Source organism: Uloborus diversus, chromosome 9 (assembly GCF_026930045.1).
Source record: "Uloborus diversus isolate 005 chromosome 9, Udiv.v.3.1, whole genome shotgun sequence".
NCBI lineage: Eukaryota > Metazoa > Arthropoda > Arachnida > Araneae > Uloboridae > Uloborus > Uloborus diversus.
The window spans coordinates 11,821,336-11,893,424 of record NC_072739.1 but is presented as its reverse complement, the minus strand read 5'-3'; the positions used below and the strand labels follow the sequence as shown (position 1 = coordinate 11,893,424).

The window sequence follows — 72,089 nt, the reverse complement described above, 5'->3', positions numbered from 1 at the left end:
AAGGATCGGTCGAAATAAGATCGTTTGCAAAACGTTGAGAGTTTAACCAGAGAACATTACAATTCTTAAAAATTTACAACTCTCTCTTCTTAGTTCAAAAAAAAAAAAAAAAAAAAAAAAAAAAAAAAAAAAAAAAAAAAATTATAATTTAAAAAAAAAATAATTTAAAAAAAAAAAAAAAAAAAAAATATATATATATATATATATATATATATATTTTTTTTTTTTTTTTTTTTTTTTTTTTTTTTTTTTTTTTTTTTCAAATAATTATAAATTTCATTGACGATTAAATTTGGACTTGGATAAGGGGAAAAAAATAAATATTTTATATAATCGAAAGAGTATGAAGGATTTAAAACGTCAGCTCGGACGTAAGGGTTATTGTTTTCGTATAAAAAAATATGGTGACTTTTTATTGTCTTGTTATAAATGTCGCAAAGAAATCTCGGTGGGTAACATGTCGAAACACGTGCAAAAAGAACATTGCATCTTTGGCGAAAGGGTATCCTGTCTATGGTGTGGCAAAACGTTTTCGGTTCCGGGTTTAAAAAATAACGCGAATCACTCTTCGGAATGTTTGTTGCAAAGAATCGAAAAGAAAATAAACTCGCAAAAACGAAAACTCGAACCTTCTTTAAAAAAGAAGAAGGATTTGTCGTTTTGCGAGTCTTGTTACGATTCTCGAACGGGTGAAATTAAATTGACGTGTCGAGCCAAACAAATGAAGAACGAGGATGAGAAAAAAAGACCCGGTTACGAATCGTTTTACGAAATCGATGGTTTATTGAAAAGGTTTCGCGATTGGACGGTGACGAGTGGTAGTAGTAGTAGTGAACAACCCCGTGGTATTTTCAGCGAGGAATCGGGATTGGGTTCCGATTTCGAATTTGTGATGGATAAATATATTTGTCTAGATGATCCTACTTGGTACCACGTCATGATCAAAGCGACGCTTTTCGATACGTTTTCTTCGGAAATGATGAAAAACGAGCAGCGATTGATCGTCTTGCCTTGGAGTTGTTTATGCGACGGATTTAAAACAACGTCCAAAGTTTATCGCACGTGTGGTGGCGACGACGACGAGAAGAATTGGAAAAATATCCATCATCGTCACATGATAATTGTTTCGTTGAACGGTCCGCTAGCTTTCAAGCAAATGTACGATCGCGTGCAGTCTAAAACGAAACGCGTCGCGAAAGGCGAAAAATTAAAATTGTGTAAACCGATCAAAACCGCGATACATTTGGCGAGGACTATCGCTTACGTTTCCATGCCGAAATCTTCGTGCGATGGAACTTTGGAAAGAGATAAAACGCTTCGTGGCGGCGGAAATGATGATGATGATGATGATCGAAAACATTATTATATCCAGCGACCCGTCATGTATCACGCCGCGTTATTTATGAGTTTGTGTTTTCCCGGGGGATTACAATCTTATTTGCTCCAATCCAACGGTAACAAGCGAATCGACGGGTGGCATTTGAGAAAGAAAATGAATTATTCGACCGGTAAGAGAGAATGGGTTGCACCGATATTGGAAGCGTGTGCTTCGATTCGATGTGTAGTTCCCTTGAGAAAGACGTTGGAACCCGACGGTTTCGTGAAAAGTTTCAAACGAAAAAATGGTACAAAATTATTATCGTCGTTGTATTTGTCGAACGATTATTCGATGCTCTTGAAAGAAAACGTTTCGAACGAGACGTTATTATTATTATCGCCGCGGGAATGGATGGCGAGACAAATTTCGCTCGGTAATTTTTTCTACGAGGCGTTGGACGGTAAAGTGTTTTATGAATTAAGTCAGAGTCAAAAACGATTCGCAGATTTGATGGAACAATTCAAATCGGACTACAGAGCGAAAACGAAACGCGAAATCGAAATGTTGAAACGCGAAAACGAGGCATTGAAAGAAGAATTGAGAAAATACGAATTGAAAATGGTTCACGCGGAATGCGACATGAAACTGATACGAAAAGACGTGGAAATTGAAAAGGTTCGAGCGGAATGTCAACGTGAGTTGAAAGAAAATCAGAGAAAAATGAAACAAATGTATCGCAATTTCATGAATATGGTGACGAAATGGAACGACGAGTTGAGGGTTGGATTAGACAAAACGTCGCAAACTCTGAATGTGATCGTCGAATTTGTTTGCAAAAACATGGATTGGACGAAATCCTCTCTGCGGGACCACTTGAAAAAATTGGAGTAAGGAAAAAAAAAAAAAAAAAAAAAAAAAAAAAAAAAAAAAAAATATATATATATATATATATATATATATATATATATATATATATATTTTTTTTTTTTTTTTTTTTTTTTTTTTTTTTTTTTTTTTTTTTTTTTTTTTTAATGACACTAATAACGATATAACGATACACAACCTCTTTATCAAAAATAAATTTCAAATCCTTTATTTTTTTTTCATTTTTGTGTATCGGTAAGCATGTCTACATTGATTGCTGAAAAACATCTCGCAACAACAAAAGTAACGGAACATGTTTCAAACTTTCCGAAAAACATAAAAAAATGTCCTCATTTTATCGAAATGGCTCGCGAATGGAAAGCCATTTACGATATCGTCAATATTCAGTTTAATTTTGCCGTCATGAAATTGGAACGTTTTCTGGAAAGCTGGAATGACTCTGCGATCGACGATGATCTACGTAAAAAACAAATTTTTTCGATTCTCGAAGCTTATTTGGATCCGGTTTTTGAAACTGCCGAAAAATATCTGAATATTCTCGTGACTTTTAACCCCATGATTAAAAATGGATATTTTTTTCTCAAAGAAGCTCAAAATTTACACAAATTCGTCTATTGCTGTGATCCGCAATGTATCGTCACCACGGAAAAGGAAAAAATTAAAGACGACAACGACGTTTGCATTCGCTATAAATCGAGCAAAGATGAATTGAAAGCTCAAAAATACGAATGGCAGTTATTGATGGAAAGAATGAAAGCGTTCCGAAAACGAGCGCACGAATGTACCGATATTTCTAACGGCATTTCTTTAAACGATTTAAAGGAATGTGCATTTGGATATGGTTTTATGAATACGATTGGCGATTAACACCCTTTTCGGGGGAAAAAAAATCATGTAAAACAAGCGACACAGATTCGACACACACACATGAAAAAAAAAAAAAAAAAAAAAAAAAAAAAAAAAAAAAAATTTTTTTTTTTTTTTTTTTTTTTTTTTTTTTTTTTTTTTTTTTTTTCATGTGTGTGTGTCGAATCTGTGTCGGAGTTGTATAAATTGAAAAACATTTTTTACACTTTGAATAATCTATTTTTCTAACAAAGACAACGAATTGTAACGAAGAATAATAATATGGTAGATACCGTCCGCCCCATTTCATCATCGTCGAGGGTCGATATAAATTTGAAATATGTTCTGGAACGTTTATTATTACAAGAATATCGTCATCGACATGATGATGATGATAATAATACTAATAATAATGAAAATAGAGTCGGAAAAAACGAATACGTTTCTCTCCATACGATTCATTTACGAATTTTGGAAAAAATTGCCCATATTTTAAACGGACCTCATTTTTGGAACGGATTGACAGAGTTTTTTATTTTACAACAACAAAATAACGGTCAAAGTTTCATCAAAGTTCATCGGGAATGTCAATTGCGATTGTACGAGATTTATAAATTGAACGCGATACTTTTCACAAATGAGGAAAAGAGTATCATCGAATCGGTGCTGAGTAAAGATTACGTGCCGAAAATCGAATTGACGAAATGTGCGGGTATCATGAATAAAAAATATAAATTCGTCAATCGTTCGGCATTAGAAATTCTTTTCGCTTCGGATCGCCAACAACAAAAACCGGCGAAACGAAAATATCGTCGTGGTCAGAATCAATTCGAAACCAAAAACGATGAAGAAGAAGCAACAACAACAACAACAACAACAGAAGAGCAAAAAGACGACAAAATAGAAGAAGGGAAAAAAACGGTCGTCGACTTTAGAAAATATATTGAAAATTTACGTTATCCTCTGACACCCGACGAATCGTGTGTACACGATCCCATGGCGTGTCAAGTATTTTACGTCAGATATTTACACGAGCAAATACGGGATCCGAATCGCGTTTATAAAATTATCGATCGAGCATTGACGGTAACGAACGAAAGCGATGACAATCGACGAAAAGTCTTGCGTCAAGAAGATCAAGATTGGTCTGAATATTATTTATTTAATATCAGTGCACATCTGGAGTTTATTAAAAAGAAATGGAACGAGAATAACGAACAACCACAACAAAAACAACGCAAGAGACAACACAAAGAAACACAAAAAAAACCCAAAGATGGAAAAAAAATGAAACTCGACGAAGAAAAAAATGAACGAAAAGATGTCGTCGTCGAACCAGAAGAAGAAGAAGAAGAAGAAGAAAATGGCGATGAAAATGTTGATCTTGTTTCGGAACAACAACAACAACAACAACAACAACAAGAAAATGAAGAGGAAGAGATGAATGATAACGATTCTGATTATGAATCTGACACCTAAAAAATTTTCAACGTGTCAAAAAGTTTGACAACTCACAAAAAAAAAAAAAAAAAAAAAAAAAAAAAAAAAAAAAAAAAAAAAAAAAAAAAAACCGCTATATATATATATATATATATATATATATATATTTTTTTTTTTTTTTTTTTTTTTTTTTTTTTTTTTTTTTTCGTGCTTCATTCCAAGATGTGTTTTTGACACGTTGAATTGTAAAAGTCCTCTAGAATGTGTTCAAATGACTCTGGATTCCGACTAATGTTCTCGATGCTGTTTCCATTCATCATCATGTATTGGTCCATCCTCTCTGGGAATTCATCTAACGACATCCGGAATTCACTTGACCGCTGAAGCTAAGATCATACAGGTATTGCAATTCAAATTGCGAAAAACTCTTTTGAATGCCACCTTGCCAGCATTCAAATTTTTTTTTTTTTTTTTTTTTTTTTTTTTTTTTTTTTTTTTTTTTTTTTTTTTTTTCCAAGATGTGTTTTTGACACGTTGAATTGTAAAAGCATACTACTAATATTTCAAACGACATACTGCGATCTATTGCTTTCGAAATGAAACCTTTTTTCCAAATGACATACTGCGATCTATTGATTTCGAAATGAAACCTTTTTCCAAACAGCATAAGCTTCTCCGAATTTCAAATCACAATCTTGAAATTCGGAGAGGCTTACGTTATAGGTTTTGTTAGATCTGATACACTATCCGATATTGAATCTTCTAATAAATCATTCGTGCTCGCTAATATGATTACAACATTGCTGTAACCGAAGAAGCATAAGCTTCTCCGAATTTCAAATCACAATCTTGAAATTCGGAGAGGCTTACGTTGACGCTTGCTGTCTCACAAGAATCGTACGATTGTTGTAGCTCGGGAGGTGAGAATTGTAACGAACTTGATATAGATTTTGTTAGATCTGATACACTATCCGATATTGAATCTTCTAATAAATTACTCGTATCCTTGTTCAGTAAGCTAATATGATTGCAACATTGCTGTAATCGAAGAAGCGTTACCTCTAGTTCCTTTGCTGGAGTTTTTTTTGAAACTGTTTGTTCACTTTTTCGTTCAATTTCTCATATACCCTTTTTTCTTCAGCGGTATTTATTATACTATAGAATCTCTCCTTGTTGAATTTGTCAAGAATGCATTAAATTGTCAAATTTATCCTAATGATTTATATTGGCATCGTACAACTGATGGAACATTCTTTCTACACTGTGAGCATAAAAAAATTTAATACCCGTTAAAACACAAACTAATCTTTTTTAATCCATTCAGTCAATTTTTCGATATGTACAAATTCACCCGAGATAGTGGTATTTACTATATTATAGGATCTCTCCTTGTTGAATTATTCAAGAATGCATTAAATTGTCAAATTTATCCTAATGATTTATAATTCAAACTAATCTTTTTTAATCCATTTAGTCAATGTGCAAATTCACCCAGTATTTTCTATACTATAGAATATCCCCCCTTGTCAAAAAATTTTTAATCCATTTAGTCAAATTTTTTTTAGATAAAAAAAAAAAAAAAAAAAAAAAAAAAAAAAAAAAAAAAAAAAAAAAAAAAAAAAAGTAACTGCGCATGCGTAAACAAATGTAACTGCGCATGCGTAAACAAGATTATCGCGCGAGATAGGTTGTTTTCTGATTATAAAAGCGCGGTATTTCGACGTTTTCATTCATTGTAACTCGTGTCTCTCGAGAGATTTGCAAAGAACAACAACAACACCACCAAAAAAATATATATATATATATATATATATAAAATGGATTTTATTGAACTCAACCCGACAGACGATGAACACGAACAATTTTTCGTGGAGCAACAAAATGATGAAAATGATGGACGACAATCTACCACCACCACCACCACCAACCCTACAGACGACCAATTTTTCGTGGAGCAACAAAATGATGGACGACAATCTACTAGCACCGGAAAAAGGCAATTTATTGACGGGAAAAAAAATTACAAGAAACGAAAAGTGGAAAAAAAAGTTTGTACACCGAGTCGATCGGTATGCGTTTCCGAAACGGCACAAGAATCTAGAAGAATTTTATTTGCCGACGAATTGAAATCGGAGAAAAAAAATAGACCCATTTCGTTTTTTTCACACGTTCCGGCTATCGTGGCAGCTCATCCTCAAAAAGGATACTCTGTGAGTAACGGAATAGCTTTCCTGAGTCGCGATGGACCGTTCGAAATGAAATATTTAGTGTTTGACTTGGGAAGATTGCATTGTTCCGAAATGTTATTTGCCGCGAATGGTCCGACTTATAATTTATTAAAGAAATACGCGATGGAAAATGGTATACCCATGACTCAAATGTATATGGAAGGTATGATTGAAAAGAGAAATGAATACTATCGCGATAATGTATGTCCCAGTTGCTTTGATCCGGATTGCCATCGTTTCGAAATGATGTTGGCATCACGACTCTTGGTGGATGTTTGGAGAATGCCGATTGTTCATTGATTTTTTTTTTTATTTGTCGTAGCCTCGATGCCACAATCGATAACAGAAAAACTTACATAACGTGTCGACGTCATCAATTGATGACGTTTATGGACGTCATCGCTGCTGCTGCTGCTGTATATAAAAGCTCGTTCTCTGGAGCAAATAAAAGACTCATTCTATACCACCGTAAAAGGTTAGACATGGAAAAAAATTTGGATGTGTTTCCCGACGTATCTGTCGTGGACAATGTTTTGGACTTGAACGAATTGGATCTCGAGATGCTATGTAAAAAGACGCATCCATCTGAATTTATTCAACGGTTTCGCTCGCTATCGATTCCGTTCATTTTTTACATAGAAATGGATTCGCACAGAGTTCGATTTGCGAGGATAGACAAAAAGACTGCTCTGGTCGAAGAAAATTTCCAGCGGAGTTTATTCGAGGGATTGTCGTCCAACGAATTGCGTGCGTTGGAATGGTTCAAAGTACACAGAAAATTAAAAAGACCGATTCTTTTCGATGACTGCTGCGAACAACAACAACAACAACAAAAAAAGACTACTACAAAAATCAAAAAACAAAACACGGATCGGCGGTTGAGTTTTTTGTACAGAAACATTTTTCTGGTGAAATATGGTTTTACGTTTGGATACAGGAGCGTGGCGGCTGAAGAACATCACGTGATCCAAACGAAAAACGTGCCGATATTCTATTACGAATTAAAAAGAACCTATTCGGTGCGAGAACGAAATTTCTCGGACGTGGATTTTGGTCATTTTAGGGGTTACGTGTTGCGTCCGGACAGAATTTTTGCGATAGCTCCGGAAACGACGTATGTGATCGTGACCCCTCAAAAATGTTTGTTTTCCTTTTTTAGAATTAAATCGTCGAGTTTATCCGATTTGAAACTGAAATTTAAAATTGCAAGGTTCAACGATGAAAGAAAATGTTCCGTGAAAAGTCTTTATCATTGTGCCACATATTGTCCTCAGCAGCAGCAGCAACAACAACAACAACAACAAATGATATTCGTCGAATTTGTCGTACAACCACCACCAGAACAAGGAGAGCAAATCGAATCTTTGAGTGCTACCAATGACGTTCTTTCATCATCATCATCTTTCACCATGTATGATCAGATATCTCCTGTCACGAATGACGTTCCTTTAACATCAACATCGGTCACCATGTACGAACCGAAATCTCCTGCTAACATCACGGAAGACGTTCCTTCAACATCATCTTCGATCTCCATGTACGAACCGATATCACCTGCTAATAATAATAATAATAATAATACTAATAATGCTACGGAATACGGATCAAGTCTAGAATTTCAACCCAAAACACCACTAATAGATTTGTCTATATTTTCGGAAGACTGGTTGAATGGTGATGACATCGATTTTAACAATCTTGATATTATTAATTTTTGAATGTACAAATTGAATGTTTTTATCTTTGTATTGTATGATATGTAAATAAATATGATTTGTTTTTTTTTTAAAAAAAAAAATATATGTGTTGTGTATCTTTTGTGTTTATCATTTTTTTGTTGGAAATGGAAACCTTGAAAAAAAGATTATCTATAAAAAAAAAAATTAGAAACATTGAGGTATAATCTTGGGAAGAAAATGAAAGTTAAATATATCTAAATGATGATTAATTGAAAAAAATAATAGCTGTTTTATATTAACAAGATTATATGTTTTGCGAAAGTCAATTATTATAATTGGTATTCTGTTGAACGCAGTCCTAATTGGAAAATAATAGCTGTTTTTCGCGCAATGGGTTACAAGTTTCGCGCAAGTCAATTAATATAATTGGTAGCTGTTTTATATCAACAAGATTACATGTTTTTTGCGAGAGTCAATTATTATAATTGTTATTCTGTTGAACGCTGTCTTAATTGGAAAATAATAGCTGTTTTCGCTATGGGTTACATGTTTTACACACGTCAATTATTATAATTGATAGCTGTTATTAGGTTGTTCTCACTAAATCGTACGTGACCCGTTTCTGAAAATAGTTTTTGATTTATTTTTTATGTTTTTTTTTTGCCTTTTTTACAATCCAATATTGGCTCGAAATATAAGGAGAAAAAAAAATTATTTTTATATAAATTGAATGATCAAATAATTGCAAATCCAATATTTAATCATCAAATTTATATATATATATATATATATATATATATATAAAATAATTTTTTTCCTTATATTTCGAGCCAATATTGGCTTTTCAACTGCTTCATCATCGATACCCAAAAAAATCGATACCGTATAGTGTAAATCGATGAAAATTTAATTTTAACCATCATCCACACGAATCCATTATCGATTTTTTCTCTGGGGTCCCGTCGCTCTAAAAATTTTTTGAGCGACTGTATGTGTGTAGGGGTATGTGTGTGTATGGTGGTGTTTGTGTATGTGTATGTATGTGTTTGTGTGTGTGTAGGTGCTTATGAGTGTGTGTGTAGGTGCTTGTATGTATGATTGTGTGTGTAGGATATGGACGCAACCTGGAGACGGTTTTCGCTGGAGGAACAGCATCGTGAGGCCGGCCGACGGGTGGTGCTGGCAGAGGGTGGCGCCAGTGGGAAATAAAATGATAGCACGCCAAAAACAGTCAAATGAAAGCAATAAGCAATCGTGATTGCTCAACAATTGAAAAGATATCATTTTAAAAAAACGATAAAGGTATAGTTCTCTGAATAAGTGAAAACCACCCCCCTCTCCCCCCCCCCCTCCCGATGTAAAATAAACATTCTTCTACTATAACATGACTAAACACTCTTTAAAAACCAAAAACAATTCTTTGCAATTTAAAATATTTCGCCAAATAAACAAAAAATACAATAAATTACATTAACAGTAGCTTTAAAATGCAAACAAATAGTCTCGCAACTCTATTGTTTATGGCCAAGGTTGCCAAGCCACCACGTTACTGTAATCCAGCCGATCAGTTAGTGAAGCGAACTCCGACCGATCAGCGGTCCAATCTTTTGAAAGAAAACTTTTAAATCTCGCTCTCTTGCTGAGCATCGGTCTCACAATCTTTCCCTGCGTTCTTGAATGATCTTCATATATTGCCTAATTTGTTCTGTCTGTCAAAGATTAAAATATTCCACTGCACTGATCTTTTGTGTACATAACTACCCTGTTGCAATTTATCTGGGGAAGATTTTGATGATTGGAAATCTGGAGATCTTTCTTCATTGACATCAATTTTTGGCTCCAGTGCCTGCCCTTTGCTTAATTTAGTTGGCGAATTATTTACATTTTGACAAAAGTTTTAAAGATTCTTTTAATGGCGATATTTTGGTTACATGATGATAACCGAGAAACAGTATTACGTAGTCTTTAGCTTCAAAAACAGTGACAGTTGAAAAAATCTGCCTTAGCTATTGAAATCTGTCTGCAAAAAGATTTGGCGAGATTCCTGCTGGCCGCTTTGGTAATGAGTTAGTGTCCAATCAACACAAATAAATAAATAAACCCATTAATTGCATCAAAGTTACATTGAAATGGAAAACAATCAGTCAAATCTATTTATTATTTGCCAATCTTGTGCGAAAATGTTATTTAAGATTTAACTTGAGAAAAGCCTTGAACAGTCAGACGAAAAGCAAAAATATTCCACGATACAACAATTTATTGTAGCTTTTGACGGGGAGTTGATATGATACACTAAATACTGTATTGAGTTGAGGAAAGCCGTCGAATATGGAACTAAAAAGCTTATAACTCGTTTTTTATTCTACTTAGAAATTTTGAACAGGTGCCATCTTCAGAAGAAAAATCAGAGCTTTCGATGGACATATAATGTTAGCATATGCAAGCATTTTTTCACCCCCATATTAGAGAATTTGTATGGAGATCGTGTTTTATTACCCCCTATGGGGGTTTTGCCCCCCATAACGGGACGAAAACTACCCTATGCGTTATTCTGATGCGTAAGCTAGAATATTGTAAAGTTTCATTAAATTCATTCAGCAGTTTTTGCGTGAAAGAGTAACAAACATCCATCCATACAGACAAACATTCGCATATATAATAGTAGTAAGATTTGGGAGATACAACCCACCAATGTTTAAATTAATTAATTAACTAACAAAAACGTTTCCGGTTGGATCCATCGCGCTTCGAAACCATGCTTGCCACAACTTAATTACACCCAAAAAATTTGATCAAAATCGGTCCAGCCGTTTAAAAGCCTTATGGTGACAAACGTCCGCACAGAAGATTTTTATATATTAAGATTTTTAATTGACCTTTCTTTGCATTTATTTTATGTAGTTAATTAAAAAGAACACAAAACACACACACACACACAGCATATTTTGAATAAAAGCGTTTTTGTTTGCTAAAGAAGTATTTCTGGAGTCAGAGGCCCAGATTTGCAGAATACATTTATTTCACTGGTTTCGCTTTCAAGGGACCGTATTATCGCGATTCGTCCACCAATTCTTCTTTGATAGAATCAATAATAACCTTTTTTTTTTTTTTTTTAAATGTGCAGGCGCACCTTAAAAGAGTCATTTTGATCCAGGAATTTATTTGTGAAATAATAGATTTCTTTTTCAGCTTATAAAAATGCAAAATGAAAGAAATCATATAGTAGTTTCTTGGAAAAACCATGATTTTTAATGGAAACGACGTGTAGTATCAATATATTATCTCAACTGTATCATGGCTTTAAGAACAAATCAGCAAATGTTTTGAAATTCACACAGAAATAATTTCTGAATTCTTCAGTAAAACTTTATGAAGTTATGATTTTCTTTATAAATTAATTTTAAAAAACTCAAGTGAGGTATGGGTTTATTTAATAACCTTGCCCTCGTGTTATAATTATTATGACAATGCTCCTAAGTAATGCTGCTCATTGTCTAGCATCTCGGTGACATTATATTGGGTTTAGTATTTAAATGGCTTGAAACGTTAAAGATGTTTCCGTCCACATTCAAAGTATATGAGTGCATAATATTCATGTACTTAGAAGTAGATTCATTGATCTGAAGGAATCCTAAAAAAAAAAAAATAATAATAATAATAAATAAATAATTTTAAAAAAAATGTTAAAAAACACGCACATTTAAAAATAAAGTCATTAAAACTTCGTTATGAAACATCGAAGGCGGACGGGCGGGGGGGGGGGGGGGTGGAGCTATTTAATTTCCCGTGCCCCCTGCAAAAGATTTTTCTGTTTCCACCCCTGTCTCTAGAAATAGCTTTTTGATATGTGTTTTTAGTGAAGAGAGCTTCACCACACGTTCCCTTAGTTTTATCAAAAAGAGATTAAAATTGTGTTTTTAAAACTTTCGGAACAATCCTCTGAATCCCTTTATTCCCCTATGTCACCGAACATAGCCTGAAACTTGTACCATACCGACAGCGCGACAGCCCTATCCCCGTTTTCTCTTTAAATATTTTTATATTTTTTAGCTAGGTTCATTTGTTCATTTATTTAACATAACCCAACCTCTTTAACATTTTATATCATTTGAAAGAGCACAATTTTTGTTTTGAATTATAATTGAAATGCGTATTTGAATATTGCGAAAATAAAGGAATTTTTTCGCAAATAATTCGAGAACTTTTACAGATTTTTTTTGTTCAAGCATGTTAGTTGAACACGCATCACTTGACATAACTTTTATTTTTGAGGTAGACCGTGTAAAGCCGGGCGACGCCGCTAGTACCTAACAAACTAAAAAAAAGAGTTCATTGCAAATGCAATTTACATTACCAAACAAAATTACGTACTATGCATTTTCGTCGCGGCAATATTTTTCTCTTTTTGTCAAATGCCAAATTCGTCATATAGGGTAGACCGACCAGTGAATGAACAGTTAAGCACTATTTCATTTTTTAAAAATCCTAGTAATTTTAAATTCTATACTATACAGACTGTGATAGCTAAAACATTTTAATTGATCAATGTAAATATCTCTAAAAAATCGCGGGAACTTAAACTTCCGACTTTTTTAGGTGTTTAAAGAAAAAATGGCACAAAGACCCAGTGAATGAACACCTCGAACCAGTAAATGAACAAAAATTGGTCCAGTGAATGAACATGATAAATTTTGATTCAAAAAGAAACTAAGTTTCTTTGAGATCTATCTATCTATCTATCTATCTATTTATATATCGTATCTATCTCTATGTCTATTTACCTATTTATCAATGTACTTATCTATTTTTCTATCTATCTATATACTTATCTATCGATCTATCTATCTACTTATTTATCTACTTATCTATCTATCTATTTATCTATCTATCTATCTATATATATATACTTATCTTTCGATCTATCTATCTACTATTTATCTACTTATCTATCTATCTATCTATATACTTATCTATCTATCTATATATATACTTATCTATCGATCTATCTCTCTACTTATCTACTTATATATCTAATATGTATGTATCTATATATCTAACTATCTACTTATCTATTTATCTATCTATCTACTTATCTATTTATCTATCTATCTACTTATCTACCTATGTGTCTACTAATCTATATACTTATATATACTTATCTATCTGTCTATCTACCTAACTATCTACCTATTTATCTGTCTGTACATCTAAATATCTACCAATCTATTACCGTTCCTCCTAATCAATCTATTTATCTATCTATCTACCTGCTTTTTTACCTGTCTATCTACCTATCTATCTATCTATCTCCTTATTAGTATATCTACCTATCTATATCTATCCACCAATCTATATCTATCGGTCTATCTACCTGTCTATATATCTACCTACTATCTCTCTCTATATCAGTCTCTCTACCTAGCTATCTATCTCTATATTAGTCTCTCTATCTACCTATCTATCTGTTAACCACTACCTATCTATTTATCTATCAATAAATCTATCGATCTACCTACCTATTCTATCTCTATCTACCTATATATATATTTACCTCTTATTTTTAATCTTATTTCTTCTATTATTATTATCTATCTCTATATCTTCCTCTATCTATTTATCTATCTATATACAAACATACATACATATCTACCTATCTATTCTCTCTTTTTGTATATATATATTTCTATTTCTCTATCTCTCTATCTATCTGTCTATCTATCAAGAGAGATAAAGATATAGAAAGATAGATGTAGGTAGGTATGTTAATATACAGATAGAGATATAGATAGATAAAAGATAAAACTCAGTAAAAAGTGCATTGTTTACAAAGACAAAAATAAAGAAATTATAAAATATATAATGAAACCTTAACTAATAATAAAGCTGAAAGTCTCTCTGTCTGTCAGGATCTCAGTGACGCGCATAGCGCCTAGACCGTTCGGCCTATTTTCATGAAATTTGGCACAAAGTTAGTTTGTAGCATGGGGGTGTGCACCTCGAAGCGATTTTTCAAAAATTCGATGCGGTTCTTTTTCTATTCCAATTTTAAGAACAAAAATATCATAAGATGGACGAGTAAATTACGAAATTATCATAACGTGGAACCGTAACATGGGCACAAGCCAATTGGCGAGATATGAAATTATCATAACGTGGAACCGTAACCTGAGTACAAGCCAATTGGCAATAAAATTTACCATACATTATTTGTAAATATACAGGCGAACCGAAAGACCTTTTAATTTTTCTATTACGGGCAAAGCCGTGCGGGTACCACTAGTACATAAATAAATAAGCATATAAAACTATCTGTATTACAAATAAGTAAGAAAATTAAAATATCTCAAAGAAACTTCAAATTTCCATTTAAATCAAAAGAAATTTTGCCGTTGTTCATTCACTGGGTTTTCGCAATTTTTCGAACCCAGTGACTGAACACCCCTCTACCTGAAAATCTACGCATTCTGCATTGACTGAAACAATTTAAATCCATAGCCTAAATATGTATACTTAATTTTTCTTTCGTAAAGTTAAAAAATAAAATTTATCCATAAAAATAATATTTATCAAAATAATTGCTTGCGCGAAACCAGCCTTATTATTTTAAAAGAGAGAAAAAAAAAAGGTTCACGGCAGTAAAACTTTCAAATTTTTTTCAGGAAAAAAATACGTATCCAAAGTAACCAATCAGGTGTCAGATAACTTAGAATATCAATAAAGAACACTTTTGTAGTGAATTTATTTAGAAAAAAAATTTTGGAAGCTTATTTTTTTTTAAAAAATGACGCGCTGTTCATCCGCCATTTTTTAAATTTTTTTGAACATTCATGAATTATTCAGTAAATTACCTCCCATTAGCCTTGGCTAAAGCAGAAATACATGAAATACACCGCCAGCTCAGTCATTTCCAGCCGAGGACTGCAGTTTCGTGCTTATTAGCACTCATCAGCCCGGCATATTGAAGTGACTGAGCTGGAGATGGAAAATTTCTTAAGGAAGCCAAGAGTGCCAAACAAACTGGTAGCTAATGTAGAATTAGCACAGACCAGACGAGTGACCGAAGCAATGGTTCGGTTCAACTCGAAGATTGAAGGCAAGGCATGGTATATTCAGTAAATTACCGCCATTAGCCTGGGCTAAAGCAGAAATACATGAAATACACCGCAAGTGAAAAAAAGAAGAGATAATTACTGGATTTTTTTCTTTTTTTTTTTTTTTTTTGTACGAAGGGGTAGACCCTCGCCGATTTTGGCATAGTACTGAAGAGAAGGGAAAGTCCCCGGTACTTTACACCTGCATGCGGTGGATATTTGGTGGCGTCGGACTCCTCAGAACCGAAGAGAATGAGTGGATTTTCTCATGGAGATGTAAAAGGTGGTGAAAAGGCTGAGAATAAAACGAGTGTTTTTGAGAAGGTAATTTTAAAAATTCCCGAAATATAAGTATTATATATAAAATGAGATGCATAAATGGAGATTGAAGATGGTGGTAGAGTCCCAACATAGGGACTCTAAATCCTCGAAATTCTCGTGTCCATTCTCACATCTCAAAATTTCTGGGTTCTTTGTATCTCAATCTACGACCTGCTTGAGAAGTATGACCAAGCTTTTGTATAAAAGCCTCACATTTTTGTATAAAACTACATAAATTGCATTTTCCTCCAACGCATTCTAAAAGGCCTCCATTTTTTTTTCCCCCAAAATGCCCGGCATACCAGAAATAACTGGTCCGAAATTTCAGTCAATGGAAATATGAAGAAAAAAAAGTACCTCAACACTGTTTTCATGGCTTAAATTGTCACAAAATCAGGATAAGGGAAAATTTTCGAAATATTGCAGAACTCCTTACGTTTTTTAAAACATAAATTTTCATTGATGTAATTTTAACAGACGTGGCAACAGTAACTTCATTTGTCCATTCACGCAAATAACGAAGACTTTTTGTTAGGATTATTTTCGCCGTCGTGATACAATAATAAATGTTTTGTCAAAATTAGACAGATAAAGCATGCCTTCAGCTTCTGCAAAGCTCGAAAAGCAAACGTCTACTGAGACGTTTGATCCTGTTAAACAAGTTCTAACTATTGTTGAAAAAAAAGTTCGTAATTTAGAGAAAAGAAAGGTTTGTATGAGCGTCCTTTGAGTAAATTCACATTTATTTTTTGTGTCGAGGAATTGTTTTCCTATTAAAAAAAAAATCTTTCTTAGAGTACTGAGTTAAAAGAATGTTCCTCGTTACTTTTCCTTTCAAGCTCAATAAAGTGATAATAGTGCTACAGCCTTTTTCGTCTTAATGTCTTAATAATTCTTGCGACTCGTCGAATATAAAAGTGTTGATGTGTAGTAAGAAAAATTAAAAATCGTGGATCGATATTTTAAAGCACTTTATTGTTTTCTATGCATATGTTGGAAAAAATGTTATTTGCCGCCTAACTGCGAGACAAAGTAAAATCGGCTTCAAACTTGCGTTTTGTTTCTCAGTGATATCAAACTGATAGAACCCTTAGCATTGCCAAATTAATGTAAAATATAATCGTACGGTAACTATAAGAAAAGTATAAAACAAGTAGAGAACATAACTTTTGTGTCATGATGAAGAACAAAACATTCTGTTGAAGTTAATTTATATTTTGTAAAAGTAAAAGTTAACTTCAATAGAGATTTTTCAAATGTACTTCTTCAGGGGTGCCCACCTGGGGGAAGGGGGTGTTTTGAGGGGTATTTTTTCATTAGTAGGGGGTTGTGTCCTTTATCTTAGGGAGGGGGGCACCCCTGACTTGCATGCGTTGTAGGAAAAAGTAAAAGTGGTATTTGTCTAAATTACTACTTGTTTTTAATTTATTTCTCATTTTCTCCAGCAAAAGATTAGGAGTCTAAGATCAGTGGCAGCACGAGAGCAAAAGTAGGCGTCTGCGATGCAGTTTTGCAAGGCCCTTTTAATCATAAAATATTTTCAGAGAAATCATTGAATTCGTGGAATTAATTTTTGTACTAACTATTGGCACTTAGAGTCCCCAATTCACTTAATTGCTAGGACAAAAACATTTCGTGACTAGTAGCGCAATCGAAAAGTTTTTGGTGGTGTGGGGAAGGGGTGGCACATTGAAGGGGAAAAAATGACCTGATAGAAAGGGGGGTCGGGGGGTCCACACCCGGAAATTGTTTTTAAAATTTGTCTTTTAAAAATGCCATTTTAGGCTTTTTTTGCCGATGTTATGGGAAAAAATTTACAGGGTCTCGGTGGAAATTTCTAGAAACTGAGGCCTTAACAACGCAATTATAGGCCATATTTATTGACTTCAAGGTCAGAGACTGTCCTAGATTGATCTTTTTTTTGAAAAAAAAGGTCAAAAACAATCCCCTGCAAATTTTCGAAAATTGAAGCTTCAAAAACAGAATTTTAGACAAACTTTGAAGAATTTACGGGAAGGAAGGGAGTTCTTCCCTCAAAAAATTTTGAAAATTACGGTCCTAAAATCTTCAGCAATAATTTATATTCAGGAGCCAGTCCACTTAAACTTTTTGTTAATGTAGTTTAAAAAACCTAATTGCTAATGATATAAAAGAAAGGTGGTATGGGGACCCTTGCCCGAATATTTTCTGAAATTCAAGCCTTAAAAATGCAATTGTAAGGCCATATTTTGTAATTTTAGGCTCAGTAATCTTTGAAATTCAAGCTGCAAAAACATAATTTTAAGTGATTTTTGATGTTTAGTATTTGGGAGCTTTAAGCTGGAAATATCGCGAAATTTAAGATCTGGAAACGAAATTTCAGATGCTCCATAATGCTTTTGGTGTGCATGTGTATGGAGGGATGTGTTCGGAGGAGCAGTATTTTGAATATTTTCTTATTTTTAGACGAACTTAGGAAACAAGAAAAAGAAAAGAAATAGGACGGGGTGGGGAGAATAGAGTTAGCTGATCAATAAGCTGTAGCTACTGAGTATTTTAAATTCAGGTCCCGACAGAATTAGGCCCCTCGTTTGCTAAGGCTGGTTCTGTGCAGTCTCCGTTGCACGCACTATTTTGATTACTTTTGTGTCTGTTGCATTTAATAAGAGCTTCAATTGAAAACATGGAAATTTCTTAAAACTTTTGAGAATTTTGCGAGGCTCTATCTGCGCGAGGCCGTCGGCATTGCCGACGCCTAGCACCGCCACTGTCTGAGATATTGATAAATAAGGTGAATAAAATTTTGTAAGCCTAAAGCTGATACTTTGAGTGTTCAGAATTACTTGGGGACAAAAAAAACCAGTTATTTTTATTCCAGTTCTTCGCTTTTTTTATGCATTAGAAGCAATGAAAATGATATCAGGGGTAATAATTTTCTGGCTAGTAATACCAAAAAAAAAAAAAAAAAAAAACAACCTCAGAATTTAGGTTTTTTAATTCATGATTCCTAAATTTCCCTGTAAGAATTAAAAAAATGATTAGCCATTTTGAAAGGTGTAATTCAATACTTTAATAATTCAAAATAAATTTAATTCATAATATGGCATATATTATGAATAGAAGCATTCTTAAACTCCTAAGTATCCATGGAATAAGATGGCACAGAAAATAATCCATGATAAATGAGTTTTGCAGATGGTCTACAAAATACGTAAAAAATGGTGTTGGTGCAATAACTAAAAAAATAAATTGCACTCACATGCGTTTTTACACTGTCAGGGAGGAGGAAGGTAGGAATAAGAACCTCTAAAAACTAAAAGATTTTGTGTATTATAGTCAAGTTAAAAGGAGTACAATTGCTACATTCGGCAAATCATGGCTGAAAAAAAAGTTTTAAGTGAAAGACAGGAGATAATCAATCAGCAGTTTATTGTTGTTATTCTTTCTAAGCTGTCTGGAATGTTTCTATTGAAAGGAAAGTGCTGAGAAATCCTTTAATCCCTTAAAGGTTCAAAATATGAAAAACAATCTAAAACTTCAATTTTGGTTTCAAACCTTTTCCTATGGCTGTTAATGTCAAAATGTTAATGTTGTCATTAACATTTTGTCTATGTTAGGTTGTATGCTGCATGATATCATTATACACTTTTTGTCTCTTATCAATGCTTTTGAGAGATATAAAATATTCTTAGTCTTTTGTTTGAAAAAACCGTAACATTATTGGTGATGCAAAAGGATAAGATATTTTTCAGAGAGCCTATGAGAGTACATGGACCTAATTAGGGACCTATGTTCCCAATTAAGCCAAATTATCCTTCTTTGTTAAAACTGCTAAAAAACATAATTGAAACTTTTGTTTTCACTTTTTTTCTTATTTTTTATGGAGTCATCTGATAAATATACAAAAGCTAGAGCCAATTCCGTCGCCAATGAATAATATATATACAGTAGAAGACTGTTATAACGCGCACCTTGGGACCAGAGCTATTGCGTTATACAGGTTTTGGCGTTATATAGGTCGTTTCATAAATTTTGGAACTATTATTCAGAATATATCTATCAATTAGAGCTTCAGGATAACTTTTATCGGCAAGGAGTATTAAAGCACTAATTATACAATTACTCATTCAAAAATAAATATGTTTCACAATCAAAAGAGAGTGAATTATCTGACATTCTGATAGCTTTGTGATTTGCATAACAGCTGCAATTTCAAGAGCCATCTGGTACTTCTTTTATTGTGAATACTAATTTTCATTTAAGAGCTTTGAATTAGAACAGGAAGGTAAAAAACTGTTTCAAAATTTAATTTGCCTGACATTTTTTATGTTTGCAAGACAAAACAGAGGAATTTTTTAACTTTAAAGCCTTTTGTTTACTTCTGAAAAGTTGTGCGGTTTATAGAGAATTGCATTATAAAGGTATTCTACTGTATTAGGTTAAATGAACTTTATTGTGACTTTATTTGATGCACTTACCTTATATAATAGAGATGAACTAAGATACTGTGAGAAAATTCTAATTCTTGAAAGGGTGCTTGCCGTAAGTGAAAGTTTGGGAACTTCAGGCTTATAACATTGGATCAATAGAAGAGGGTTGACCCGCCTACCCCGTTTCCTTAACTACCCCACTGTTAGAGCTAACTATTTTTATAATACGGGAACCCCGGTTGAGAAATCCGTTGCAAAAATTTTGGATATAGACACATGTAAAGTTCATGCTCTAGTTAAAAAAAGAACTATTTTATAAAGCAGTTCAGATGTTCAGAACAAATTTTGTACATACAATTTTTTCCCACGATTTAATGTACCTTGATTAGTTGGGGCTCGGATTACCGCAACTCTACTGTACTTTGCAGCAAAAAAAATGCAAAATGTGATAAAGCAACTTTTTTCAGCTGGAGCTTGTTGCCAAAAAAAGTTTTGTAATGTAATGCAAAACTTTTTGAATTCGAAATCTGCAATTTTATGTAGCTAAAATTTGAGAATGAGTTTCTTTATATGGGTTTTGATGTTGTGCAATGTGCTTTGCATTTTTTAAAAATAAAATTTTGAATGTAAGCAACAAAGTGATAAATGATTCATTTTATTTCTTTAGGGAAAGCTTGATGCTTATCGACAAGATTCGAGGAATGGTAAAGAACTTAATGAAGATCAAAAGGTGATAAGAATGTTTTGACTAGCTTTTCTTATTCTATGTCATGTAATATGCACTTTAATGAAGTGGATTTATGTAGTCTGACAACTGAATAATGAATATTTAAGTACAATTTCATTTTCAGAAATTCATAATGTCATCAAATACAATTTTTTTTTTTTCAAAATTAAGTCTTTCAATTGTTAAAGAAGAAAGAGTAACCATTTGTTCCTTTGAGCAGAAAGAATCTTGTGACATAAATATCAGTGTCATCGCTAGGGGGGAGGGGGGGGGGCGAGAGGTGTGGTCCGCCCCGTGTGTCACCCATCTGGGGGGTGACACCCAAAGTGGAAATGCAAGTTTTTGTAAAATATGAAGCTAAGATTTTTAAGACTACAAATTTGAAAATTTTCAGGGGGATAAGCCCCCGAACTGCCCATTTATATTTGTTTTTTGTACATCAGCCCACTTGAAATTTCGTTATAACACAAATGTAGTTTCTGAAAAGTGCATGAAATTCATGTTCCCTTTTTTTTTCTTTTGAGCTTGAAGGGGGGGGGGATGACACCATAAATTACCTCCACGGGTGTCACCAATGCTAGGTACACCACTGTAAATATGAACTACAGTCGACTCCCGCTACAACGCGATTCGACTTACGCGAAATGGCTACAACGCGAATTTTTTCCCGAGTAACGAATTTTAGAGCTAACGCGAAATTTTCGTCCACAACACGAATTTTTTTTGGAAGAAAGTATCTGCTTCTTATTGGCTGCAAAATATTTATTTTGGAAATGTTATTACATTCCTTTAAGCATCACTGACAGCAAAAGTTCTCACACCAAACTATTCTACGCATCGCGTTGTTAGTGCATCAAAAAACCACTCAGTATCTTTTATTTATTAATTTTTTTAATTCTAAATATTAAGTGTATGAAATTTCTGGCACCTCAGAGGCACCTTTATCTAAAGTTTGTAAAGATGGGAAGAAAAAGAAAGTTTCTGATTTAAAAAAAAAAGGCTTCAATTCTCGATATGCTTGAACAACTACAAAACGTTGATGGTAGCTCGACATTACTATGAGTGAATTTTCCATACGTACAATTAAAAGTCAAAACAAAAAGATATCCGTAAAAGTTCACAACTTAGTTTCAATATTGAAGCTTGCAGAGCAAAGTAAATATTATTAAAATAGAAGCTGCTCTTGTATTGTGGATTAAAGAGATGAGAAAGAGGGGCTGTGTGTGTTGCCCCAAATTGAAATGTTATAAAAGAAAAGGCGAAGCAACCATATTTAAAAATGCATTAGATGGGAATAACAATCTGATCATGGAGCATAAATCATCATTATCTTCCTTTTTTAACTCATAAATATTATTGTATCTACTGTACAGTACTGTTATAGTTCAGCATTTTATTAATGCATACTTTGCATACCGTGTTGTTTTATTTTATGTCTATATCTCCCATTCATTTTGAGCATTTTTAAAATATTTCATGTTGAATAAAAGTTTTTTTATTTTTTAAATACGGTAAAAGTTCAGTTCTTTATTTAAGAAATTCTGATGTGTAGTTAAGGATTTTTTTTTAAAGCAGTTTGAGGGGTGTTTATACATGTCTAAAAGAATTCGGTATACTTTAAAAAAATGTTTTACTTATATTTTTCCACAACGCGAAATTTCAACTTACGCGAGGAGTCTCGGAACGCATCCTTCGCGTAAGTCGGGACTCGACTGTATCTGTAGGAGGGGAGAGCATTTTGAATGAAGAAGAATTGTGAACATCTCGGAGAGCAGAGTTGTCCTGTCCGCCATCTATGTCAATTTCCATGCCACACAAAATGTAACTAGAAGAGTTCACTAGTCCAAAATGATGTGAATGAGCCTGAGAAAAGTTATATTTTGTTAGCAGGCCGAAAGAAGACATCGATAGTTCTAGGGAAGTCACTGGGAAAACAATGAAAAAGTGCTCTTGCAAGATTTTTGAAGACTTTTCCCTGCTGGAAGTTGCAAAAACTGCACACAAATACTTGCTTGTGCCACAGTTTAATGTTTTACTGATTAGCACCCAGGAAGGCTCAAGGGAGAAGCCTCTTTTGCAAGCGTCTGCATTTTCACTACCTCGTAAGTCACAGTGGCTATGAATCCATTGTAGAATTACCTTCATACAAGAAGTTAGAGTATTGATGATGTTCCTACACTGGAATTCAATTACAATAGGAAAAAGTCATGGATGAAGTATAGTATGGATTGTAGCCTGACTACCAACGAAGAGCACAAATGTCTTTAAAAACCATTTGGTGCTTGAAGCTGAAAATATTTTGATTCATGTGTAAATGATAAAAAACATACTGGGATAACTTATGCTACGAAGTAGGTTGAAAAGCAAGAAATAATGCACATTCAAACTTAAAAAGAAAATAATTTTGTTTTGTAGCTAAAATTTTTGCAATTTTCTTTCATTTAATCCAACATTGTTTGGTTCAGTTAATTTTATTATTTAGCTATGATTCTGCTCTCTTGAAGATTTTTCTGGGCAGATTTTTGTTCATTTGTTGATGTAGTATTTTCTTAGGTCAACTCATCACAACATAAATTAATTGCTCTGCACTGCATTAATTTTGCTTTTAGTGGTACTATTACTTTTCACTCCAGGGTCCTACCACTATTTGTGGTTTAACCAGTTGGAAAGGACCCTGAAGACAGCTCTGGTTTTTTGATCCAGACCAGAAACTGAGCAATCCCTTGGTCCAGCACCCCCAAAGGTATTGTTTCACTTGGAGGACTTTGTGACCACGAGCGTATTATTTAACGTCCCCCAGTCACCATTAATGAAGACGGTGGATTTTCGACCAGCGGGGATCGAACCCAGGACCCTCTGGTTACAAGTCCAATGCCTTACCAATTAGGCCATAGCATATCAACCGACACCTAATTTGTCAAAATAGCTAAAATGAATCGTGACAGATTGATGTAAATTCTAAAACAAGTGTAAATACATTTTGTGTTTTGGTGTTTGTTAAATTAGTATAGAATGGTATTTTTATGCTTGATGTTTATGTATTTAATATTTTTAATGACAAAAAAATCAATCCATATTTCAGAAAGCAGTGGAGAAATATGATCAAGTATTAGAAATTTTAGATTTTGCGAAAGAACTTCAGAAGCAGTTTCAAGGCGTGATACAAGAAGTAAGTATTTTTTGCAATTAAAAAAATATTTTTGTTGCTGATGCATCATAGGTGGTGGAATATTTACATTATTGCAATTTATACAATCTAAAAATATTAATTAAATCACATTTTATTCCTTAACAATAACTTTTCATTAAAATGAATTTCAACTTAACAAATTTGTGGGGACTTCATGAAGAACTCTTTAATTTATAATGTTTACTGAAAATTAGGCATGAAAGTTTTCTGCATTTTTGTAGAAGTCTACATTTTTTAAGGTCTTTCTGACCGTTTTTGAAATTGATCTGAATAAATCAGTTAAGAAACCTTGGCCGAGAATGTAGAAGGGGAGCATTTTACGCTTTAGAATCGGCAGGAAAATTAATTGAAGGAATTGACTCTTTTTGTTGCCTTTTAATGCCCTCCCAATGACATTTTTGACCAATCATTGAGATACTCTAGAAAATTAAGTATGTACTGAAAAAAAGGTTCGAATAATTTTCATCAGTTTTAAAACAGGTTTCTAGTAGTTTAAGCGAATTTTCCTAATTTTTGGTACCTACAGTAAAAAAAAAAAAAAATGTTTTGGAAACGTGCCAGCATCAAGCATTTTATGCAAAAATTGTAGGTATGTTGGAGATCCTTTTGCATTCTACAAATACTTTGATTATTTCAAAAGTTGAAAGTCATTTTAAAGTGATTTTTTATCTGCTCAGTTTAGATTTAATTATTTCCCTCATTTTTTTGCTTATTAAATCATTGATGTTATTTAATGTTCTGTCTTATGAATTTATTTTATTATTAAATGCATATTCTTATTTTGAATTTCTAATGGAGTTCAGCTTTCTCTCCCCCTCCCCCCCCCCCCAAAGCACTTGTTCATACCTGTAAAATTTAGGCTTTAACAAATCTCGAATAATTTTTACATTTCAGTTGACTTTCAACGCCATACAATATTGAATTACAATGTGTGTCTTGAAAATTGGTTCCGACACCTTTCTTGCAAATTCTTATGTAAAATGACCCTCTAAATCCAAACAAGACTCCCATTTTCCCTTACCACCCGCAGTTTCTTGGAGACAGCTCTTTACATTTTCCCCTTTTTGATAATTTAATGGCTATGATTTTGATTTTCAGGGAAAAGGAATGTTATTTTCACCATTAAATTTCTGAAGGGCTACAGAGGTGAACAGCTAAATAAAATCAACATTTGGACCAGGAAGGGGGGGGGGGCAGGGGCGGATGCTGAGAACTATTTTAGGGGGGTTCATGCTGACAAATGACCCCCGCCCCCTAATGAACGAACATACAGTTTTGAGTGCGGAAAACTCCTGAAATTGCTTGGGGGTCAATGAAAAACGCACCAAATCAACCAGAAATAAGGCACCTAATTAAACTGCGATAAACATTGCAAATTAAGTTCATAAGCATGCAATGAAACAAAATAGTAGTGCAAATATTTACTTAAAAAAATAATTGTTAAATTGAAAAGATACTGTAACTTTTTACGTTTTTTGCATTAAATGTTTTAACCCAATGTGGATGGATGTTGTTGTTGACGATTTAAAGGGGGGGGGGGGTCATGACTCCCATGACCCTCCCCTTGTATCTGCCTCTGGGAGCGAGGTGGGGGGGAGGGAGGCGGTCTCCCTTAACAAGCAAGTTGTCAATGCTTATCTCCTAGCACCATAATTTGATGGCATTGATGTTGGAGATTTTTATTTCAATGGAGAACAACTTGCAAACATGTGTACGATCTTACGGAGTAAAAATATTTGAGAAAACTGTTGTCAGCAGGGATGACATCTTGCAAAAAAAAAGAAATGCAGTAAGCTGATGATAAAGAGGAAGTACCAAGTGAAGATGAGACTGAAAAGGATACTACACATGAAAGAGAAACCAGTTCAGAGATCAGTCGTCCTATATTTTCTATAAATCCTTTATCTCTGCATTTTAAAACTATTCACTGTTCAGATTATTTATCAGAAAGTAATCAACTGCATGTCCTGTTTATCTCAAATTCAAAATTTCATAAATTCAAAATATAGAGTTTCAAATTGATGAGGTAGTTTGACCCAAAATGAACTTTTATTTTCTCTTTATAGTGCTCAAAAGCGCAGAAGAAAGCAGCCAAGCGAGAACAGTTAGAACGCCAGCAACTAGAGTTGCAAAGGATAAAAGAAATTATTGTTTACCAAGACCTACTTACTAGTATGGGTGGAGAAGATGTTAGACAAGACTTTTTAAATGGAACTAATGGTGCTGTGGTAAGAATTAGTTTTGAAATATTATTTAATAATTTTGTATTAAAAAATATTTTTAATATCTTTTCTTTCAAGCTCTGTTGCAGAAACAGCATGATGCTGGGAGAGAAAGTTCGCAGACCATTTCTTAGTTAAAACAAAAAAAAAAAAAAAACCTTAAATTTTTTTAAACTAAAGATTTTCTTAACAATACATTTCAGCATGTAAAAATTTGTATGTTCTAGGGTATAATACAGTGATATTATCTTCATGTAGTTTTAATCATTAGTTAATTAAATTTTCCACTCTAATGTTAGTTCATCTAGTAGACTATCTGCATTTTTTTCTTTTATTTTTATTTTCTGCTTGTAATTTGATGACAAGACAAATCTGTATAGAAGAATTGTTCCTTGGGCTATTTAGTTTTTGTTCTTGGAAGAGACATTTGTCAATGACATTGCTAAACTTGGTTAAATGTTTGACCAGTTTCTGTAGCTGTAGAATACGGAAGGGCGTTTCCCTGAATTTTCTATTTATCGTAGTAATGTTTATAATAGCAGAAAAATATTTCTAAAATACATTTCTTGTATTTCCTGTGTAATCGAATAAGGTATGCCAGAACCATTGATGTGTCACAAACGTTGACATTCGTTTAAGCGTGGCTGACTGCATTTATTTCATTAATGTTTGAATAAAATTATTCAGCTAAAATCAAGAAACTCCAGATTTTCTACTGTAGAACTTTTATTTTGCAAATAAGTCCGATCCTCCAGCTTAAAACATAGCCTTTTGGACTCAATTGCTGAAATTTAAGCAAATATGTATGGAAATTATTTCACTTTTTAAATATCCATTAAGGTGATCATTCAATGTTTTTACAAATCTCAATGCCAAAATTTTTGGCAGTGATACAGAATTCTAAGTCTATGATTGGCGGATTTAAGGTCTTTAGATATAAGTAATTCTATTAAATTAAAAAAAAAGCCTCTTTAGAACATTTAATCCGTTCAAATTTGCTTTCCACTTTTCTTCAAAAATCAACTTACAAAAACAATTTTCAGGGTTCGTACGTGTCATGGAAAGTCATGGTAGAAAAATAACAGAATTTCAGACCTGGAAAAGTCATGGAAAATTGAAATTTTCATTGAAAGTCATTGAAATTTATTTCAAGTCATGGAAAAATTTCCTGTACAAAGAGAAAGGAACAGTAACTAAAAGAGCATTAGAAATCTTGAGTGATTTAACAGGGTGGCGACAGATCAGGGAGATCAGGGAAAAGTCAGGGAACTTTATTAATCAGGGAAAAGTCGGGGAAATGTCAGGGAATTTTGAAAAAATAACAAAAAAATCAGGGAAAATTGATTTTATGAAGAAAAAAAAAATTTTTTTTTTGCTTTATAAAATTAAGTACTCTAATTCTCTATGCATTATCCGCCAATTATCTGTTCAAAGAAAAAAAAGTGAAATTAATGAGTTGCGATTATACACTGCCGCATATTTGTGCATCTTTTTTCCTCAATGTCAAAGCAATGAATCTTAATTACTCCCCACAGGATAAACTTCCTAAGATTTCTCCTGTGTCTGTTATGTTAAATACAGTAAAATAAACAGTCATACAGGCAAAGAGGAAGCCTTCATTAATGCCGTAGCTCCTTTGCCTTTATTCCATTGTCTTGAAGTAATTAGCATGCTGTAATCACAATTTCAAGAAGAAATCTTTGGTTTTTGAATTAATACTATAAAAGCTTAAAAGTTATTACTTCTTCGCGTTTTTAATTTAATTGCTAAAATTGAACTTTTAATAAAAAAAACTTTGTTTTTTGCCGTTATACTATTTGTTGTCACCACATATTATAAAGGTTTTCTTTTCTTCAGACTTAAGTGATTCTTTTATTTTATAACTAAATTGTATTCTCCTTTTATATATTTTGAAATTAACTAATTGCTTTTTTCTTTCTTTTTTTGTTCTTGCATTTCAAGTTGTTCTTCAAGTTGTTTGTTACAAAAGCAAACTAAGTTTTTTTTTTCGTTACATACTGAAATCATTTGAAATAGAGTTAACTTGTGTATTTAAGTAAATATCTTTATTTTTTTATTGTTAAAATGCTGTATTCATTCATTAAAATCTATGTTCTTGATTAGAGAAAAGCTCCCTATGAATGGATGTCAAATGATTTCATCTTTTTTGCATAAATGTGTCGATTAGTTATATAAGAATAACTACATTACTTTTATTCTTTCGCTATTACTTGTTATTCTTGCAACAATCATTATACTGTTTGCAAATTTAGTTCAAAATAATTTCAATTATTTTTTAGTTCTCTCATAAATACATATATGTTTTTAAGAGTGATTTTAATAGTTTCTTAAAATTCTTATGCTAAATGGTGTCTGGAAGTAAAGTTTTTTTTTTTTAAATTTTCTATTAAATTTCCATGTAGAAAAATTTAATGTACTATTTTGTAGGTCCCCCCCCCAAAAAAAAAAATTGACTTATGATATGATTTTTTTAAAACCATTTTGTTAAAAAAGTAGCATCTTTTTAAAATATATCTTTAGTTCAGCAACTTTACACAACTTAAAACGTTTAAAATACTGCATTTTATACAAACATACAATGGATTTCAAGTAGAGCAAAGAAAGAAAATCACTATCATTGGTAACGTAAATCAGGGAAATTTGGTGAACTTAATCAGGGAAAAGTCGGAACTTTTTTTCACAGTTCCTGTCGCCACCCTGTTTAACAGTATAGCATATAAAAGCTATTAAAAGTGAAAAATTGAACGATCCAAAAATCAAATCTCAATATTGAAATCTCATTGCATCCACTTCTGTCGCAGCCGCTCACGATTTTTGGCGATGTGATTTTACTGCCTGGACAGCACTTATTTTGAATTTTTTGTTATTTTCAACACTTCTTATGTTTGATATTCTGTTGTAGCAAAATTTCACGTTCTTAGTTTTGCCACGTCCATTAAAAAAAAAAAAGCAATTCAATTGCTGGCGAGTTCGATTCCATCACTCGTAAGGACTTTATTATTAAATTTATCAGAGTTTATCTTAATTTGTTGAATGTTTTAGAAAATAAAGCTCTTAAGTCAGGCGATAGAATACAGAAAAGGAGGAATTCTAATGCTCTAAAACAGTAGTGCTCAACATACGGCACACAAAACTAATCCATGGCGACCCACTGCTACGTTCAATGTCTGGAATTAAACGTGTTCTGGAATTTCTGAACCTATTAATTTATATACATTTGAAAATATGCATATTTGTAAACAAAACAAATATACTTTTGAATCAGATGATTGATTCATTACTGAATGGTTTTTTCAAAAAAGATCTGGTTTAGAAACATAAAGAACTAAACTATGTGGCTTTATTTCAAAGAACCAAAATACTGTCAAGTTACGTGGATGATTAAAGGCACTGTTGACACTAAAAGATAACTTTTGAAGCAAATTTATTGAAACTTAGTGATGACTCATTCAACCTTTGTCCCATTCAATATCATTCTGCCTGTTTTTAAAAAAAATATCAGACATTTAAGCATCATCATATTCGCTTCACTGCATTTTTACTTTACTTAAATTTATATGATGAAGAAAAATAAAAATCATTTAGTTTTTTAAGTGTGCACTTATATTTTTTCTATTACGAGTAAGTGCTTCAATGAGACTGTGGCATTCATATAGACATTTTGCTAATGCTCATTTCCAAGTATTACCAAGTTTGAGATTAAATAGTGCTATTCTCTTCGTGTAACGAGGTCATGAAAATTTTCATTGAAGTCATGAAAAAGTCATGGAATTTTTTTATCCAAATAGAGTATGAACCTTGAATTTTGCTTTTTAATTGTTTATCTTTAAAAGTGTCGCTTACGATGGGTAAGGCACACACCGTAAAATTTTTCATTTCTCTAATAAATCTTTCGATGCTGCGCTTGCTCCTGAAAATACGGTAATATGAACTTCAATTACAAGATTCAACTATGAAATGTAGAATTCATTAAATTAGACATGATTTCATCGTTCAGTGCACATTTAAACAGTGGTTGGTTATGTTTTGGGTCCACCGTTTTTTACTTCAGAACTTGACATGCAGTTTAAAAAAAAAAACTTTTCAAACCTTGCTAGCACAAACTTTGATATTATGTGTATCATGCAAGATCCATAAAGTAATTCACTTTAAGTTGACAACTTATTGAATGAACAACATTACATTGTATTTAATAATTTAAGTTCAATTATAAATGGTTTTCGTTTAATTATAGAAATTATCTGAAGAGGAGTTGAATAGTCTTGATGAATTATATAAAGCTATTTGTCCTGAGAGAGATACAGATGCTGAAAGTTCTGAGTTCGATCAGTTGATGTCTACAGCTGCAGAACATATTCAAGCTTTATTAGATTCAAAAAGTAAAGAAGCATTTGGCACTACATGTATCCTTTTTGCAAATAAATCTAAACAATATATATATATATTTTAAATTTTAAACAGTTTGTGTTAGTGTGCTTCAATCTATAAGGATAAATTTTCTGATTTGGCACCAAAAGTTAATTTCATAAATTGAAACTTGTGATTTATTGTATTACAGTGAAACCTATGTAAGTTGACCACCTGTGGTGCTCTACTTTAGTGGTCAACTTAAACAGGTGGTCAACTTACTGAGGTTGATTTATATGATAAAGGCTAATTCTGTGCCTGAAAAAAGCGGTCATCTCAGACAGGTGGTCAACGTCACAGGTTTTACTGTATTTAGTTATTGCACTATATTGGCTTTTATAGCAAACAATTGTCAGCCGAAAATTAATTAGGGAGCTCAGTGGAAATTCGATTAAAACTTGCATAAAAGTTACAATAACTTTTTATTACTTTTATTTGTATTTTCAAGTACTGTATCATTTTACTTCTCATATTTTTAGCAGAGTTTTAGACAGATATTTAGAAATTTTAAGACATAATGTCATAACTCAACACAGCTTTTAATTTCAAACCCAGAAAGCTGAAATTGCAAAGTTTTTATGTAAACAAATCAACATATACTTTAGAGATAATAAACATTAATTTGGCGATATTGTAGCAAAGCACCGTTTGTTTCTCCTTTACATGTTTTTATCATTTATACAATTTTTAGATTGATAACTGCCAAGTCCAATACATATTAAGATTAACATATACCTATTATATGCTTCTTTTTTCATGCAGTCCCTTCAAAAATGTATAAATGGATCTACACTGGATTTGTTTTCCTAGTTACAGTATGTGTGAGCAATGTTAACTCTTTCTCATCCACTATTTTAATTTAAAATGATTATGAAAATATTTATACTTTTATTTTTTTTCTCTCTTTCTTGGTGTTTTTTTTTAAAATATTTTTGAATAAATGATCCCACTGAATTTTGCGTTTGCCATCTGGAAAAGTCAGGAAGAGGAAAAAAAAAAAACTTTTTGTACTTAAAATCATTATTCAGGAGTCAGATTGTGCCCTTTGAGCTATAGCAAAATATTGAACATCTCTCCTAAAACAAAACTTGTTTTTGTCTTCATTTAATAAATCCTATGAATCTTATATTATTTTTTTAAATAGTAGGTTATGTTTGTAGCAGTAAAGTCCTATACAATAATAGATAAAGGAATAAGGGAAACTCTTCAAAAAATTCAATTTTGTAGCTATTTTAATAAAAGTGAGAATGAAATGCCAGCAGAAGTTGAATCAATTGAAAGTGTACCAGAAGATAAAGATACTAAAAGCTTAGATCAAGATTATGCACAAGAATCCGACGCTACTGTACGAAATGAGGTATTCATTTACTCTATTTCTTTATTGACTTTGTTTGAAAAATCTTAAAGCATATTTTTTGACTCAATAATACGTTTACAAAAATATTTTAATAAAATTTCTGGCACATTTTATAAATCAGTTAGACAACTTGAAAGAAAATAAGCATAATTTTTGTGGTGTAACTTGAAATTTTAAAAGAAAAAACAAAATTAAAAAGCTTATACTGCCGTGCTAAGCATAGATGTGGTATCTGCACATTTTATCAAAATTGAGTTATTGTCACCAGGTGATCGTTAGTAATTTAATTTACCTAAATGTCAAGTTTTTTGGCGATTTGTGAACGCGAAATATTAAAAAAAGCTTTATGAAAAAAGTCGTAACTGCATAGTTTGCGGAGTTTGCTAAGGCAATTTGAACGTAAGTGACAAATACTAAGCCTTTAAAGTGGTATCTGTGCAGTTACTACTTTTTCCTTAGTATTTTTTGTAGATACGACTTTTATATCTTAGTAAAGCAGCGTATTTAATAATGTAGCAGTTTATTGTAACACAGAATATTAAAATTAGTTTACTGTTGAATAGTTGATACAGGTTGATAATAAAAACTAATACAACTTTGCATAATTGTTTAAGTAAATATTCAGCTTTTTCTATTTAAATGTTTATTTAAAATGCAAATTCTAAAAATGAAATGCATGTAAAATATTCATATTTAATTCTTTCATGCAAAAAAAAAAAAAATGCGTTTCATTCTACGGCCAGTAATATTTAAGTATCGCCTGCTGTCAAAATTATCTTCATGCTCGGTAAAAATGAATCTAGAAAGTAAAACATTATAAAAAACACATTCTTTGAATAAAAAAAACAGAAAATTGTAATGGATTACAGTTTTAACTGTCCGGAATTTTAAAAATGGTATCTTTCAGAAGGTAGATTCTGTTAGATTTGTATTAACAAAATAAAGCGAAACAGCTAAGTCTAAAGAAAGCAGATGTTTCAGTATTATTTAAGGATACTCCGAGCACGTTTTACTAAGCTATTTTTGTGGTATCTGTGCAGATACCCCTAAAAATGCGTAGTAATTGTCACTTACGGTGAAAATAGCTTAGTATATGAAAAAGTTTTGAAAAGAAAATTTGTCGTTACTACATTTATTAATTTTAAATTAACATTTTTACAAAAATACTCTCTTACGGTTTTTAGATAAGTCATTTACGAAACAACTACTGCAAGTTGAGCATTTAATTAAGTCATAAATCAAAGAAATGAGATGTAAAACTTTAATCGTCAATTTCTCGTTTTGAGCCCTACTGCAGATACCACATCTGTGCTTAGCACGGCAGTATAAGAGCTCTTTAACATTTAGAAAGGAATGCAAACTTGATCTAAGAAAGTTCTTGAAATATTTATATTCTGGGAGTTCTTTTTTTGTTATAATAGTTACCGTTTGAACCAGCACAGATGCAACTAGGACTATTCTGTATTACTAGAAACGTATGAATTTAGTCATGTATAAATCAAATTTTCATTTAATTCAAAAGTTCTGCTAATTCTTTTAATTGATACCCACTATTAATAGAAAGGGTGATTTTTCTATGGGAAGAGATAGGTACCTTTGAGTCGGGTGTTTGTGACCCGAAATTTCCTAGATTTCCGAAAATTTTGGTCTGGCAATATTCTAAAACTGAAAAATTATATTAAAAAAAAAAAGAAAGAAAAGAAAACTTCAAAAATGGTTGATTTTAATGACTTTTAGATGCATATTTGAAGAGTTTTTAGGGGGGGGGGGGAGGTGAGCTTCCGAAAATTTCAGTCTTCAGAAAATTTCACTTGAGTCCACTTGTACCCCTGCTTTGAGTGGAAGGGAATTGAAAATGTATGTTAATTGGCTTTTTTTACTTCTTTTTTACTGTTTTAACATAAAGTTTTCTTTGTAAATAGGTTTCTTTGTACTCATGAATTTATTTTACTGAAAATGATTCTTTCGTTTCAAATTAATGTTTGCATACTTGTATAATAATCCAACAAAAGCAGAAGTGAATTTTTGCTTTATGTTTAGCTAAACCTTGCAGATATAAATGTTTTCATTTTTTTGCAACTACTAAGCTATTATTGTTTTTAAAACATTTCAAAATCAGATATGTAATTTATAAGTGCAATAATATTTGTAAAATTTATGATGTAGGTTGAGGACGATTTACTGGCACAGCAAAGTGGTCTAAGCACAACTGCTCAGATTGATAGACCATTTTATCCCATGGAAAGCTCATCTCTATATTCTGAGCAGAGTCATCCTATTCAAGAAGTTTTATCTGTTCAAGGCAATTTAAATTTTTTACAAGAGTCCCAAATTGAAGTGGAAGGTGGCAAGTTAATTCTTTTTTCTAACCAATTTTCAAATATTCATAATACATACCTGCCAACTCTACCAGTTTTTCCAGTAGTTTCCTTGATTTTGAGCATTTCTCCCACTCTCCCAACTTTTTATTAAAAATCTAATGAATTTTATAAATCTTTGGGAAGAGCTCTTTATTTATGGAATTTAAAAAAAAAAAAAAAAAAAAACCCTGTGCATACCTGCCAATTATACTGGTTTTTCCGGTAGATCTCTGGATTTTGATCATTTCTTTTGTATATGTATATAATGTAAAAAACATTTGGTTGTACCTAGAAGGATAATGAAAAATTCCTATTCTTCCCTAAATAAAAATGAAAAATCTCCGACGTAATTATCTACCGGATTTTTTAATCGGCTACTGGATTTTTCCCCAGTAGATGTTGGCAGGTATGCCTGTGAGATTATCTTTGTAAAATGTTTGTCCAGACGTATGTACTCGATGAGTTGAAAGCTTCCTGCTTAAATTCAAACTTAAGTACATTGAAATCTAGCATCATTATCAATGCTTATTTTTTGTTCAATATATATATATATATATATATATATATATATTAAGCTTTAATTTACCTTTTCTTCCATTTCATGTTTCAATTAATCATTTTATGCGTCAACATTATCAGTGTTTATAAAGTTTGATTTAAAAAAAACTGTACATTAACTTCTAATATTCCGTTACATGTTTCAATATATATGATGTAAAGAACTTTCATATGATTGTACTTACAGGAATAGTAAAAAATCTACTGGATTTTTTCTTGAAAGGTTGGCAGGGATGAATTAGTTATGTTGTAGTTTTTTTTTCCAACAAACTTTCAAACATTCATATTAGTTAAGTTATTGTCATGTTATTAATATTTCACAAAATAACAATCTTACGTTTCTAAAAACAAAATGGAAGGGTTTGATTTTCAAAGTTGTAAATTAAAATATGATTTAACAATTGTTAAAAAGAGCTGAAAATGAAATAATTAATTGTTAAAATACAAATTAAAATGGAGTACACAGTTGTCTTAAAAGCTTTGTCTTCTGGTTGCCAATCAAACTGTGTGTGTATATACTGCAATTTTCCTTTAGGTACGTACTTCGTATAAGTTTTTATTCACTATGACATTTACAATCTTTGAATTGAATTTGTACTGTTCTTCCACTTATTTTTGTCGGAAGTAAGTATTCTATAACAATAAAAATTTATTCTGTATTCTATGTTTACTTTTCTCATCTTCACCTACGTTTTCTATTTTGTGTGAAAGTCTTACAAATTTTGGCAATTGATTTGCATTAATTATTAAGTAACTTACTGTCAGCTTTTGATTTTGTTATTTAGGCAGAAATTTAAAAGATGTTATGAAATTATTCCCGTTAATTCATATTGATACAGTAGAATATCTTTATAGTGTCGACCTATATAATGCAATGCTCTATAAACCGCACAACTTTTCAGAAGTAAACAATGCATTTTGCAGTTAAAAAAAGCACTCTGTTCCGCCTCACAAACATAGAAATTGTTAGGCAAATTAAACTTTGTAACAGTGTTTCATCCTACCCCCCCCCCCCTCCTTTTAAATGAAAATTTGGATTCACAGTTTAAAAAAAAACTATCGCTGTTGAAAATACGGCTGTTATACAAACCATGAAGCTTGCAGAAGTGCATGATAGGTCGCTTTCTTTTGTGATACATATTTGTGATTGACTATATATATATGATATTGTATAATTAGTGCTTTAATACTCATTGCAGTTAAAACTTATTCTGAAGTGCAGAAAACATATATGTTCTAAATATTAGTTTCAAAATTTGTGAAACGATCTACATAGTGCCAAAACCTGTATAACGCAAAAGCTCTGATCCCGAGGTGTGCGTTATAATGGCCCTTTACTGTATTTCAATTTTTCCTATTTAAAATACAAAAAAATGAAATACGGTAAAAAAACATTACATAGAAGTTAGTTATCCCTTTGCATTATTTAATTTGTAATGTTAACAAATAATTAGCGTTATAATTATTTGCTTTTCTTTGACAGTTCAAAAATCTTCTTAATTAATAAATTTATCATTGTGCATTTAGTTCTAGCATTAAAACATTTTTCCGAATTTAATGTACAGGAATATATGTCAAAAAGGTTTAATGCTTCAGAACATCGTTTTAATTTTGTGCATCGATATTGCACTAGCTCATTTCATTTACTGTTGTGAGGTAAAATTGCAATAATGCCTGATGATTTGATATGGCTCAAAGTTTGGAGAGGGAATGAAAAGAGTGAATTCTTCTCTGGATATAAAACTACATATGTATATCATCAGCATCATGCTAAACTAACAAATGTGAAAAATTACGAATCGAGTCTTTTAAGTTCGATGGTTTGCCATAGTACTCAAAAAGGTCTACGTACTGGTTATAACTCCTTCAAATGACAGGTTTACATTTAGAGTTGTCCATAAAAATTAAAACATTGAAAATAACTAAGCTCTTCAGGCGGTAAAAAATTGTTTTAGCTCTATTGAAAAGTGCCAATATTCACATTCATTAGTTTAGCATGGTGCCAACAATGTGTATATATGAAATTATTAAAGACTGAAATTGGAGAATATCAACTTTCAAGGGTGATTCATCAGGGATATTTAGACTTTCACCAATATCTTTGGTACGAATGTTTTGTTATCCACTGGCAAATGAAAAAATATTCGCTGGATTTTGAGCTTACACAGTAACACATGCGCACAAACACACACACACACTGTCCTCCTGTGGTAAGTTGAGCTCCGCTGCATGACAGATTAAACGATTCCATTTGTTGAAATAGGTGCAAGGAAAAATACCTTTAGAACTTGCGGATTTAGTCTGCAATGTTATTACCCATTTGACGAACAATATAATTTGGGTAAAAAGTAGCAAGCCGTGCAGGATTTTCTTGCCAATTAAAGGCTTGCAATGGTAGCCCAATTCTGCAATTCCTCTTCTTACTGATTGTTCTCCCTTGAAAGAAATGGAATTGCTCAAGGCCATAGCTCAACTTGTCAGAAGTGGACAGTATAGGTCTATTCCAAAAGTAATGCAATTATTTTTTAAAAAGTAATTTATTGAACAGATTTGCACAAACACTTAAAGTTCTTCAAAGTCATGTCTTTGGGCTTCTACACATTTTTTCCAGCATCTCTGCCATGACTGGTAAACGCCCTAAAAGGTGTTTTTTTGGAACATCTCCCAAGGTCTTCGTCACGACTGATTGGATCTCTTCTATGGGTAAAAAATGGGTTCCTTTCAGGTCTGTCTTAATCCAAGGGAGCAAAAAAGTTTTCCAGGGTAACGTCAGGACTGTAGGGGTGGGACAGCATTTTCGCCTGGAACTCACGGACTCGCAGCGAGTTGTGGCAAGGCGCTTTGACATGATCTTGCCTCACATTTTTCTTATTGCTCAATTTTGAGTAACAATGTGAAACACAGCATGTTCAGTTCATTAGCAATCATCTTGATAGTCAATTGACGGTCAAAGTCCAACAATGGACGAACACGGGCCACATTGTTATTGATTTTGCTGGTTGATGGACACCCAGAACATTGTTCGTCTTGAACCACTTCCTGGCTGTCTTTAAAGATCTTTAACCATCTCAAAACTTGTGAGTACGTGAAAGAAAAGTCCCCATAAGCCTCATGAATCATTTTGTTAGTTTCCTCGAGATTTTGTTGGTTTAGCAGCAAAACTTAATCTTGTACCCTTTTCCCATGACATGGTCGGTGCGCAGAGGTTAACATTAACTGCCATCCGGCCACTTCCACAGCTCGGAGAACCCTGAGACTGACTTTCCGGGAAAACTTAGGCCCCCCCCACCTAACCAAAGTAGTTCCATTTCACTCTGATTGATAAAAACTGGCCCGGAAAATTCAATTACATTACTTTGGGAATACACCTTGTGTGTGTGTGTGTATATATATATATATATATATATATATATATATATATGCCTTTGTGACTGTAGTAAACATCATTAGAATTTTGTAAAAAACCTAAAATATCATGATTTTTTAATAATATTATTATTTTCTAGCTTCTTGCACAGAACCACAAGCAGCCTCATCTCTTCCAGGAGCAACCTATTCAAGTGTACAGTTTTCGCCATCATCCCAGTCAATGGCAGCTGCAGCAAGCATCGTTTCACAGCATCGCACACGGAGACCAAGCGAAGAAACCATGTCCAGTCATCCATCACCTAACATAGTACTCGCTAATTCAGCATCCTTGCAGCAACAGGTTGGACAAAGCATTCCAGCTTCGGTATCTATTCCTCCAACCACACAGCCCATCGATTTTGACCCTGCCCGACCTATACCTACACAAACATACACCAATCAAAGTTTCTCCTCGGCAGTCCATCCGATGATGGCTGCCGTGACTCAAAATTATGTTCCTGTTGTCACTTTACCACATTCTATTCCTCCGCCTCATGTATTGTCTTCAAACATGGCTTCAAACTTGGTTGTGCAACCTTTGCCTCCGAGAAGCACGGTGGCTTCCTCGCCTCTGGCTGCTAATCCTAACGCTTTGTCAATGGCAGCACAGACTTCGGTGAGTGGACTTTCAGCTGCATCTGCGCTCTCTCAACAGGCGAACATCTATTCGCTTTGTCTGAAAATGAATGTGAGGATGAATTTTAGTTTTTTCAATTGTTTTTTTGTGTTTTGTTTGAATTGTAGTTTTACATCTGGGCAATTCCATTTTCATAGATTGATCATTTATTGTACAACCTGCACACCCTGCAAAGACTCCAACACTGTTAGATTCTTGTTTCATTTCATTGGCTTTTTTAAGAACGTAGACTCTAATTCTATTAAATGCAATTACAGGGGTCTGGCCAGAGGATATTTGGGTCCGTTAACGGACCCTTCATAAAAATCCGATCAACCAAAACGGACCCTTCACAAAAATCCGATCAACCAAAACGGACCCTTCACAAAAATCCGATCAACCAAAACGGACCCTTCACAAAAATCCGATCAACCAAAACGGACCTTTCACAAAATCCCGATCAAACAAAACCAAACAAAAGAGACCCTTCACAAAATTCTAATAAACAAGATCGGATCTTTCACAAATTGTTTATTGAAAGAGCAAATCTGAAAGTAAAATAACGCATATTTCTGTGTATAAACCGATAATTTTTTGAACCTTTTTTTAAGTCAAATTAGAGGGATCAGATTATAATATATAATTGATATTTAATATAATATATTTAATATAATATGTATTGATATTTTTTTTCAAAATCGGGTAATTTTGAAAAAAGAAAAAAAAAAAAAAAATCGGCACTCTTTTGATGCTCCTTCAAGCCTTCCAGCGATAAATAATTCTAACTGCCAAATAAAAATAATGGTTCTTTGTTTTATCACAGCTAATTAGCAGTGGTTCTGTTGTAAGCTTTTCTGAAAAGGCATTGGTAAGCACTTTTCTCCCCTCTCATGATTTAATAAACAATAATAATATGTATCTGCGAAATGAACTTAGAACTGCAAAGGGATAGTAAGGGTGGGGGAAAAAATATGATCGCTTCAGATAGGGTTACCAACTTCAAAATTATCACCACTTAGCGTCTGGCGTTGAACCTTTATAATGACTTGATTAGAAAATATTCCCATCATTTTACCAGCTTGTCAATATTTGTGTTTTTACGGTGGGTGTGGTGCGATGTTTAATTGTTATTTTGGGAGAAAATTATATGGGTTTTGATTTTTCGATGCTAATAAGGATGATTAACTTTAAATAAACTCTTTTAATTACCGTTTCTTTTTTCTTTAGATGTCTACATTTTGAAATATGTAATCTTTTAACATCCAATATGAGAATCATATTTTGTTCTTTTTTCAAGCTAACTTCGCTTTATTAGGATGCAAATAAATGAAAAGTCTTTTTATTTCTGTTAGAACTCTCATTTCAAGTTTTTAAAGCAAAATTCCATTTTCTGTTATTAAGTCAAAAATTAAAATGCTGAATAGATGGTTTATTTTATTTTATTTATTTATTATTTTTTTTTTTGCTTCAACTGTGTCCACAGATATTAATGAAATGTTTAGCATAGGACTCTAAAATGCAATTTTAAAATAATTTTATCAAAAATATTTCTTTCACAAGCTGTTTTTATACTTTTGATGCCTTCACTTTGAGAATTGCGATCTCTTTGCATCCGCTACGGGAATCCGATTTTTAGAATTTTTGATGATTGTTACGCTTTGTTAAGAGGTAAACAATTAAAATATCTTTTTATTTTTGTTAAAATCACTGAATTTATAAGTTTTAAACGAAATTCTGTGCTTTTTAAGAGTGTCTTGAGTCAAAAAGTTAAATGCTGAACCCTATTCTGAATTTTATTTTATTAATTTATTTTTTTGTTACAATTATTTTAAATACTGTACCGAAATATTTCTAGTATAATTTAACATAATGTAGAATGGTAGATAAATATTGATACTTGAGAGAGCGATGTCCCCCCCCCCCGCCAAATATTAAACCACTCCAGAATGATTTTCTCGACATAGAAGAGGAAAACACCTAACTTTAAGTTTATTTATGCAGTTTGTGCCATCTCTACATTCTAAAATTTCGTTTAAAAAAAAAAAAAAATTGCAAAATTATTTGATTTTTCACAAAATTAATTCATTTTTCACAAAATTATTTGATTTTTCACAAAAAACGGACCCTGTGAAAAATCCTAGACAGACCCCTGAATTAAATTTCAAAGCCTTCTAGAAACATTATTTAAGGGGTCTAAGGACCTTTAACCTTCAAAATTTTTGACCTCCTGGAAAAAATATATGCTATACATAATTTAATTCTAAACAATTTGATACCTTGTTTATTACCATACGCAAAAAACTTTTCAAGTTATCGTAAAAATGCGCAACCTTCCCCCATAGAGGTTTATGTCAACAGCATCTGTTTAAGCCTCTTTTTCTCAGGTGCTGGTTCCTCGTTTTGCTTGCGTGATATCTCAGAGAGTTATTTATATTTCCGTAAAAATTTTAGTGCATGTTTGTCTGGTTTATTTTTATGATCTGAACCTAAATTTATTTATTTATTTTTTTTTTTTTTTGAAATTTGAAAAATTAATATCAAAATGTTCCAAAATTTTTGGCAAAAGTTTTTTTTTTTTTTGATATTAACTTTCATTTTTAGTTAAAATTTAAGTTCAGATCCTAAAAATAAACCAGACAAATATGCATGAAAAGTTTTACGGAAATATATATGAAACTTTTTGAGATATCATGCACGCAAAACAAGAAACCGGCACCTGAGAAAAAGAGGATTAAACAGCAGCTGTTAACATAAATCTATGGGGAAAGTTTACATATTTTTGCGATAAGTTGCAAAGTTTTTTTTGCATATGGTAATAAATAAGGTATCAAATTGTTCAGAATCAAATTATGCATAGCATATATTTTTTCCCGAAAGTTTAAAATTTTGAAGGTTAAAGGTTTTTAGACCCTTTAAATGATATTTTTGGGCCCAGTAACGACCATATCTTATGAGATAAGTCCATTACTGAGCAAAGAAAAAAAAAAGTATTCTTTAGGGAAATTGTCAATTTGATTACATTACATGGAAGTAGATTCCATGTTCTTCATAAAGTTAATGCAATGAAATATCAATCTGACTTATTTGGAGTCTTTGTTGGGTGCTTTGTGCAATAATCAATATCTGTTAAAATGGAATTGTCCATATATACAGGATGTTTATAAATTGTTTAGTAACTATCCCAAGAGGAACAATATTTGCAGTGGAACCTATTCTCAAGATTCCTTCAGTGCATCCGGAAAGAAAAAGTTGAATTTTTTAACAGTAACAAAGAATATATAGCTTCTGAAAACATAAAGAGGTGGGAGTATAAGAGTGGTCATCACATACATGTCTACCCATATCTTTTTGCTTATACCGACTGCATAATTCAGGGCTCCACACAGTAGGGCGAAAACGCCAAAAAGTGCTTAAAAATGTTTTTAAACCTCTCTCGCTTGTTTGTTTTCACAGGCATGTAATTAGCAAGTTATTTCGAATTGTTTGGGCTCAGGGTACAAAGTTTTTCTGCTTTACGCAGCTAATTCCTTTTCAGGGGCTTTCTACGGACCATTGATGACTAATTAATATTAATTTCTAAGAGGACATTTTTTTTTTTGTAGAGTGTTTTGAAAAAAATATCTTTGAATTCCCAAGTTTTCGGTGCAGATAAAAATCGGTTTTTGGTTTGAGAGTTCGATTATTCATTTTTTTTTCATCCTATTACTATTGTTGGACATGAGAGAAATTAAATATATACCCGCCTTTAATAAGAAAAAAAAAAAAGACTACTTAAAAGCAATTTTTTAAATTCCCGTGCTCATGGTTCTTCAACTTTCTAATGGCTCCCTTGAGCTTTGTAGTGGACGAAGGGCTCTAAAATCCCAGTTCTGATTGCCTAAGAGGCAGGCCTATGCAAATTTATTTATCGTCAATTGGTTGAATATAAGGAAAAAAAAACATTAAGTGTTTTTTGGCGTTTTCGCCCCACTGTGCCCCGCATTGAGCAGGTCACCTTCTGTGTTTGTAATTCTTTATTTTACAGCATTTTCATTTAACTATTAAAATGCAGTTTCTGAGGAATTTGTATTCACATCTCTTCGAGGGGGGTGGGGATATTTAATGCAAACATTTTCAAAAATATTCCTATTAATTTTTTTTTTTAATTAAAGTAAAATCATTTTCATCAAGTGACACTAAACAGCTGTAACTTTTTCTAAAACTGTGTTTAAGGTAAAGATTGAGCAAGTACTTAGCAAAACTATTTAATGCTTATTTCAGACATTTTTTTTCCTTAAAATTTTTAGTTCATTTTAGTCTTCTATTATGAAGAGAATAAAAGTTTATTAATTTACTTTTTTGCAATGGAAAAACCCTTTTGTTTGTAATATTAGAACATTTGATTCAAATAACTCTCATTATGGTAGCTTCAAAAAATATTTTAAATATAAATAAGTATTTTTTTTACCCCCTGTTTGTTGGTCAAATTGTAGAATATGAATGCTCAGAAAGTTACATATTTGTTAAAAATGACAGTGCATCATATATTAAATGATCAATCCTACATTTTTTTTTTTTAATCCTCATTTATTTTCATTGAATAATTCGGAAAACTTGCTATACAAAGAAGTATGCTGTTTTGAAAGAAATTTATATTTTATTATAAAGGCCTTACAAACTAGTTTTTACATGCTTCATTGAAAGAATAGTTTTTAAACTCTAAATTAACATTTCTGTCGGAATTGATACTTGTCACATGGGTAGAAATTTAGCACATCAACAGGGGTGCCCACCTAGGGGTGAGGGTTGAGGGGTATTTTTCTCATTTTTTGGGGGAGGGAGAGTCTGGTTTTAGGGGGGAGTGCACCATTGCTCTTGGGGGGGGGGGCACCCCTGACATCAACATACCCCATTTCATTAAGTCTAAATAACTGCATCAGTTCTTTCTCACTCGCTTTCGCTCAGGCTGTACCTGTTAATCTTTCTAAGCTTGGAATCATAATCAAAAATTAAGTTTCTTTGTTAATATTGTTTGTCTTGATATGTATTACCACTCCTAAGTTTTTGTAAACAATTTATGAACACTCTGCATTTTTGAAATGGAATCCACATTTGCATGCTGTTGATACGGTTGAGATAGATTTAATATTTTACCCATTATTATAGTATTCTGTGTGTTAATGATAATCTACTAAGTTGATTCTTACTTTTTGTGTGAAACTTCTTGGCTGCAATTATTTCATAATTAATTGTCATTTAATCATTTTTTTTCATACATCTGTGGAGAGCGACTTTCTGAAGTGGTAAATAGGTAGCCAAAACTGAAAAATTAAATTATTTTCTTGAGTCATCTGTCTCATTCAATCTCACAAATAAGAATCAAAAGCCTGTAAACCTTAAACAATATGAAGCTCATTTTATCAGGTGAAAATATTTTACGATAATGAAGCTTGCTGAAACAAAAGCTTGAGTCATGTACATTGTAAAGATTCAGCCAATTTTCATATTTTTTGCCATTTTTTCCAGTTTTTTGGGCTGACCTAGATAAAGTACCATTTTGCACACAAAATGACAAACTAATACGTACAGTGAGTCTCAAAAGTCCGATGTTCCATTGAATTTACTGTGCTTGATTTGAATTTGAACATATATTTAAAAAAAACACAAAATCAAAATTTTTGTAAATTGTAATTACTTGTAATTGATTTTAGTATAAGACTTTGGAAAGGATATTAAATTTCCCCTTTGATTCTGCTTTTGAAATTAGCGAATTCTGCTAGCTGTGATTTCTTTTCCTGTTTCCCATGTTATCTGCAAAAATTTAAATTTAATTTGTTTGTGTTCTCGCCCACATTATCTTAATATGAGGTTGACAATCAGTTTTTTTTAACTTTTAAAATTTAATACTAGAATTTGGTGGTTTAATTTCTTTTATGCTACTTTTTGGCTTGTGTTTTGTTGACAAACTACTGCACTATATCTAGTACAGTAATAAATTCAAATTAAAATTGTTAAATTTCCTCTTTTGGACCGTGTACTTTTGATTGATATATCAGTGATGTTAGATCAAAGAGTAAGCTTTTCCGTCTTTTTATTTATTGGTGTTTCGTAAATAAATTAGACTTGTGATTTTTCAATACTTTTACTGAATTCAATATTTTTCGAGTGAGCAAAATACTGCGTGCAGAAAAAGAAGGCATTGGAAGCTAAATGCAACATGTTCCAGTTAATTTCATGCATCCAATTAGAATAGTCAGCTGTACAGGTACAAAAATACATTGGAGAGCTTTCAAGTGTAGTATAATATACTAACAGTGTTGCGGTTAGTTCACAAAGCATTTCAACCCAAAGCATTTTCACAATTTCAGTATTTTTCATCCTGTTTGGGTCACATGTCTGACATTACCAAGTGTATAACATGCAGTCGAAACTAGTGTATTACTTCAAATTTTAATTTGCCATATTATTTATTTAAGAAACTATAAATCTTATGTAATTAAACTGAGCGTATCTATGTATGTATGTATTTATGTTCAAGTTACTTCTCCCGAATGGTGAACTGATTATTAAACCAGGTATCAACAGATTCGTAATTGTCTCGTCTTTATGTTAGGCTATTTAATATAATTCTCCGATAATAATAAGTGTAGACATTAATTAAAAACTTAATTATGCTACTTAGATTTTGACGTAAAATCCCTATTTTTGAAAGGTTTCCTCCATTAAAATTACTATTCAGTGCTTTATCTCAACTTTCCGTAACAATACTTTTATTAAAATATGTAGCGGTGAAGAAAATCATTGAGAAGAAAGATGTGTTGTCATTTTTTTTTCTCGCATTTGAAGAAATAAAATTCTGGCTTTTGTTTTTAAGCTTTTCCTGTAATAGGGGGGGGGGGATTTAAAATGTTTCCTTGGTTATTTTTCCTCAATATCCCACGAAATTTCATTGATTTTTTTTTTGTTTAAGCCTGATTGTTGAACACTTGTCACTTGACATAACATTTATTTTCAAGGTGCATCGTGCAAAGCTGGGCTACGCAGCTAGTGTATGTATAATTATTGTTTTAAGTAGTACTTAAATCAGAGCGATGTGTTTGATATCAAGCTCCAAGAGGATGGATCCTCTTTGACCCTCGTAAATGACGGGTCTGCTGTTAAAGTCAATATTCTTTTTTCTTCTTTTAAATGAGAAATTCTAACTCTTAAAATTAATCAATCTTATTTTTATTACAATCTTATTTTTATGACATGTGAAGAACTGTTATCTGTTCATTGTGCAAAATCTTTATAATTCGTCCTTTAAGTTGAACAGAAAATTATAGATTTCTTAAGTTAATTTTTTACGTTAGCTTGCAATTTTCTCTTCTGATAACTAGGTAACTGTAGCTATGGTAGCTCATAGCATAGCTGTCAACCCAGAAGAAAACATCACTTTTTTTAAAAAAGGAAAAGGTTTTGTATAATTATAGATAATTTCAGGAAAATGACCTATAGCAAAAACTAAAATTTCTTACGAAATACAGAAAAAAATCGATTTGATAACATGAAAATATATCCCTCCTTCGTTCGTGAAATCGTCCTTTGTATGTGTAGATCATAATTTTTATGTGTGTTAGTGCTATATTAAGTAGCACTTGGATCAGTATTAAGATACTTATTACTGAGCGAAGAAGTGACTATTAAAGAAAGGAACCATTGACATTTCAAAGTTTTTGCACTATATAGTAAGATAGATTTTGAGAATCTAATCATACGTTTTAAATGAAATAAAATTTGAAATTTAGTTATTAACCTTTCATGATTTTAAGCCAAAAGTTAAAATATAAAATTAATTTTGAAATATATGTAAAAGAAGGAAAAAACTTTGACTAATTTAACAAATAGAGAAATGAAAAGTAGTAAAAAAAATTATAGGTCTTCAGCATAGCCATTCATATGCACAGTATAAAACAGTATGTAAAAGTTTTAAATGTATTATCTTTAGAAATATCGCTCAAGTACTTTCTAATAATGATAAATGCATAGCTGAATTTTACTCTTCATTAATTTTACATGTGAAGTTTTGCTAAAGTTTTCTCTATGTTGTCATTTTATGAGCCGTGTAGTAGTACAGTCAGACCTCCATATATCGTAGCAAATTGCCAGAAAAAAATTTGATATGTAGAAATTTCGATACGTAAGATATGATCTTAGTTTATCATAAAAATCTTCTAAAAGATTAAAATAAAAGCTAATTTTCGTGCATGAAACCCAATTTCTAATTTATATGAGCATCGCATTAAGTGAAAGTTAATAATTGCAAAATTAACCGAAATTATATTTTTGCGCCTTCATACATCTTCATTCTTCGACAATTCTACTTAATCGCAATATTAGGGGATTTCCGTTTTGAAAATGTAATCGAGAGAAAAGTAAAAAAATCTATTTAACTTGAATGATTTTTACTGAAGCTAAAAAGACTAGGAAAGATAATCAACAGAGAAAAAGGATAACTTGAAACTGATTTGACAGTGCTACTGGTTACAACTAAGATTTGAAGTAAACTTGAGGAAATTTAAGAACTCCAGAACAGAGCAACGACTCATCTACACACCCTTCAACCCCAGATTCCTTATGAGTTTCATAGCAACTGTAAGTGAACATAATTTTCTCCCCTAACCTTCCTTAAATAGTCTAAAGTGGAAAAGAAATCTACGAATGTTTGGAAAAAAAAATTGATATATAGAGATTTTTTTCGATATATAGAAACAATTTTTCTATGTAATGATCATGGAAATTTGCTGGGATTTCGATACATAGAAAAATTTTGATATGTGGAAGTTTGATATACGGAGGTTCGACTGTATATGGTTATTGCAGCATTTATAGTTAATGTGAGTCATTTTTGTGTTAGTTAAATCATTTACACTTATAATTTTTGCAATTGCTCGGCAGGTACTTGACAAATTAGTTGAGCATACCCATAGTGTTTGATATGGCACTAAATTTTAGTCACATAGAAATGGTTACTTATCATTTAAAAAAAACTGATAGATAATTATTTTTTCCTATCAAAAAGTCCTTAATTTACACATGCCAATGTTGGCATCTGTGGTATGAATAATATCCAAGCAAAAAATTGTCATCAAGTTTTGTCTCTTCTGTTCTTATTTGGTTGCATTTTGAGTTTAAATTTTGATTCTAATTTTTTTTTTCTTTCTATTCACTTGTAGCAATTGAATTCTGAAAGTACCCAACCTTCTGTTACATCTCCTTATGAATGTAATGAAATACAAGATGGTAAGCAAGATTACATTTGAACGTTGGTTCTTTGTCACAGAATTGATATTATATACTATCACTAAAACTATCTCTAAATATTTTAGTACATTGCTAAAACTTTTCATGTACAGTAGAGAACCAATTATCCGGGAAGTTCGGGACCATAGCTATCCCGGATATCTGAATTTCCCGGTTTTCTGGATCGCTAAAAAGATCTCTTGGCCGATTGTTTATAAAACTTAAATTATTATAATAAATAGTAATACGTATTAAAATAAGAAGAAAACAATTCAGAAATGCTTATCAATATCAAAACATTAAAAACTACTAGTGAAAGAATAATTTAAACACCAAAAACTTAAGTTATTTAATAAGACCTGAGACCCTCACATTCATTTTGAAAAGGAAAGAAAAACACCAATTTTCGATGTTTTAAAATGAAAGAGGATGTAGGGAAGGGCAAGAAACAAGTTTTTGAACGTAAATTGTGCGATTCTTATAGTGTATGAGTGTCTAGATTCCACCATCAACAATCCGGAAAATTCGAGAATCTCGGTGTTTGACGCGCTTTTTGCGACGACACTTCCGCTTTAAACGGTTTTAATTAAAGGCCATTCAATAAAATATTTGCATTATAATGTGAAAATATACAATTCTTTAATTTTCAGTTGGAATAAAACACAAAAATTTTAGACTTACGTGTGTACTTTTTAGTTCAAGAAAAGATTCCGGAAATTTTTCCCTGCGTTAAAGACAACCCTTTGAAGTTCGTTTTTGTAAATATTTTCCCGAGTTATAGATGAGTAATATGGTATTTATTAAGAAACCGCTCATTTTCTTTTAGGTATTTCAAAAAAAAAAAGCTTAGTTTTTCAAAAATTGCCAAAAATGCGTATTTTTAAAAAAATGGCGGGAAAAATCGGCAAAAGGTTGTTGGTTTTCTGGTTTCCCGGTTTTTTGGTTCCCGGATTAAAAGGTTCTGCCTGTATCATTTTTATGGTAAATGGAACCAAATAAAAAGGTGAGACATGAAAAAAATCAGATTTTTTTTCACAGCTTTTAAGCTCCACCCTAGATTCCAGTAACGTAATGGCTATTAAATCTAGCCTGAAAGGGCATTACGTACAAATGGATCTTACATTGCATTGGTATTTATTGCAAAGGGATTTCACTGTATTCATTCAACTTATTTTGGGTGTTATATAGTGTTTTGTAACTAAAACTGCAGCTCTCAAAGCTTAATTCCTCGAATATCTAACCTATGTATTGACAACATCTTTTTATTTTGTAAATTAAGTGGGACATTTTTCTGGAAAATACCGGAGAATTCAATATCCTCATATAAATAAATAGCCCATGATCAAGTAACTTGCGTGTTTCAACAATGAAATTCGCACTGCAGCATGATAGTTTGATAATATACATGAAATATATCGCCAGCTCATAAAATTTGCGTTTACCAGCTTCAGTCACTCGTCTGGTCAGTGCTAATTCTTTATAAGCTGCTGGTTTGTTTGGCACTGTTGGCTTCCTTAAGAGGTTTTCCACCTCCAGCTCAATCACTTCCTATCAAGGGCGTCCATATGCAAAATTTTAAGGGGGGGGGGGCTCACATATTTTCCCCATGGTTTAGCAGGATATTTTCCCCATAGAAACCGATTTCAGCACAGATTAGCGTTATTAAAGATTGATATTTTTAATAAATTATTCATTTATGGCTGGAGAAGAAATGTTTTTACATTTTTGCAAAGAAAAAAGTACTGAAAGCAAGGAAGTTCTCATTTCTAGAGGGGGGGGGGCTTGAGCCACCTCTCGGCCCCCCATGTAGGCACCCTTGCTCCCTATGCTAATGCTGATGAGCGCTAATAGGCACGAAACTGCAGTCCTCGGCTGGAATGACTGAAATGGCGGTGTATTTTATGTATTTCTGCCTTAGCCCTGTCTATAGGGAACTTACTGAAACTTGCCGAAAATTTGATAATATGTTTTGGTAATGTTTAATATGCAGGGAAAGGCTTTTTTTTTTGTGACAAGGCTGAACTTGATCCGGTAACTTGTCAGTTTTACTGGTAACACTGTCATTTCAGGGGAATGAAGAAACGATAAAATGGTCAACAATGAACGCTGCCTGCTGGAGTTCAGGGTTAATTAACTGGAGTTAGGGTTAAAATTTCAACTATCAAAATCTCACCAAACAGGCAATTGCTTTGTTCCAATGTAGAAGAGTAGAAGCAATTTTCACCTGTCATACCTTGACGGGCGACTTTCTAGTTCTGAGTAATATATAAATAAAAAAATAGTCTTTTTACAAAATTTTTCTCTATGATTACAGGTAGTATGGGAAAAAATTCAAGCGCTTCATTTGGTAATAATCGTGATACTGGTAATGGCAGGGAGAGTCGATCAAGGTGTGGAAGTAATGCTTATCAAAGAGGCTCTGATCAAGTTGGATATGGAAATGACACAGGTTTGCTGCATTCATTAGTTAGATTATCATACTTATTTTGTATAAACAGTCAATTCCCCGTATTCAAAGTAGCAAATTGTCAGGAAAAAAAAAGACGTGTGGAAGAGATCTTAATTTTTTCCTAATTACTTCTAACAGAATTAAAGTTAAAGCAAATACTTTAACACTAAACTCCATTTCTAATAATTCTTATGCGAATCATATTGTATGAAGGTTAAGGGTTAAAAAATCAGTTTAAGGGGAAAAAAATATAAAGCATGGGTGCAACACCTTCCGTCTCAGGACAGATTTCCGTCTTGGTGAAATTTCGGAGACGGAGGACGGGACGGAAAGAAATTGGACTTTCCATCAGTTTTTACTTTAAAAAAAAAGAAGGGAAATTGGGTGTTTGAAAATATGTTTTAACCATACCGTTTCATAACCACGAATTTACATCGACATTCTCTCCATTTTATGGGCTTGTTTTTTTAGTTGCATGGGGGGGGGGGGGCTTTTGGAAGCGTGGCTTTTAGACTCTCGCCGTTTAACTTTTTTTAGGTAGCTCTGTTACTTCCAACTCAGTGCATTGCAGGCTGGAGTTGCTCGCTATTCCCACAGAGCCCACAAGAACCCTTTCTCTATGATGGCAGTTGTCTACATTTAGGTTTTAGGAACAACAATATGAAAAAGTGCCAAAGAGACACACACACAGACATAAAGAAAAGAACAAAAAAAAAAAAAAAACAGCTTAAATATCAAATTTAAAACTAGGTTCATATTGATACAAGAGTCAAAGCTTAAAATTCAAATGAAGCACTAATTCCAAAGCTGGCAGAGGTGTAGAATTTTTGTTGAGCACACATGCGTGGAGGGGGGGGGGGGGTAAAAATATTTTCTTTGAACACATCACCAAACTTGCACCCATGATATAAAGCAATAGAATCTTTTTATGAAACGATTATCTAAGCTGCGGTTACATTGATCAGAGCCCCCTAAATGCCTAAACTGGCTTTTCGTCTTTGTTGCCAATTCTAATATATTGAAAAAAAAAGAAAATGTTTTGGGCATCAAGAGAAAAGATAGTTTGAAGAAAAAAAAGAAAAAAACATTTGCACTATTTTTACCATAAACACCAGATATTTTGGAGGATGGTGTCCTGTCCTCCCTCTGCAACTACAGCATTGTAACAATGGATTGTATAGGGCATCGGTTGGTTTGTGAACCCCTGGGGGTTCATGAAAGATTTTAAGGGGTGTTCGCGAGAATAATATTGTAATGGTGGAACTTTAACGTACTAGTTTGAGATGAAGTTCAAAACATTTTTTACTATCATATAGTCATTTATCCATTCAATGATTTTTGGATGCAATTGTCAGCATACTTGCTTACCTATTCCAAGTCCTTTTCAAGAGGGCATAAATTTTGAGGTTCTAGTTTTTTTCTCAGGAAAAAGATCATTTAGTTAATCTGAGACAGTTTTGACAAAAGTATTTTTAATGATCATTCTTTGATTTACTTCTTCTTTCAGTTTTACAAATAAATGAACTGTTGTGCGAGAAAAAGATATTTTAAATTTTATTACCCTTTTGGACAACGTTTGTATGTGACAAAGGATTTTCAAGATATACAGAGATAAAAACAGAAGCAAATTAAATATTGACTCTAGTGAATGCCTAAAACTCTGATATTTGAGCTAAACTTTGAGATCCTTTATTCTACAACTGTTTCATTTTGAGTCTTTTCAGTAGCGGATTTTAGGGGGGATACAGCGGGCACGTGCCCCCCCCAAAAGGATTATTTAATTTCACCATTTTATTTATTACTTTTTAGCTGACCTTTCCTTTGCACTTTTTTACGTAGGTAATTAAAAAGAACACAAAACACACACACACAGCATATTTTTGAATAAAAACAGGGTTCGTACGGGGTCATGGAAATCCTGGAAAGTCATGGAAAGAAAATAAGAAAATTTCAGACCTGGAAAAGTCATGGAAAATTGAAATTTTCACTGAAGGTCATGGAAATTTATTTCAAGTCATGGAAAAATGTCCTGGACAAAGAGAAAGTAACAGTATCTAAAAGAGCATTAGAAATCTTGAGTGATATAACAATATATAACACATAAAAGCTATTAAAAGTGGAGAATTGAACGATCTTAAAATCAAATCTGAATTTTGAAATCTCATTGCATTCACTTCTGTCACAGCCACTTGCCTTTATTTGCCAGGTGATTTTACTACTCATTTTGAATTTCCTATTATTTTCAACATTTCTTATGTTTTATATTCTGTAGTAGTGAACTTGCACTTTCCTGATTTTGCCACATCCACTCAAAAAACGCAATTCAATTGCATCAAAGCTGGTTTCCATCATCCTTAAAAACTTTATAGTTAAAATTTATCAGAATTTATCTTAATTTGTTGAAGGTTTTAGAGAATAAAGATCTTTATTCAGGCAATAGAAGACAGAAAAAAGGGGAATTCTAATACTCTAAACATTAGTGCTCATACATACGGCCTGCTAAACTAATCCATACGCCCGACTGCTACGTTCAATGTCAGGACTCGAACATTATGTTCTGGAATTTCTGGACCTATTAATTTATTTGCATTTGAAAATGTGCAAATAAATAAACAAAGCAAGTACTTGTGAATCTAAAGATTTTTTTCAGTACTGAATGTTTTTTTTACACAAATATCTAGTTTTGAAACATAAAGAACTAAACTATGTAGCTTTACTTTACAGAACCAAAATGCTGTCAAGTTATGTGGATGATTAAATGCACTGTTGACACTAAAAGGCAACGTTTTGAAGCAAATTTATTGAAATTTAGTTGATGCTAATTCAACCTTTGTCCCATTCATTATCAGTCTGCCTGTCTATAACAAACATATTAGACATTTAAGCATCATCATATTCGATTCACTGCATTTTTACTTTACTTAAATTTATATGATGAAGGCAAATAAGAATAGTTTAGTTTTTTAAGTGTAAACTGATATTTTTTTCCGCTATGAGTAAGTGCTTCAATGAGGCAAAGGCATTCATGTAGAAGTTTTGCTAATGCTCATTTCCAGAAATTGGCAAGTTTTATATTAAATAGTGCTATTCCTCTTCGTATAACAAGGTCATGAAAATTTTTTATTGAAGTCATGAAAAAGTCTTGGAAAAGTCATGGATTTTTTAAATCGAAAATAGAGTATGAACCCTGATAAAAGCATTTTTGTTTGCTAAAGAAGTATTACTGGAGTCAGAGGCCCAGAGTTGCAGAATAAATTTAACTCATTGGCTTCAAATTCAAAAGACTGCATTATCGCGATTCGTTCATTAATTCTTCTTTGATGGAATCAATAATTAAAATTTTTTTTTAAATGTGTAGGCGCACCTAAAAGAGTCATTTTGGGTCTAGGAACCTATTTGCAAAATAATAGATTGATTTCTTTTTCAGCTAATAAAAGATGCAAAATGAAAGAAAATCATGTAGTAGTTTCTTAGAAAAACCATGATTTTTAATAGAAACGGCATGTAGTATCAATATGTTATCTCAACTGTATCATGGCTTTAAGAACAAATCAACAATTGTTTTGAAATTCACACAGAAATAGTTTCTGAATTCTTCAGTGAAACTTATATATGTTATGAAGTTATGATTAAATTAATTTGAAAAAACTCAGGAGAGGTATGGGGTTTATTTAATAACCTTGCCCTCTTGTTATAATCATTATGACAATGTTCCTAGGTAAAGCCGCTCATTGTCTAGCATCTTGGTGACATTATATTGGGTTTAGTATTTAAATGACTTGAAACGTTAAAGATGTATTCTGTCCATATTCAAAGTATATTAGTGCATAATATTCATGTACTTAGAAGTAGATTCATTGACCTTAAGGAATCCTTTAAAAAAAATAATAATTAAAAAACACGCACATTTAAAAATAAAGTCGTCAAAACTTTGTTATGAAACATCGAAAGGGGGGGGGGGGCTGTTTAATTTCCCGTGCCTCCTCCAAAAGATTTTTCTGTATCCGCCCCTGAGTCTTTTGAAAGTTGACTGAAGCTTAACAAAGAACCAGTGGGGTTTTTTTTTTTAAATTATTTTTATTTTTATACATATAGAATTTGTTTTGCATTCATTTTCAGCTATCATTTCAATTCGTAGCAATGCTTGTACTTCTACATTTTGCAGTTACGTTTTCGTTTGTGTAATGAACTACTAAGCAACATCAAATTATAAAAATTGTCCGAAATTTTGTGGTGTGTGGCCCCCCCCCCCCCTTTTTTTTGACTTTTTGCTTAATGGCTGCACAAGGGGTTTGCCAATTTTTTTTTTCTTCTGATGTTGGAAGAAGTTTGCCGGGCCAAGAAAGGCTGGGAACCTCTGGTATAGGGGGATATTTTGTGTTTGTATCTTTAAAAAGTGAAAATATGCCAAAGTATGTAAGGTTCTGCTTATAAGTATCTTCATTGAACTTCAATTTAAAGATTAACAATTGGAGCAGAAAGAGTGATGAACAGCAAATAACATAATAAAAATAAATGCTGTGGAAAATAAATAAAAATAAAATGTATGAAAATAAAAATTTACCAGTAAGGAAATGGAAGTACAGTCAAACCTCGATTTAATAAGGAAATTAATAGTGTTTCTGCTTTTAAATAGATTCAACTAATGTAAATTTGAGTTATTGGTGAATATAACACATTCTTTTTTAAAAAAAAATTCACTTATTATTATTATTTTGAATTCTACAATACTTTCCAATAAGTGTTTGCTAAACTTTCGAAAAACATTTTTACACTCCTCCTTTCCACGAAATTATCAGCAAGAAAGAAACCAATTCAAGACTCTTCACTTTTGTCCGCAATTTGATTGCATTTTGACTCAGCCCCACCTTTCGAAAGTGAAAAAAAACCCTAATTCTTTTATCCACTTTTTAGAGTTGTGTATTGAGGAGATCTTATCTCTCTTTCTTTCATGGGAGAAGCTTGTAATGACCACCTACAGCTTGAGGTAGCTATGGTCTTTCTCTTCTCCTGCTGTTTCCCTTGTCCAGTATTATAAATCCACCCGCTTTGAATTCCTTTCTATTCTCCCTCTTGTCAAAGTCTGAAACCTGTACCTTTCAGAACTTATCTACTCGTCCCCCACCATTTATGAGGTGTCATGCCTGGTCAAATCTCTTGTCTGAGTCTGAAGTTCCTACAACAAACATTTTCAGATGTTTTCATTATTTCATGGAAAATTATTCAATTGCAAAGAAATCTTTGATCCAATCTGCGCAGCTCGAAGTGTCATCGTAACTGGAGTTGCCCCAAAAAAAGTATTGTAAAACCCAGAGCCACGTAACATTAAAACTGAATGGCATAAGTTCCGGATTTTGGAAACGTGACGTGACGTCCGGAGTGTCCATGATATCTGGGTGTCGCGATAACGAGATTCGACTGTAAATTCATTGGGTAATGTAAAACACTGCATTTTATGTTTGTGTTTCTATTTCAACTAAAAGTACTTCAACTATTTTTCTTAAGCTTTTTAACCCCTTTCCTCTGGCTCCAGTAAAAATGACGGGCTGGGGTTTCGCCCTCCATTTCTCGTGCCCGTGATATTGCCGTGCTGGGGTGTGTGCAATATTAACGCGACGAACCAATAAAAACCAATTCATTTCTTTTGCCCAGAATAAATTTTATTTCTCTTTTTATACACCAGATAGCAGCACCAGTCAGTTTTAAATGTAATTGCAGATTTTAAATGTAATTGCAGAAATGCAGAAAGGAAATTCGATACTACTGTCCAGATTGTGATGTTGGCCTCTGTATCTCATGCTTTGAAATTTACCACACAAGAAAAATTTAGTAATCTTTAATTTTTTTACACAAAAGATCAATAAAATTCTCTTTTAATGTTTAAAAGACGTATTTCTTAAATTTTCGCTGCTTGCTTGTTGGCTTTTCATAAAATTTTAATTCAACTTTTAATCTAACAAATATTGAAAATTAAAAATTGCATGCACATGTTTGTACACTTATTTTTGTATAATTTTCTTATATAAAAAATACTTTTATAATTGTTTTCTTGAAAATTATTTGATCATTAAGGGGTTAACCACCATAAAAAGCAATTTTTAAAGATGAAGCTGTTAAAATATCCTGTTTTGCCCTTTTCTTCTTCTCACTCCTGTCCCTTCTTGAAGGGAAGAGGGAGACACTTTTTAATGCAATAGTTAGTTGCTAGAAATATCTGAATGAGCTTATACTTTTGTTATTTATAGCTTACCAAAGTACCAATAACAGTCAAGCTTATATAAGTAGAGACACTTACACCGATACTTCAAGCTATAGTAGCAATTTAAAGAGAGGGTTAAGTGCAAGAGGAGGTAAGTTCAGTTTGTGGTAATGTTAGTTTGTATACAAGTCAAGTGATTAAAAAAGGAAAAAAAAATCATTGATTTAAAACCTTTTAAGATTTAAAAAAAGAAAAATCATTTTTAATAAGTTGTTCTGAATACAAAATGTGTTGCATTTGTGATCTCGACTTTTATTAGCAGAGCTGCGCTCCCTCTCTGTATACAGTGGACTCCCTCTATCTAAACACTCCCTAATGTGAACACCCCGATATTTTGAACACATTTTGATGGTCCCGGCAAATTTCCATAGATTTAAAATAGGCTCTCTGAACACCCCAGTACTATGAACGCTATTTTTAACCCCCTTCAATTATTACCACTTGATATACTGAAAATATTCCCAACTAGTACTCGAGAATCCCTATGAATTAAATTGAAAGCCTGAAATACATTCACAATTTTATCGCAATGATTGATGGGTAATGTAAGCCTGATGTTTCTGCCACTGAACTATATTTCAAGAATAAAAACATTGTATCAAGTTGTATTCAAGACCTATAAAGGTGTGATTACCTTCACGCAAAATGCGGCTGATAATCACCCGTAAACATTTTCACTTGGAAGGTAACACATACCTTGTATGAGAGTACACAATGCAAAAACAGATTACCCCCCCCCCCCCCTCAGGTATTGTACCGATAGCGGTATTAAACCTGCTTTTTGAATTGAAGAAGAATAAAATAAATGAGTTTAGGCTCTCCTCTGAGTTGAATTAGACATTGTACTAGACACCAATCCAAAATTTAGCACCTCGATCTCAGTAACTGGTATAGCTCACTGGGTTAAGTACTAAACATAGTCCACTAATGCAATAGAATACATATACATGCATTATCCAGTCTCCCCCCTTTTGTGAACACCCCCATAATCTGAACACTTTTGTTCGGTTTCATGAGTGTTCAGAATAGAGAGTTCACTATATTGTGTATGCGTGTGTGATGTTTCAATAGTTTAGAGTAAATTATTTTTTCTAATCTTGCAATGTTACAGTAAGTTACTCTTCATGTATTAAATAAAGAACAAACACATCACAGATTGTAACATATTTTAAACTGAACCTTAACATTTAGGAATTATAAAAATTATTCTAGTTTGAAAATGAACTCTAAAGTTAACTACATAAATTTGTATTTATTACTTCAGACAGAATAATTTTACAATTTTTTCAGTACCTATTCCTTTTATCTTTCTGCAGGTGTAGTAGTTGTCCTAGTTTTCCTAAAATTCCTAGTTTTTTGCGAACTGCCCAAAAATTCCTTTTATTTTGAACAAAAAAAAAAAAAAAAAAAAAAAAAGGTTTTCAGTGTTAGAAAATCTTGATAAAGTTTGAGAAGTGCATGAATTCTTTTAAAAAATCATTAGAATGTGCTTAAAAATTTACAAAAATATTTCATCAGTGCAATTTTTGGAATATGTGTTTGATCTGCAACATTGCAAAAGATTGCTTCTGTTTAATTGCATCCAAATATTTTGATGTTTTTAGGCTATTCGAAAGTTACATATGCTATTTCAGATTAGCTTACAGTAGACCCTCGTTTTACGTGCGGGCTACGTTCCACGAAAATGCCGCGTAAATGGAGACAAAATACTAGTCTTAAAATAGGGGTTTGGTTCCATAGATAGCAAAATACTTCATCTTAGTGATGACTAATTGTATAATTAGTTTAATGTGTACTTATAACTTTTATGCACAACATGTATAAAGAAAACATAAATTAATTTCGTGTCCTGTTTATAAAGAGGAGCAGTCTTTTGGCAGTCATTAATTTTTCTCTAATTTGCTGAGCATTAACGCATCCATGATCACTTGCGTCATTTCTGTGATAGAATCTTCCTTCACTAACAAATCAGAAAGATCATTTCTATTGTCTAGGAATGGCTCAAAATTTTCAATGTGAACGTTTTTGGTTTAGCGTCACCGAGGTCGGTGTCCTCGTTGGTTTTGGACGCCTTTTTCACTCCTAAAAGCTCTTCTTAAAGTGAATTCTGAACTGTGTGAGTTTAATAACTTAACTTCTGGAAAGAGCTCTGGAACCAATCGCATGAAATGTCTCCAGTGGCCCAAGCTTGATTATTAGCATGCCAAAATGCAGTTGATTATGCATAATCTGCAATCCTTAGGAGTTTGGATTTTGAAAGAGGGGAAAATTTTATCTGTTTGCATTGCCGCATACGCATAAAACTCAAACTCATCCGTATAAAATAAACCCGCGTAAAATGAGGGTCTACTATAGTTTAAGGTTTATTTCAATAAATAATAAAAAAGCCTTTCTTTGCACCATGGCAACATTGAACTTACTGGGATTTAGCAAAAATTGCTTTTCATTTTTGAGATTTCAATCTTTTTACATTTTGTAATTACTTTTAACATTTTGAGCAATTGGATGTTATTTCACATAATATAACATTCCTTAGATTAGCATTTTAGTTTTAATAAACAATAAATAAATTTATTTATGGAAAACATGTAAAATATTGAAAGTGCTTCGTGAAAATTTATTTCTCTTGTTTGAGATTATTTCAATCTTTTTGCATCTTGTAAATATTTTTATATTTTTGGCAATTGGAGGTTGTTTTGACCTATATGCTATCTCAGATTAATTTCAATAATTAATAAAGGATTTTATTTTTGGAATCATTGCAACATTGAACTTACTTAGCAGAAAATTGCTTTGAGATTTCAGTCTTTTTGCATCTTATAAATATGAAAATATTTTGGTCAATCAAATGTTATTTTACTATATGCTAACTTAGATTAGCATATTTTATGTTTAATTTTAGTAAATGTTGTATAAATTTATTTATGGGAATCAGGGGGAAACTGCCAACGATAAACATGCTTCGAAAAAACTTGCTCCTTTTTTCTGAGATTTGAATCCTTTTGCATCTTTAAAATATTTTTACTATTTTGGCAATTGGAAGTTGTTTTGGCATGTACTTCCTCAGATTAGCTTGTTATTATTTATTTTAGTAACTAAAAAATAAATTACTTTTGTCTGTTTATATACTTACCTATTTTTGAAAACTTGATTTTGAATCATTGTTCTCTTTTTTCAGTTAGTACTGATTTTTCTGGTAAATTTAAGCAATTGAGCGCATAATATTTCAACTTAAAAGTTTGTATTTAAAATATAAAGTTGAATTATATAATTTTATAAAGTTGAATTTATGTCCGCCGTTGTCTCGTTCCGATGTCTGCTGAAATAATAAAGGTATATTGTATGTGTGATTATACACCGGAAATCCATTATTGTTTGTTATACTTTTGCCTCCCTACCTCCTTTTTTCATTTTTAGAATTCAGTGATATTAATAATTATCAAATTTACTGTAATGGTAGTTTTTAAGGGGTTACAGTACTTCAAAAATGACCAAACATCTTTTTTTTCTTCTTTCAAAACTAAAACATATTCCAAACGCTGGAGAAAAGTTTCAAAGCTTTAGTTCAAATATTTAAGTAGTTATGCAAACAAATAACTTTAAATTGCTTTTCTTGATAATCTTTTTTTTTTTTTTTTTTTTTTTTTTTTTTTTTTTTTTTTTTGTGTGTGTGTTCATGTTATAGGAATCCATAAGGATTTTTTTCTATTAAAGATACAGCTTTAAAGTGATATTTTTTGCTGTCAGGATAATATATTTAACAAAACTGTGCATTGGATAGTAATTTTATAAATTACTAGCTGTACCCGACGCGCGTTGCTAGGCCAACAAAAAAAATACATCATTATACTGATTTTCATGACAATCGGTTGAACGGGGCAGAAGTTGCTACTCTGCAGTGCCACCTGGTGGGGAGTGGCTTCAATGAGCATATTATGCACCTTCTCCGTGGAAAAATACACATATATAGCAATTTTCATAATAATCGGTCCAGGTATCAAGTGAAGCCGTGACTATACTCAAATTTTGTACTCACGCAGTTTGCAAGATCAATCAATCGCTAAAAATATCAAATAGAAAAAGTTTTAAATCCCCCCGTTGCATGAAAAGTCATAAAACAGTAAAGAAATAATTTATTTGTTCAAACTCAAGAAAAATGGCAACAGTTAACTTCTTATCAATGAGATCTTTCACGCGAATTAATTTCTGCAGCCGATAATTTTATTCGTATTTATCCAATGGATTGTGACTTAAATTGGAATAAAAAAGGAACTATCGATCGGATTTTTTTTGAACTGGTCTAAAAACATTCCCAGTACCAAAAATAACAAACGGTGAAAGTTTCAGCTGAATCTACCAGGTAGTTTTTGAGTTCATGGATACATACAGACAAACATTCATTTTTATATATATAGACTAAAATGTTTAGAGCATGTTATACCTTAAAAAACAATTTTTTTAAAGAAATTTTTAAAGATTTTTTACATAATCTATTGCAGAAAATTTTCTAATAACCATATAAGCAAATGAATGCACAGATTTTCAGAGAAGATTATTATGATTGTTTAACAAGAAACCTTTTTTAAATAAGTGCAAAAACAAAAAAAGCCTTAAAGATTTTTTGAAAAAATTAATATTTCCTATTTTTTTTAATAAAGTGAGCAATATTTTAAATTTTAGGAAATAAATTGACTGCTAACTAAGAGTGCATGCTAAGGTTTCAAAGAATAACATAATTTATTTAAATAAAAAAAAATATATGAAGGTAATGTGACCAAGGGTACCCATATGCAAAATTTTAAAGGGGGGGGGGGGTGGCTCAGATATTTTCCTCCCAGAAACTGATTTCAGTACAGATTAGAGTTATCAAAATTTGATTTTTTTCAATAACTTATTCATTAATGGCTGTATAAGAAATGTTTTTACATTTTTGCAAAGAAAAAGTACTAAAAGCAATAAAGTTCTCATTTTCTACGCGGGGGGGGGGGGGACTTAAGCCCCCTTGTCCCTCCCCATATGTGTGTCCTTGAATGTGACCCCTTGATTAGCAATTAGCACTGTAATAATAATGTAAGCATTGTCAATGTTCTGTTTTCATTATTTTAGGAGCAAGAGGAGGTACTGCACCTAGAGGAACCAATAGTACTCGGGGAAGCAGAACTGGCTATAGGAATTAGCAATTTCATCATTTTGTACTTTTCTTCTTTAGTTTTTTTTTCTGTGACAATATGGGAACTCATAAGTGGCTGGGTACTCATTACGTGTTGCATTTGCAACAATGTCACGCCTACTGTCTGAGCTCACTATGTGGTGCTTCCAAAAAAAAAGAACATTTTGTTAGCAATAGGTGGATTTTAAATATCAGTTCGTACAATTCTCACCTTTTTAGGTATAATTTTTTCTTTGTTGGAATGCTCTATGTATTGGAAATTTGCAACGTTTAGCATTTCTTATAATTGGGACCATTTTACCAGAAGTTGTATTGTTTTGTTTTGAAACACTAAGTAACCAGGTGAATAAAAATGGAAAGAAAAAAATGCATGCTTTTTTTTCCTTTCAATAAAAAATTTTCTTTTTCTTTTTTCTACAATTGTTTCAACCATTACATATAGTATGTTATGCATACTTATAACTCATAAAAAGCACTTAATCACTAAATGCTTTATAACCTGTTTTTCCTTCAATGACTTTCTTTATTTGTTTCTTAGCATTTTAATTCCCTAAGATATATGTCAATCATGAAAGAACTTCAGATGATATTTGTTTCCTTTTCTTTTGGTATTCAATAAAAATTGCCTGACAATTTTTCTGTATTTTATCCTGAAATGGACGGAAAAAAAAAGTTTCTTTTACTGTAAAAAAAACTTTTCTATCCCCTCCCTCTAAAAAAAAAAAATCTGAAAATTGCAATGCATACTTTAGCGTACATAAATTTTAAACATTATTGAAAACTTCATCTCTACTTATCTGTATTGATCATGTTTGACATACCTTTTTCAAAAATAAATGAATGTAGAATTTTAAAATTTTATTTTATTTATTTGGACTTAAAGTAAAATATTGTGATTCATACCAGTTTAATCAGCTGTGTCTTGTAACGTTAATTTTTTTGTTGCAGTAAATCTTTTGTCGGATAAAAAATACTTTTATGTGAATTTATTTATTAACTTTTTATGCATTTATGTTGTGTAAGTCATTTAAATAGTATGCAATAATCCGAAATTTGCATTTAAGTAGTATGTCATCCAATCATAATTCAGTTGGCTATAATTTGGATAAAACAATCAATTATATGAGTTTGCTTTTAATATAAAATAGTGGTATTTGGTCAAGGACGGATCCAAAAATTTTTCAAGGTGGAGGGTGGTTGATTTTTTAACTTACCTACGTATTTAATTAAAACATTCTCTGCATATGGGGGGGGGGGGCAGCACAACATTTTTATCTACCAGGGCAAATCTACATACTCCTTTTTCCAAACATTGCGAAAAATCGTATAATATTGTATCTTTGAAACTTCAAAAAATTTCCAAGAAGGAGATTCGAATTGGCACCCCATTTCTTTCCTAAACTTCAAATATGGCCAAAATTTGCATTTTAAGACTTCAATTTGTAAAATTTGCCAGTGCAGCGTCCCTCAAAGGAGAGGCAATCGCCCCCCCCCCCCCTTTGTTTCCGTCCTTGTGTTTGGTTAACTTTTACACGATTAACTAATTTAAAAACAAAACTTCTTAAGTAGTGCTAGCAGTAACTCCAATTCTATTTGCTGGAAGGCAATAATTGCACAGGGTAGATGTGCCAATTAAGGAAATGAAGTTTTTTAAACAATTAATTTGCATATTATAAGCGTAATTTAATGAATTCCATTTGCACAACTTCTTAAAGTTACATCTTTGTCTTGTATACTTCAAACCTTTTGAAGGAAGTATTTCCATGTGTTATCTAAAATGTATCCCAATTCCAAAAGTGGATCCTACAAAATGCGAATTCTAATAAATAATGTTGACTATTTCCAACCTTATGGAACCATATTATTGTGGATATTGACAAATTTGAATGTTAAAAGATAAATTTTATTCCTTTATACTTAAAATATATTTACCGAACATTAAGTTACCCATCAAAATGTTTATTTAAATGGAAATGTTAATGTTTCAAATTAACTTTATCTGTATTTCCAAAGTTGTTATACTGAATTCATTGGAACCTTCTGCATTAAGTATTGAATGCCCAGAATATAAAAAATATACCAATATAAATTTTAGGCATTATTAACCAATATGTTATACTTCATATTCTACTGTGAGTTTAATAAAACTATTTGCTTTAGCACAATAAAATTTTTGAGTTAAATAATAAAAGAATCAGTGGCATTCTAGTCTTAGCTTCCCCAAATATTATCTAAAATAGTGAAATTTTGTGAATTTCATCAGTATTATCTAATTGTATTCTTTCCTTGAAACTTACACTTTTATCACATGACTTGGTACTAAATTTTCATGAATCCAGCTATTTTATTTATCATAGATATTGCCTGTTGTAGAATCAAATACTTGCTTATGTAAACATTGCAGTATATTTTATTAAAAAACAAAAGGATTTTGACTGTCTTTGTGTTTCTTTAGCAGTGTTCTCATTATTTTTTGGCTTTTCTTTCAATGTAGAATCATTTCAGCAAACCTTGCTCGGTTTCATACTACTGATGGAAAATAGATTTAAGAATTAGCAGTTAGCATTTTTACTAGGTTGAAACAAAAGTTAGTAAACTCTTGCTAAAAATGGAATTTTATTTTTTGTATTTTGGGATTTTTTTTTTTTTTTTTTTGTTGCTTTTGTCATAACTTGGCAAGTAAAACTTAAATTTTTGGCAAGTGTTTCCAAACTTTTGGGATACTCCTACTGTTAAAAAAAAAAAACCAATCCATTGCATACAACTTGGCCCTACATGGGGGGGGGGGGGGAATAGATCCTTAAAAAAGTGAACATTGGGGACCCGTTACCTGGTTTCTAAGGCTGCAGTCAGTACGGCCCTGGATTTAAGATGTTCAATTTTACAGGTATTTAAAAAAAAAAAAATTCTCACAAAACATGTTTTATGTTTTATATCCAGAATAGGGGAGGGGGGCAGAATCTCTCGAAGTCCTTTAATATTTTTCATTGAATAAGTTAGAGTACCTATTCATGATTTTTAAAGCTGACCTTCTTGTTGAAACTCAGAATTTCGACAATGCCTTTTTTTCACTTAAAAAATTCAGAATTATCAATTTTCTAATTTCGTAAAAAAAAAGGTTATATAAACTAATTCTATTGTGATATTTTTATTAACATATTCACAGTCTTGATATTTTGTGTAACATTTTCGAAAAGATTATAACATTAGTGACTGAGAAACAATTTTTTTTCATAAACAACAGTTTTGTTATAAACAACACAGTTTGAGTCAGGGTTGTCCTATTTTGTCCACTCCAGGAAAAAAAACCTCCCGGACAAAAATTTCATTTTGTCCACTTTTTCAGTAAACTGAAAGTTAAGTTAAAAGTTTGGAACTGATAAATAAAGTATATAAATATAGTATTGAAAATAAGTAATTACATAGATTCTTCCTATTCAAGTAATACTTTCATATGAAAATAGCATACATAAATATGTATATAAACAATTGATTGAAAAATATTTTAAAGTGAAAATGAAAAAATTAAGATATGTTGAAGTTTATGTAAGTGTATATGTAAATCAAATGAGTGTTAATAAGTTATAATGCATGCAATATAGCATTTATAACAAGAAGTTCCGTCTAGAACTAAACGAGCCTACTTTCCCGTATACCCATACTACTTTCTAGTACCTGCTCAATATTCTCAAAAATAGCTGAAATCGCAAATTGTTTCAAACATTTTTTTAATCTTTTAAGCTGATTTCTAGGAATAAAATATTCCTTACTCATCTAAAAAAATTAAATGCGTAAATAAAAAAAAAAAAACATAAAATAGCAGCACTTTTTAAACAAAGCAGCTAAAATTCTTTAGCAGCGTTCAAAATGAAAAAATAATAGTTAAAATTAATAAGCTCATTAAAATAAATACATATCAAAAAAAAAAAAAAAAAAAATCGTTTCTTTTTCCTCTGTTGCCAAAAATAATTTTTTTAAATGAATTAATGCACTTACCTAAATAAATAAAATGTCAACTTAAAAAAATAATTTTCATTGTCAAAAAAAAAAAAAAAAGTCTGCGCATATCTTTATGTAGAAACATAAATGACTTCGAGTTTATTCGCCGAAAACTGAAATTAAAACTTTAACGACACTTTGAGCTGCGCATACTGGATCAAATGTGTCTTTGCAACTGAAAAATTTTCAGTAAAATAATGAAAACACCTGGAAATATTTGTTGTAAGAACTTCGGACTCTGACAAGAGATTTAACAAGGCATGTCAACACCTCAAGAATGGCAGGGGGGGGGGGGAGTAGATAACTTCTGAAAGGATTTTGATAAGATGAGGAACAATAGAAAGGAATTCAAACCAGGTGGATTGTAATACTGGACGAGGAAAACAGCAGAAGAAGAGAAAGACCATAGCTACCTGAAGCTGAAGGTGGTCACTACAAGCTTCTCCCATGAGAGAAAAAGAGATAAGAGCTATTGAAAAGGGACACAAAAATCTAAGGTGGATAAAGGAAATAGAAAGGGTTTTTTCACCTTCGAAAGGTGGGGCTTATCCATTAAAATCGAATCAAATTGCGAACAAAAGTGAAGAGTTGAATTGGTTTCTTTCTTGCTGATAAAGGAGGAGTGTTAAAAATGTTATTCAAAAGTTTAGCAAACACTTATTTGAAAGTATTTTAGAATTGGGGGAGAAAAAAAAAGTAAAGTTTTTTTTTTTTTTATTTTGTTATGGCGACGCTGCTATCTTTCTTTGAATAAAAATCTTGTGGGAAACCTTTCGCAGTTCCTCTATCCCAAGACTTTTTTATTTCCACCCAATATTTTTATTTATATTTTTAGTAGTTTTGCTTTATTTTGGTTTTTTCTTAAAAAAAAACTAGTATGTTGTGGCCATTACGAAACTTTCTTCTATATTTTTCTTCTGATCCCTCCCCATGCTTGACGAGGAAGCAATATTCCCAACAAAAACAAAATTACACATGCAAAAACTTGACGACCATCCCAATGTCTGAATTATTGCAAAAGCAAAGCAAAGAGCGAAAATTGAAAGTTATTTTAAAAGCCTTGCTTGAATTAATTAAATATTTTATTTGTTAACAAACATAAGATGGCAACAGTTAAAAATTTTAAATCATTGAGATAATATTTCCTATCATTTCCATACAATTAAAATCACGAGAAATACGCAGACGACAATCTATTACGATTTATCTTTCTTATTGTTGCATTAATAAAAATATTTTTATTCGCAAAAAAAAAAAAAAAAAATCAACACCTCTCGGAGCGATCGGCGTCAAAATTGAACCAAAGCCTGTTTACATATGGATTCACATATATTCCAAATTTCAACCAGAACGTAGCATTACTTCTTGAGATAGGGCACTCACAATGGAAAAAAAGAACGGGCGATTGCGCTACCCCCTTTTTAGCTGTTGACACAAAAATAAAATCAGTTCTTATACCCACTAAGGGCTACTTGCCGATAAATTTTTCTTTCATTCCGTTCATTATTTCTTGAGATATAGCAGTCACAATTGACGACAAAAAATGTTGTATAGCTCAACCCCCGTTTGAGTTATTGACACCAAAATTGAATCAGCACCTGTTCCTGTTAATGGCAACATATGGACCAAATTTTGTTTGATTCCGCCAGTTACTTCCTGAGGAATAGCAAGCACGCGTAACTCGAAAAACGTCCCATTGCTCCACCCCCCTTGGAGGAATTCGCGCCAAAAACTAATGGGCACAAGTTCACATAGGGGCACATATGTGTACTAAATTTCGTTCGATTTCATGCGGTAGTTTTTGTTGTAGAGCGGCCACAAAAAACTGGTCACACACAGACGTGACACACATACACACAGACAGACAGACATTTTCCAAAAATGGTCGAAATGGACTCAGCACACCTCAAAACGTTCGAATCCGTCGAAATTCGAAAATTTGCACGAATCCAATACTTTCTTCTATATATTTGATATAGAAGAAAGTAAAAAAAGAAAAAAACTTGGGGAACTACTAAGGTAAATTATTCAAAGGTGGCTTAGTTAAGCTGTGATGATTTTTCAAAATTTTCTGATAGGTGTATGAATTAAAAGCGCGAATGCTTTTAGCAGAACTACTGAGTCGGAAGTTGGTCATTTCCCCTCTGACTCTAGCTCTGGTAAAAACATTTGCACTTTGAATTTATTTCATTTTGATTCAAACATATTTATATCTGATTTGTGCTGAGTCTAAGAGATATGGTATTTCAATTTTTATTAATCACTTCTGTTCTATTTTTTGAAACCAAAATTTCAGAAAGTATTCCAAATCTGCACATTTTTTCAATTGTTCGCTGCCAAAAATTTCTTTTATAATTTATCCTTAAGGTTGAAAATTTTTGAGCTGTTACTCCTTAAAATTGTGAAATAAAAAAAAAACCCCTCGACACATACGCAATGTACCGACAACCCAGTTATCCCATCCAGAGTGCAGTTTCATCCTTGTACGAACTCATCAGTTTGAAATAGGGAACAACCAAGAAAGCTGGAGGTAGATGTCATCTCATAGAAGCTTGAGAGTGCCAACAAACTCGTAGATAAGGTACATTTATCTCCCCAGCAGGGGGAGAGTGCACAGAATATACATGACTTCTCCATATATAAGTTTATCCTCAAGAGCTTTTCTAAACAAAGTTTATGTGAAGCAAATCCGCCTTAAGTTCAGGATCTATATTTGCCTTATAAGTTTCCCCATATGTTCAGGTTTTTTGAACTGTTCAAAACTGTACTACAAATAGTTCAAATAAAAAAAAATATTTTCTATACATGTTCATTCATCATGATCTTTTACCCAACATGATTTGTTGTAGGGTCATTCTCACAGAAACTCATTTTCATATCCCAGCAATAATTTACGAATGTTTTATGAATTTTTAGGGGTTCAAATACTTTTCAGGATAGAGTTTAACAAGATCATTAAAAAATTAAAATTTCTATACAGTAGAGTCTCAAAAGTTTAAAGTTCCGCTTAATTCGAGGTGCTTACTAAATGTGTTCAGTTACATGTTTTAGTTACAAAAAAATGATTTTCATTAAAATCTTAGAAAAAAACAAAATAAATAAAAACTTTTGCTACTGTTAAACATATTTAATTGCATACAGCAAATAATAAAAAAAGCATTGAGAGGTTGGTGTCAACAATACTCCCTAAGTGGCAAGTAATATTCATCGACAGTGGTGCAGCCAGGATTTCATTTTGGAGGGGATCCAATCAGTGGCATAGCCAGGAAGTTATTTTTTTTTTGGGGGGGGGGGAGGGGGCAAGGAAATTTGACTAATTGATATGGAGATCATCTTAAAAATAAGCAAAATAGATTTTAGAGATGAATTTAATTCTTATTAATGACAAGTAATAATTTTGAATGCATTTAAATTTAAAACAAGCAGCAAAATTTAATGCAAAATAGATTCCCCACTTCCCCAGGAAGCCCACGCAGGGAGAAAACTCCAAGAAATTTGGAGGAAACTCGACAAAGGAGAAGTGCCTTTTGTTAGATTCTAAATAAGTATTTCTTAGAATTTGCATCTACTTCAATGATACAGGGGAAACCAATGCTTTGGAGACTATAGAGATTAATAATTTTGCAAACTCGCGAAAAATTGAGAATCATTGCAATAAAAGCTCTACACCTTACCACTGCCCCCCCCCCCCCTTCCCTCATCTAGTTTACTTTATCGATTTTCCCTTCAAAAAAAATTTTTTTATGTTATATAACCTACAAGAGAAATATATATTCATATTTTTTCTTGTTCCATTTTTTTTACTTCAGTTAAATGCTTGTTTTCAACACAATACAATTTTTTCTTCAATGATATCTTTACATTTAGTCATTTCTGAGGGGGTCCGGACCCCCCCCCCCCCCCAGGCTACGCCACTGTTCATCGATTACAAAATATAGATTAAAAGATGCCTTTTAGATAATAATGTGATATGTAAAACTTACATTAATGTGCCACAAAGAAAGTGTAAATATATCTTTTGGGAAAACTGATGGGAGTCAAAACACCTCACAAGTCGTATACACCTTCTACAACTCACTGTTTTTGTGCTATGTGAGCTACATACGCTCGTAAGTACATAGATGCAGACGTAATGACAAAACTCATCAAAAAGGTTTTGGGCGCTGTCAAAATGCATGTTCAGCTGCCTGCAAATTTACACACGTACACCTACAGACATCGTGAAAAAAAAGGGCAAATTTTGTTTTGAGGTAATTGAAAAGGGAAATTTCAGTGATTATTTTTTTGTGAAGACAATACTTATTTTTTTGTGCAAGGACGTAAAAGGTGCTCTTACTTATGCCATCTGAAAAGAGTCAAACTTTAATCTGGAAGAATTTTCTGGATAATCCGAGCTTTCAACAATCCAAGGTGGCATGAGCCCCAATACCTCGGAGTTTCGAGACTCCACTGTATTTTATTTTAAATGCCTTTAATATAAGTCTAAAGTACCCAAACGTCATTCATTCATGTTTCCCCACTGTTAGTAAATAAGAAAAAATTATTTCTCAGCAAACAAACAATAGGTTAGTATTTCTGTGGTTTTTATTTCAAAATGTTGAAGCATTTAAGTTAAATTTTCATTAAAAATTAGTTCATGTAATTATTTTAAGTTTATCCCCAGCGGTCAGTGTCATTTCCTCACAACAGCTAATTTCCAACAAAAACAGATTTTTTTCAGCAGCAAGTAGTACTTGACGGCTTGACATCCAGAAAATATTGCGTCAACATATTTGCGTCTTCAATTTGTCGGAAATTATTACTTAGAATCTGTATGAAAGCATAATATTAGAGAAGGGTTTTTACATCCCTCACATCTGTTTTTACTGAAATATAAAATAAAACTAGTGGAACCCGCACGGCTTTGCCCGTAATAGAAAAATTAAAAGGTCTTTTGGTTCGCCTGTATATTTACAAATAATTTATGGTGAATTTTCTCGCCAATTGGCTTGTACCCACGTTACAGTTCCACGTTATGATAATTTCGTATTTTATCAAAGTTTTTTTCTTAAAATTAGAATAGAAAAAGAAACACATCGAATTTTCGAAAAATCGCTTCGAGGTGCACACCCCCATGCTACAAACTAACTTAGTGCCAAATTTCATGAAAATCGGCCCAACGGTCTAGGCGCTATGCGCGTCACAGACATCCTCCAGACATCCAGACATCCTCCAGACAGAGAGACATTCAGCTTTATTATTAGTAAAGAAGATAATCCATGAAAACTGCATGATCATAAGCTTCTTTCTGGTTTGAGAATATTTGTAGATGAACAAACTTAAACATTAAATAGGCATAACTACTGGAATCCAATTCTAATGAATTCGTCATTCGCTCACCAGTGAGGGAATAATGCTGCTCAAATGAGTTTATAATGCTGAAGGTATAATGCTATTCAAAAAATATATTTGTTTTACAGGACAAATATTTTTTTTTTCATAAAGCATTCATATAAATCTAGGTTTTATCCGATTCACCCCATTGTCATTTTTCTGCCCTTAACCCGGGAGAACTCGCGTCAGGTCTCTCAAGCCCAGTCATTACCAAACGACGCTGACAAAAATCACCCCTTCAACGGAAATGAATGAGGTCCACAGTAGCTGCGTTCAAGGTGACCTACATACTGACCACATGCTTTTCAGGAATGTACATTCCCCCTTTTCCCCAGAAAATTCCGATTCGGGCCTCAGAGGCCTGGAGCGAGCGCTCATGCTTTTCATTTCAGATTGTGAATGTAAAGGAAGAGGTTGTGAAATGCATCGCTATTTAAGCTACAAAGATGAAATGAAGAGGTTGCAGACCTTGTTAGTTGAGTTTTCAACTGATGA

The 72,089-nt window shown here is 32.2% G+C and overlaps 2 protein-coding genes across 4 annotated transcripts; both read left to right on the top strand.

Annotated features, from left to right (window-relative positions):
* Positions 1 to 6,306: 6,306 nt before the first annotated feature.
* LOC129229751 (uncharacterized) lies at positions 6,307 to 8,435 on the top strand. Its single transcript, XM_054864121.1, has 2 exons — positions 6,307 to 6,485; positions 7,877 to 8,435. Exons 1-2 carry the CDS (start codon positions 6,307 to 6,309, stop codon positions 8,433 to 8,435), a joined length of 738 nt encoding a protein of 245 aa, XP_054720096.1.
* A 7,882-nt stretch (positions 8,436 to 16,317) lies between these two features.
* On the top strand, positions 16,318 to 64,651 carry LOC129229610 (caprin-1-like). Of its 3 annotated transcripts, none has more exons than XM_054863950.1 (12): positions 16,318 to 16,517; positions 20,885 to 20,947; positions 24,027 to 24,113; positions 26,201 to 26,362; positions 30,612 to 30,780; positions 31,969 to 32,141; positions 34,308 to 34,485; positions 38,566 to 39,155; positions 48,278 to 48,344; positions 50,659 to 50,793; positions 57,039 to 57,143; positions 62,159 to 64,651. In XM_054863950.1, the coding sequence occupies exons 1-12, from the start codon at positions 16,404 to 16,406 to the stop codon at positions 62,227 to 62,229; spliced, it is 1,914 nt and encodes a 637-aa protein (XP_054719925.1). In that variant the 5' UTR covers positions 16,318 to 16,403; the 3' UTR covers positions 62,230 to 64,651. The 3 variants fall into 3 exon arrangements, with proteins under 3 accessions (XP_054719925.1, XP_054719927.1, XP_054719924.1); XM_054863952.1 differs by having other exon boundaries at positions 16,324 to 16,517; positions 34,308 to 34,488; positions 38,566 to 39,083; XM_054863949.1 differs by having other exon boundaries at positions 16,324 to 16,517; positions 34,308 to 34,488.
* Positions 64,652 to 72,089: the final 7,438 nt, after the last annotated feature.

Bases quoted from the DNA above. Each gene is read 5' to 3' on its own strand.
- LOC129229610 (XM_054863949.1), top strand. From the start codon at position 16,404: ATGCCTTCAGCTTCTGCAAAGCTCGAAAAGCAAACGTCTACTGAGACG. The intron at 16,518-20,884 runs GTTTGTATGAGC...TTATTTCTTTAG, and splicing joins GTAATTTAGAGAAAAGAAAG to GGAAAGCTTGATGCTTATCG. The intron at 20,948-24,026 runs GTGATAAGAATG...TCCATATTTCAG, and splicing joins AACTTAATGAAGATCAAAAG to AAAGCAGTGGAGAAATATGA.
- LOC129229751 (XM_054864121.1), top strand. From the start codon at position 6,307: ATGGATTTTATTGAACTCAACCCGACAGACGATGAACACGAACAATTT. The intron at 6,486-7,876 runs GCAATTTATTGA...TTCCTTTTTTAG, and splicing joins TCTACTAGCACCGGAAAAAG to AATTAAATCGTCGAGTTTAT.